This window comes from Gopherus evgoodei, chromosome 8 (genome assembly GCF_007399415.2).
Source record: "Gopherus evgoodei ecotype Sinaloan lineage chromosome 8, rGopEvg1_v1.p, whole genome shotgun sequence".
NCBI lineage: Eukaryota > Metazoa > Chordata > Testudines > Testudinidae > Gopherus > Gopherus evgoodei.
Window position 1 is genome coordinate 19349977 of NC_044329.1, and position 72089 is coordinate 19422065.

Consider the following 72089-nt stretch of genomic DNA (forward strand, 5'->3'; position numbering starts at 1 on the left):
AAAATATCCATATCAACTACATCAAATCAGAAATTGACATGGAGGGCTAGTTTTTTGTAAAGTAATATTTATTATATTGGTGTAATTCTTTTCAGAACACGAGAGAACATAGATATCCCCAGGTCCCTATCCCCTTGGAATAAAAATATACAGAGAATGACTATATCAGCAATCAATAACTCCCATACTGGCTTCCATCAACTGCCATGAAAACCTGTCAAAACACCCGAGGACAATTTCCTGCTGAAAAGCCATTATGTCTGAAACAAGTGATTAAATGAGCCAATGATGGTAATGCACTTTGAAAGTTAAGCCACCATGGGTGATTAAATATCTGTGGGTAATAAACAGAACTATAAACATACAATTGTTTGGAGATTATTGGTTGGGGCAATATAAATGTTCTTTTATGAGACTGTTATGGTGTACCCGAGAACAAAATTTGGCCCATTTATAAACAAATTTACTCCCATTTCAGGTACCCCATAATTTATGTCAGCACTGAATGTGGCTATGAAATCCTCTTGAGAGCTGAACCAGAGAACATCAGCTTGTATTTTGGCCCATTCTCTTGTATGGTATTTTGAGGAAATAAAGGGTAGCACTCAGGATTTAAACTTTGATGGTTGTTTCATCAGTAAAGTTTAAATCACCTCTTGGGGCTGGAGAACAATTGAGTGATTAAGAGCTAAATGTGTTGCAAATTTAACCTCTGTCTTTTGTTTAAATTTCAATCCCGTGCAGTACACACATCTTATTGGACAATGGATTAGTTAACTTCCAGTATAAAGGGTTAATCTGAGCTGCACAAAGAGACTGATGTGCTACAGAGGGAACGTGAGAGTCTACATTAGTGCTTTTTCATGTACAGGCAATGGTGTGAAGTCTGAAGGAAACAATCTATAGCGCTCAGTTTAGTTTGGGCAAGAGAAGGGTTCATCATCAACAGGTCCTCATTGTTGTCAGTCAGATTTACTGATTACTCCGTTTAGTGTCGCTAGATAGAGCCACTTTGAAACCCAGGGAGCTCTGCTATATATATGGATACACCCCCGGAATTGCAATTCTGACTCTTACTCTTTTTTTTTTTTCCTGTTTGGCTTCCATATTGAGCTAACTTTACCATTCTCGCTCACCAAGGGATGATAGTCACTGCTGCATTCAGCAGAACTTGAAAACCCTACTTTCAAATCGCTGGAGATTACTGCAGTTTGACAGATCCCCCTTTATTTATTCCTGCACATGCTCTCTGTTTATGAAATAAGGATTTTATTTATGTAGAATACACATAGCCTGCCTGAAAAGGCATTATCAGAATTCCAATGCAATGTCTGATGGCCAAAACGCACTTTCAAAATGTTCATCTTTCACAAATAGATAGAATTCAGAATATCACCTTTCCAATCCCCTTCATCATCTTTAGCAAAACCTTCAGGATGACTGGGAAAAAAATTTAAAAGTTGCATCCTTAATTGGGGTTTTTCTGTTTAAATGACAGCTTGCTCTTACAGGGCTTGATATAAAGCCCAATGTGATCAGTGATGGTATGTCTATACTGCACACTAAGCCTGCATCTATGGGACCAGGGCTTGTGCACTCCAAGTTTCCAAGCTGTGACTGAGCATTCACACTGCATTGTTAACCTGCATTTACAATTGCTGGACCCAGGTCCCACCGTCATGCTAACACAGCTGTCCTACAGTGTTGTAGACCTTCCTGGTTTGGGTCTGTGGCTTGAGCTGCACTCACATTGCAAAAGGACAGGGCTTGGATGTGAGTCACAGCAGGACTTGGGCTCTGACCAACCCCACCCCTCAGCAGCGTCCTAGGACCCATGTCCTGAATGCTTGCTGACCTAAGTCAGACAGATTTGTCTGAGGATAGAAGTGGGGCTTGGGATCATACCTCAGTTAGAGCCTGGGCTTAGTGTGCTTGAGTGTCTTTCCACTGGCTTTCCTGGGATTTGATTCAGGACCAAAATCCTTCAAGGACAAGTGTTTAAAGGCCTACACTTGCAACAATGGAATGAACCACACAAATCAGGGAACTGTGTGTAGAACACTAGGGATGGAGGATGAAATGGATTGCACAGTATGTAGCTTCATGAACCTTACATAGTTTTGTAAATCCCATCATATAACTAATTTAATTTCTCTAACCTTTTTACCCTTTGATTTAAACCCACACTTTTTTCAAGGTCAATTCAATTAAAATCAAAACTAGAGCTCACTGAATCGTTCACAATGAACAAATCTCCAGACAATTGTCTGCAAATAGTTTGAGGTTTTCTCAAATTTAGTCTTTGTTGCAAAGTGTTTGCCAAATAACTTTTTCACCAGTAGTTTACTCCTAGCTCTTCATGGGTACTAAATATACACAATTTAAGGTGATTTGGTTGGACACGCTGGTCACATGGTATTATTTCTGTTCTTTGATTGGATTAGTGTAACTTCTTTAGACCTAGGTTTCCAGTTCTTGCAATTACCAATATGAAATTGGTTTTCTACAAATATTCTGCAATATTGGCTTAAATGTCACACTTTCAACAGATGTTTCTGTCAGCAAACTCATTTAATAGAACTTTCACCCTGTTTCTTATTGGATCCTTTCTCCCTGCTCCTTTTCTCAGCATGTCTCTTAAACTTAGCCAAACACGATGCTGTCGTCTTACACCGAGGCCCAGATGAAAGAAGCGCAGCACACTCTGAATAAACTTGGGGAAGGGACCATCAGGCTCCAGAAGTCAAGAGGAATGCTCCCCCTTCTTTTCCAAATCATTAAACAACATTGGATCTAATATGGAACCTTAAGGAATCCCATTGTTTGTTTTGTTAGGTTACAATTGACCATGGATTCCTATTCTTGGTTTTCTGCCTCCCTTAGAGCAAGATACAGAGTTCACTGAAGTCAATGAGTCATTGCCTTGGCTACATTGAGCTTTGATTTAGGTTCTTAGCCAGTTTTGATTCACAATACATCAGTTTTCATCCTATGACTACCTTGTTTCCTTCATAGCCTCTTTGATGGACTTTGTCCAAGGCTTTTGAAAGGCCAGATAAATTGTATCAAGTAGGTTTCCTTTATTCCTTCCTTCACTATTTTGTTGATAGTCATGTAGTTCTAGTGTATTGGAGAAACAGTTTTCCTTTAAAAAGCAATATTGGTTAGTCTTTATCACATCATGATCACCTAAGAGTTTTATCATTTTATCTTTGATTGTATTTTTAACAAATTTCCTTGGAAATTAAGTATGGTGTCACTGGTTTGTAATTCTCAGGATCTCCCCAGTGCCTTTCAAACAGATAGCTTTGCCGGCCTCTGGGTCTCTGATACTGTAGTTGATTTTAATGAGAAACTGCATTTATATTTTGTTATTTGCTCATTCTTAAACTCTTTTCTAATTCTTGAGTGAACGCTGTCTGATCCTAGTGACTCATGGCTCTTTTTTAATCAATTTGTTCCACTTTTCTTTATTTTGTTAATTTATTTAGATTTATAAACAATAATGAAAAATGTTTATCCTTCATTCTAGGTGCTTTTAGCTGCATTTTCAAAATACACCAACATAAAAAATAGCAGTGGCCTCCCCAAAACAAAAAATAAGAAAATACACTACTGTAGATCGCAATTGAATCAAGCATCCTGCTGCAAATATCCTTCCAGCCACACACATACCACTAGTTTATCATATCCTTCCTCCTACAAAGCCTGGGTAAAGAGATGGAGCTAGCAACTGAAAGTCAACAGACTGTGCTAACTGCACCAACTCAGGTCAGAGAACCTTCCACACACTTGACCTGACATTCATGCTCTCCCCTGGATTTCAGATGAATTTGGAGTTCTAGTCCTTGTGTACAGTCAGCTGTAAATACCATTCCCACTCTGTGCTAATCTCTTTCTTTCCATATCTTTAGTACAGTCTGTTGACTTTCAGGGCAAACTGCAAGACCCATCTCTTTACCTATGCTTTGTGGGAGGAAGGATGGGATAAACTGCTGATATGTTTGTGTCTATGATAGTTGTAGCACATCACTGGGGAACTTTCCTTTTATATTAACATAATCTTATGCTATTCTAATCGTCAGCCTCTAGACTTTGCATATTACTCATCCTTGGTTATGGAATACCAAGAATTAGCAGACAGAATTATGGAGACCTTCATCTCCTGGGCACTAGCTCAGATCTAGCCTAAGCTTGGTAGTGACCAAATATTTGCCATCTGTTTAGTGGTATTGGTGAAGAGAGTCGCTGAATCTCAGCTGTAGTTTCTAGTGACCAGATGCTCAGGTAACAAAAATCTCCATTGCCATTGGTCCCTGTCGATAAAATCAGCACAGAGACCAAAGACTGCATGAGAGTGGAGATAAACACTATTTTACTCTTTGGAGATAATCACTGCAAAACAGAGTTGAGACACAGGAGGAAGATGATGAGGGGACACCATGGCAGAAGCTTGCACTGCTCCTGCCCTTGCTTTTCCTGTTCCTTGGATATAAATATATACATCGGTCTCTGGGGCTGTCAATCCAGCATCCTCCACCTGCACTAAATTCACTTTTAAAAAGTGAAGTGGATTGTAGAAGTAAAATGCTTTATAATTTTCATGTAAATTCCATTTTTTTTTCTCCGTTGAGCCTGGAGGTGTCCAAAATTTGAGAAATAGAAGACTTTTAAAAGAAGCATTAAACCATTTGGCAGTTTCTCTAAGAGGTATTTAAATGTTCACTGTTCTGAGTCTTTGCATGCTCTGAATTTGGTCTTACATTTTATTTTTCTTAAGGCAGATCGATGATTCATCTGCCAATAAACTGAGTTGTGTTTGTTATTTTAGCACAGTTACATTTTCTGTTCCCTCAAGTGACAGTCATCATCTCTTAAATAGACAACTACCCTTTCACCATCCAAGCCACCTGCTAAATTAATTACTGGTACATAAGAACATAAGAATGGTCATACTGACCAGACCAAAGGTCCATCTAGACCAGTATCTTGTCTTCCGACAGTGGCCAATGCCAGGTGCTTCAGAGAGAATGAACAGGACAAGTAATCATCAAGTGATCCATCTCCTGTCCCCCATTCCCAGCTTCTGGTAAAGTGGTACTGATGTTCATTATGTTTCTGCATTATTCCATCCAACGAGACTTGTGCTGAAACATTTGTTATAATCTTGATTTTAGCTGTTTATTTGAAGTGCACAAGAACTGTACAGTGCAAGATACAGATATGAAAAATTAAAGTATCCTTTTCACAAATAAATACATTGGGTCAGAGCCTCTGCCCTTTCTTAACTCTCCTTTGTGGTATTGGTCTGGCACAAAGAGGACGTAGTGTGTAAGGGAATCCTCAGCTGGTGTAGGGCTGGCTCCTTGCACGTACAGTGCCATGAGCTTTCTGGAGCAGAGTATGAGTGAGGAGGAAGTAGAGTGACTAGATGTCCCAATTTTAGGGACACTCCCAATATTCAGGGCTTTGCCTTATACAGATGCCTATTACTCCCCGGCTCCCCATTCCCATCCCAATTTTTCACACTTGCAGTCTGGTCACCATAGGATGAAGCAAGTCTGGCTGTGGAGATTTGAAGTACATTATATGAAGCCACTTGATCCTGGCCAGTGGAACAGCTTCATATATTTCCACACTGGATTAAACAATCCTGAGAATGATGATGCTGGGTGTGGAGAGATGATGTGAAAAATTATGTACATGAGTTTCCACCACTTGAGTGATCCTTTGCAGAATCCATTTTTCTGCTGTCTTTACACAGGACAGTGGTTCTCAAATGTGCTTAGTTGCAACCCCCCTTCTTTGTGTCTGTAGTTGTTTATGTTCTCCCCCTGCTGCCACACAAGTACATATACTGCCACCCAGCTCTGATGTCAGAGCGGAGAGCAGTGGATACTGGTTGGGCACCCAGCTCCGAGGGCAGCGCTGCCGCCAGCAGCAGCACAGGAGTAAGGTGGATGGCATGGTATTGCCACACCTACTTTTACACTGCTGCAAATGGTGGTGCTGCCTTCAGAGCTGGGTGCCCAACCAGCAGTCGCTGCTCTCCTAAAGCTTCTCACACACCTCAGAATACATTCTGCATGCTGCCCAGTTTGAGAACCTCTTACACAGGACATCCCTGTGATCTCTGAGCACCTTGAAGCCAAGCAAAGTCAAGGATGCACAATCCCTGCCAGGGTCACAAATCACTTTGCAGAATAAGGCCAACAACACCTGTGGGGATTACTATAGCACAAGGGCAGCAGCAATTCCTGCAGGGCACCCTCAGAGGAACTGGATGAGGCCTAATATGTGTTTGGGACCTTTTTTCACTAATTTCCAGTTTTTACCACTTGAATAATACAGCTACGAGCTTGGAGTAGAACAAAGCAATGTGGGCAGCAGTATAACGCATGGCAGCACATGAAGCAGCGATGTCTATTATGACTCACTCAAGATTCCACTTGTGAGTTATTGTTTCTTTCTTCCAGAAGGGTCTTTGGAAGATTTTCTTTTTAACTCCTCAAGGAAATACTGCTATATATACATCCACATTCTGTTTGAAATATACGATAACTTAATTTCATCTGATGTATATGGGAAATTGAGTTACAAAAATATTGCCAACCATTGTCTATTTGCTTACCAGTTCTGAGTTAAGAGAAAAGCTTAAAAGAAACATGTGGATGGAGATCCTTAGCTGGTGAAAATTAAAACAGCTCGGCTGGAATTAATGGCATTAAACCATATCTGGATCTGGCTTGTATAAAGTAGCCTCTAACTAAAGTTGAGGATACGAAACCACCTACTAATAACTGAAGGATGAGGGGGGAAAAGGAAGCAGTGGAATATTTTTAGGGCATTACAAGGGGACATATCTAGGAGCAGTGGGCTAAAATTAAGAAAAGGAAATTCAAGCCGATATCTGGAATAATTTCCTAGCATTGAGACTGTGGAAGGGTCTCTCCAGGGAAACATTGAAAATCCTTGACATGGCTGGTGGGGTGATATGTCATGATGTTCTGGGACTTCCCTTCTTGATTCCTAATCGGGAAATTTGGTGCAAACAAAGAAGAGACCAGCCCCTAGAAATCCATCCCAGGTTGTACACTGAACCCTGGTTTGGACTTTGGGAATTTAGTTAGACTGTGCCAGCTCAGGGATTGTTCATGCAGTACAGACAAAACCAGGCTGTCTAGATTGCTATGCCTTGCTCATCCTCATGGTGTTTGAATGTCTGCCTGGTTATATACCCCACTGTTACGTATCTGGGCTTTCATATTTCGTTTAAAGACTGTCTAGTAGTCTAGAGATAGATCTTGGTGAATCATTTGTAATGAATAATTTATTCAATGAGTTTAATCTCTTTTTTGCTGTTTGCAAATTGTTGGCAGGAAGATAATAATTTCAGGTTTGTTTGCTATTTGTCAGCATTGACTGAATAATTTCTGTGAATGGCTCTTGGTTTACCGCTCATTTGTGAGCATCCATTGTGACTATTTGATATACGAAAAAGGAGCTGTTTTGATAAGACACATACGTTACATTATATTTTTGTGTTCCATAAGTGAATGTGCAATGCTTAAGATTTCCAGGGGAACTACTCCTATTTAAAAATTCAACATTTACTTTTGTTGAACATTATCCACTATTTAATTAAAATTCCCTCCTCTGGTGGATATTCCAGCTGGCGAGCTTGAACACAATCGTGGCAAATTAATTAAAAAACGCAAATGAATATATGAAGAAATATATTAATTTTGCTACATTCACCTGACTCTCTGAGGGACATAGTGGGTAAAGAGAGTGAAATGGACTAGGAACGTCTTCTAATCCCCATTAAATTTATCAGTGGGAGATTTTAATAAGAGATGACTCAGGCACTCCATGACCTAATAAGATTTTGTCATTTAATTATTCAATATAATCCATGCTCATCACTTCTAATTTCTATGACATAGGGAAAGAATCCATCACATCTGGAAATCAAATCTATATTTGATTTTCATGATCTTGGTATGCTCATTATTGAGTTACTCATTAGGGCTATTCAAAAATTTCCCATCAGAATGGTTTTTTGACAGAAAATTAGGTTTTTGACTACATGAAAATGTCTGTGGAACATATTTTTTGTGTTTGTCAAAATTTTCAGTGAGGGGAAAGAAGAAACCATTTTCTGACCTACTGTATTGTTCACCCTTGTGATGGAAAACTATGCTATTTCACTAGAGAAGGTAAGGCCATTTTATCTGTGCAGAATACAAGTTAAACCCCACCCTCCCAACAATTATCATGGAGGTGTTTTTTGTATGAAGTTGTATTTGTGGCAGGAGAGCTTTGGGGATGTGCATGTTTGTGTATGGTGGTAGTTGGGACTGCTATTTTGTGCTGGTACTGTGTCAGGGAGACATTGCTTTAATGGGAAGTTTCAAACCTAGTGATGAAGCCAATGAAGGAAAATGATTTGGGTTTGTGATACAGGAAGAATATGTACATAAGACTATTTTCAGAGAACCTTAGATGATTTCACAGTGTGAAAAGTGGAGATGAGCTTTCACAGTTTCAGGGTGTTCAGATCCAGGGCATTATATTAGACTCATCTCTAATTAAATTCAGGAGTTTAGGTTATGGGAAACTCTGCAGGAAAAAGCATGATCCCAAGAGTAGTAATTTTTATGAGCCGTCTAGTACTTCCTGGTTCTGTTTAGGATGGAAATGCATCTTGGACAGCCTCATTTGTGATATTGCAGCATCTCTGCTTCTCATCATGGTTGAACAGAAGTGAAAAGACCTGCTATAATCATCTCTGTTAATTCTCTAGCAGGCAAGTAAATAAACAATTCCACTGAAATCAAGGGCTGTCTTAATTCCACTCGGATGGTAGCTTGAGACCTTTTTTCACTAATTTCCAGTTTTTAGCCACCTTGGAGCTATAATTACTTGATCCCCATGGAGTTCTTTGCTACTGATTTTCTTGTTTCAAGTAGTCCTGATTACCTTAGTAAACAGCCGCAGGAGTATTCTTTTGGAAAGGAAAATAGATGATGCTGGTATCAAAGGAGAGGGGATTAAAGAAGGCAGTGCTGCCAATACTTATCTAGTTTGCTAGTTTTCTTATAATCGTAAGGGAAGCACTTGGGGTTTCTAAACGCTTGTCCCTTTGAGATTTATTTTAGCTGATTGGCTGGGCTGGCTTTAGGTTTTGGGTACCCCCAGTGAGGCTAGTCTTGAAGGAGTTTGTGAGACCTACATATGCCATGACATTGTCAAAATGCTTTGGGGCTCTACATCATCACGGCACTGCAATGACTGAAAGAAACTGGGACAGGTAACACAGGCAACCCAACCAGACTTCTTCCTCCCATCCTGGAGGGTAGGAGACAAAGCTGAAAAGTTAACCTGGGACCGGAGGAAATTTGTACAGGACTGATGGAAGACATTGATGTTTTCTCCTGTGGCCATGTGTCTTCTACTGTGTACTAGTGTAACACACGCACCTCCTGGGTGTGGTGTTTTGTCCCCCTGAGTGGCACTATGACCACTTTGAGATTAATGAATCTGCTATAGCCTTAGCTAAGGGCTATGGGGTTTTTAGCTCCTGAAGTAGAGGCTCATCCACTGAGGTCCCAGGTTCAGTCCCACCTGCTAATGACGGGGGTCTGTCCAGGGCCGGTGCAAGGAAGTTTCACACCCTAAGCGAAACTTCCACCTTGTGCCCCCCACCCCAGCCCTGCGGCAGCTCCCTGCCCCCCATCTCTGAGGTGCCCCCCTCGTGGCAGCTCCCCCCCCGGGAGCCGTGTGGTACCTCCCCACCCCAGCTCACCTCTGCTCCGTGTCCTCCCAGAGCACACCACTCCCGCTCTAATTCTCCTCCCAGGCTTGTGTCACCAAACAGCTGATTGGTGCTGCAAGCCTGGGAGGTGGGAGAAGTGGAGCGGCGACCGTGCACTTGGGGAGGAACCACTGTAAAAAAAAATTGTGGGCACCACTTTTTGCCGCCCCCAAATCTGGGCGCCCTAGGCAACCACCTAGATTGCCTTAATGGTAGCACCAGCCCTGGGTCTGTCAGGGTTACACTAGCACCTCAAATGAAACGTGGCAGCTCTGACTGAGTTATGCATTAAGAAAGAAAAAAATTCAAAGGGTTTCAGTCTGAGCTCTCGTGATTATGGTTTACACCACTGATCTCTTGTGATGTCCCCTGTGGGGTGGTGTAAATCAGGAGTAACTCCATTGGGGGACAATTGGAGTACAATGCATTGGTGTAAAATCAGTCTGTGATTAGAATCAGAACCATAATTACTAACATATTGCTAGAAGTTAATAGATGGTGAGTGGAACAATGAAAAAAACAGGTATTTTGAACTTTCTCACTTCAGGGGGGATGTTAGCAGGCCTGTCTATACTGAGTTATTATCTGTACCAGAGCAGTGCAAAATTGACACTTTTGGGGGAATTTTCGCACATTTTTTTCATTCATTTTTATCCCTTCCTATATTTTGTCTTCTTTGCAAATGAAAAAATTGATTCTTTTCAATGCAAAAGCCATATTAGATGGAAAAATTAACCCATTTTCATTCAGAAATATATCTAGTTTGGCTTGGAAACTGGCCCTATTTCCCTGGAAAATTGTGTCAAGTTTTCTTGGGAAACTATGTATGTGCACCTCTTTGAAATTTGCTATGAAATGTGCTCATTTTCAAATTCCTGATAGAATATTAAAAAGCTTGAACTTTTAGGAAAGCTGGTTGGGAATTTTTTGAAGTCCCAGTTTCTACAGTTCTCCCCCCTTCTCCGATTTCTCATCTAAACCTAATTTGAAATATTTTATGTTATTTTACAAATGTTCCCGTCCATTTTCCTCCTATAACTTACTGTGTTGAAATTGACAGTTGAAATAACAGCAGAGGTTTCCAGAGATGATAACACTGTGCCCTTGAAATGCTTTGTGCATTTACTGTGTTATCAAGATGTGAGCATACAAACCATATTGGTAGGACACCCTCATTATAACTGAAAACACCTCAGTTACCTCCATCCCCCTTTCTTTAGAGCCATGCTGCCATTTTGTGTTCGTAGTGACATTAAGTAAATCAAAATCCACAGGTATATGGGTAACAGCTAATCTTTGTGATTGCTATGCCTCTGGTCACAAATCAAGGTTGCCACTGAGGACTAGTGCTGGACAGCAGGATATTAACTAACTCCTCGTAAATCACTCTCCTTTCTCATGCTTCTCTGTGTCAGCCAAGAGTGTGCCTCACTATAATACATCAGAGTTTTCAAACAGCTGGGCCTAAACACACACTGCTGGTGGGAGCAGAAGGGAAACAGTGTTGGTACCTTAGGGCTTGTCTACATCACAAAGTTGCAGCGCTGGTGAGAGGGTTACAGCGCTGCAGCTTAGGAGGTGTACACATCTGCAGGGCATCACCAGCGCTGCAACTCCCTGTTTGCAGCGCTGGCCGTACTCCCGTTTTGTCTCGGGTGTAGAGGATCCAGAGCTGGTGATCCAGCGCTGGTAATCAAGTGTAGACACTTACCAGTGCTTTTCTTGACCTCCATGGAATAAGCAGGTATCCCAGCATACCTGAGGAAGCCTCTGGTAATCAAGCTGGTCTCCTTCCCCGGTTTGCTCTCGCGTTCCCCGAACCCCGAGCAAGCAGGTCTCCTTCCCTGCGGTTTGCAGGGTGGTTCGGGGAACGCGAGAGCAAACTGCGGCGAAGCTGGTCTCCTTCCCCGGTTTCCTCTCGCGTTCCCCGAACCTCCGTGCAAGCAGGTCTCCTTCCCTGCGGTTTGCAGGGAGGTTCGGGGAACGCGAGAGCAAACCGCAGCAAAGCTGGTCTCCTTCCCTGGTTTGCTCTCGCGTTCCCCGAACAAGCAGGTCTCCTTCCCTGCGGTTTGCAGAGTGGTTCGGGGAACGCGAGAGCAAACCGCGGCGAAGCTGGTCTCCTTCCCCGGTTTGCTCTCGCGTTCCCCGAACCTCCGTGCAAGCAGGTCTCCTTCCCTGGTTTGCAGGGGGCTTCGGGGAACGCGAGAGCAAACCGCGGCGAAGCTGGTCTCCTTCCCCGGTTTGCTCTCGCGTTCCCCGAACCCCCCTTGAAGCCGCCCAACAGCGCTGCAGTATGGCCACATCTAACACCACTTGCAGCGCTGGTTGCTGTAAGTGTGGCCACTCTGCAGCGCTGGCCCTATACAGCTGTACTAATACAGCTGTAACAACCAGCGCTGCAAAATTTTAGATGTAGACATACCCTTAGTATCCTGATCCTGCCACTGAGCTCAGAGGTTGATCTTTGTGCTGAGCCTTGGCTGGCTCCAACATCAAAAAGGGGGTGTGAAACCACCTTTGTCCCCCCTCAGGACCTGTGCTGAGCATGGCATAGCCACATCCCATGGTTGGGCAGGCTATTTTGGGTGCTAGACTTTCCTAAAGCATTTTAGGAATAAGTCTTTGATTTTTTATGCATCTTCAATCTATGGGTTAATCAGGGCAGTGTTTCCTTATCAACAGATTAGATCCCTTTCTGAATTTCCCTGCTGGTCCTGTGAACGAAATCGTATGATACTTAATACTGTTCTTAACCTCCTTGGGTCTTTCACTTCTGAGCTGTTAACAACTATTTAACAACTGAATGGCTCTGATGCTCTGCTAATGTGCCCTCCTTAGCTACTATACAGCAGGCCTTTTCCAGTTCCCTAGACTTCTTTGCTGGCTGAGCAAGCCAGCAGTTTTACCATTTTGATGAGAAAGGAATGGTTCACTAACCTCAGCTTTAAACATAAAAATAAATTTGCCTTGTACATGTAAGTGGGCTGGAAAGAAACCCCTTAATTAGCACTCAGAGATGTTTGGGAAAACTTAATACATTCATTTAATTTCTATAGATGTGTAAATAAAGATAGATTCAATTAACTTGTGAAACCCGGGCGAGTTTAATTCATCCAGTGAGAAACTGAAACAGAGAAATGAAAACCCAAGGCATCAAGAACCCTCTGCTTAAACTATGGCAGGAGGGGAGAGAATAAAGAGAACACCATAAAATCAAACAGCTCTGGCCAGTCTGCTCTCTGTTAGAAAAATGTCCACTGGCTTTAATATCACTGGTGCAACAAAGAGCAAAATCTGGCAGGGTGTGTGTGTGTGTGTGTGTGGAATAGTAAATTGTACAAATATGTGCCTGCAGGGTAATGTTGTAAAACAATACAGGGTCTTAGTGATGAAATAAAAAATGGTGACCTTGACAACTGCCTACCAAACTCCAGAAACTGATTTCATTGGGAGTTGAGAGTGCTCAGAAACAGAGGAATTCAGTATCTTGCATGGTGGGGATGTATCCAGAATGAATTGAATGTAATCAGGTCTCAACATTCAGTTGAAAAACTCACTGCACTCTTGAAGAATTTGGGTCATTGTGTTAGGTAAATAAAGCAAGTCCTCACTCACCTCTCCAGCACCCGAGCTCGTGCGGAGTTGGTATGGGGCACACAATTCTGTCAGAGACCAGACACCAATGCGTTGATCAACGGGCTCACACTATCCTTAGCTCTAAAAGCTTTAGATTAAGTGTGGCGCCTTTATTAGGGGTGAGCATCAGTATTTATACACAGAAGTAAACAAAGTGATTAACAAAAGATAATGGTCATGCCTAATCAATTAAGATTTTACAGGAAAAGCAAGTTAACAAGTAAATGCATAGAGATAAAGGCTAATGGCTACTTGAGAAAGGGGGTGTCATGAGTAGTTTGCAGGTCAGTGTTTTGTTCAAAAGGGTTCAGGAAGGATTATGCAGAGACAGCCAGTCTGGGTGTGTTTTGGCTCCCCAAAGTTCACCAAAAGTTTAGACCCAACATTCCTCCATTTGTAGCTTTGGGATAACTATTAATCATAAAGCTACACCCTATTTCAAGATCTCAAGGGCCGCTTGGCAATTTCAGCCTGGGCCAATTCGAAGAGAGTAAGGCTTTTAGCTGAAGTGGGAAAAGAATAAACTGACTTACATGAGTTTATGAGGGAGGGGACACACTGAATACAGCAACACAGTATTATAAGGACTACTATGGCCCCAACAACACCCACCAAGAGTTTTTTAACCCACCCAAATTCGGGCAGCCAATTCCATAAGGCTCCCCACCAATCATAAGGTGGCTGGCCAGAGGAGTAGTTTTTAGCCATTTCCCTTAGGTGTTTGGTACGTTGAAAAGTGTCAGAGTAGGTGTCATTTACAAAAACACAGCATTCTTCATTTATGAGGGCGCAAGTTCCTCCCTGGGCTGCTAACATTATGTCTAAAGCCATTCTGTTTTGCAAAGCTAACTGGCGCAGCTGGGACATTTCCCAGGCCTGATTTTCAAATAGGGTTGCAGTTTCATTGGTCAAAGATTCTAATAGTCCCTGTAGACGGATGATAGCACCCTTCAAGCTAGTGTGACCAGCCCACCGCTGCCAGGACAAACCATCACGGAGATTAATATCTCTGTCAGTTTCACGGATGTTACGAACGTGGGGAAAATGAGGGGGAGTGAGGGAGATGCGAGAAGGCGGTGCTAGCCATGCCAAATAACATGACCCTGCCCAATCAGGGGAGAGAAAATAATAAGCTTTGGGCCCGCACACCCAGTATGTTCCATATAATGCGTTTTGGGTATTCCATTTCTCAAAGTAGGAGGTAACCCACCACCCGTTGTACCACTGTTCCCCTGGTAACGCAGAGGGGTCGTTGTGTGAACTGCAGAGGCACAATTTGGTAGTGTTGTTCTCAAAGGGCAGTGTAGTACTGCTTGAGCAGTTGTAGAAGGCAATTGTGTATCCTTTAACAATTAGTTGGACACCCTTGAGCTCTGAGCAGGGCTTTTTAAAAACTGACTCTGAAAACCTGCCCCTCCATGAAAAAGTTGAAAAGGTTGGATCGGGGTGAGGGATCCACATATGGGATAAGTGGGATGCGCAAGGCTTGAAGCCAAGATTTTTACTAAAGGCGGTGCCATTAAAATATATGTTGCATTTACTTGTTCCCACAAAAGTTGACCCTTTTCCTTTAACAAAACACAGTGATCCTGTTTGATTGGTTACCCTGAGATATTTGTTAATTGGCACTCCTGTTTTGTCCCATGTAAGATTGGGTTGGACTGGATCTTTTATTCTAGTCGGTGGCATCCAAGTCATATTAGCAGTGGTTAGGGGAATGGGTGTGAAGGGGAGTCCCTGTGCTGCATTTACTGGAAATTGAGTACATACCCAGCAATTACTTCTATTTCCTAAAATACGAGTTTGAACCTCGTGGGAATATCTAATAAAAGCATTATCTTCATAAGCAGAAAATAAACTAAAAAAGCATAAAAAAAAACATACAGTTGTCAGAATAAAGGGTCCTCTCATTTTTTCAACTCAATTTAAGTCTAATGTCTGAGAGAGGTAAGCTGGTCCACTGGTCGAAGGCAGTGTCCTCAGTGGTGACAAGAGCTGCTGGTCCGTCACTGTGGTCCACTACGGCTGGCTTGACGTGGGAGTGGTGGATCCAAGATTTGCATCCTTCCAGGAACACTGCAGTCTGGGTTGTCAAAAGAACCTGGTGGGGTCCAGTAAACCTTGGCTGGAGGGTGTCGTCACGAACGAACTTTTTGGCCCAGACGAAGTCCCCTGGTTGGAACGGGTGGATCTGTTCCTCCAGCGGCACGGTCTGGGAAAACTGCGAGGCTTTCCAAAGGGTACGGAGGCGAGCCTGTAGGGAGAGAAACTGACACGTGGTCATATGATCCCCTCCCAATAGTGAAACATCAGCACGTGGTAGCGCCCCGCCTTTGAAAGGGGGGTGTCCATAGAGCAGTTCAAAGGGGGATAATCCCAATGCACGGGTTGGGCGAGTACGAAGGTGAAACAGGACCAAAGGAAGTACCTGAGGCCACTTTAATCCTGTTTCCTGACAGTATTTAGCCAATGTAAACTTAAGTTCCCTATTCATACGCTCAACTTTCCCGCTAGACTGGGGGTGGTAGGGTGTATGAAAGGAGTGTGAAATGCCCAGTCCTTGTTCTAAACGGCCAAGGACATGACCAGTAAAGTGAGGTCCGCGACCTGAGTCGAGCACAAGAGGGATGCCAAAACGGGGTACAATGTCTTTAAGGAGAATCTTCGCCACTGTGGCAGCAGTACAATTAGCAGTAGGAAAAGCTTCGACCCAGGAAGTCAGAGGGCAAACCAAAACAAGGAGGTGCTTTTTCCCAAAAGCCTTTGGCATATCTGCAAAGTCAATTTGAAGATGTTGAAATGGAGCAGCAGGCGGAGGTCTTCCACCCTTAATTTTGTTAAGAGGCGGAGCAGGTCCATTACGCTGACATGTGCTGCATGCTTTCACTATTGATAGGCAATAGGGTTGAATGCCTGGAGCATACCAAAAGCGAGCGATGGTGTCCACGAGGGCGTGCGTGCCGTAGTGACCCCCTTTATCATGGTGCCAGCGAACTGCCACGGGGTATGTGGAGCGAGGGAGGCAGGCTCGGCCATCTGGCATAAGCCAGGTCCCTTTGACCAGAGTGGCCCCGAGGCTCTCCCACGATTGTAGTTCAGCAGCGGGTACTGGTACGGGGTGCGGTGGAGTAAAGGAGGAGGCTGCAATAGCCAATGTGGGCATGGCTAAAGGTAAGGTGGCAGCCTTCTTGGCGGAGGCGTCAGCCAGGGCATTCCCACGGGTAACGGGGCTACTATCTTTAGTATGGGCCCGGCAGTGAACTACAGCCAGGACTGAGGGTTTTTGGAGGGCGTCCAAAAGCTTGTGGATGATGGGGAGGTGCTGAATGGGTTTACCGGCAGCTGTCTGGAAACCTCGAAACTTCCAGAGGTGGATATGACAATGCACAACTGCAAAAGCATATTTGCTATCAGTAAAAATGGTAACGGTCTTACCAGCGGCCAACTGGCAAGCTCGGGCCAGGGCATAGAGTTCAGCGGCTTGGGCTCCCCAGTTGCCTGGCAGTGAGGCGGCCTCTTGAATGTCCCATTCAGAGGTGACAGCATAACCTGTGAAACGCTTGCCATCAACATAGAAGGAGCTTCTGTCCGAGAAGAGGATGCAATCGGGATTGTCCAGTGGCACGTCAAACAGGTTGTCTCTTATCTGTAAGATGCTGGAAACTACTTCCACACAGTCATGCTGATCCTGGAGGACTGGCAGGTCAGGAAGCAAGGTAGCTGGATTAAGGGGTCCACACCTTTCAAAAATTAGGTTAGTGTCTTCTAAGAGTTCGGCCTCTAGCTGTTGCTGACGATGGGCCAAAAAGACTTGGGTTGTGCCCCTACGCAGAAGGGCTGACAAGGCATGAGAGGTCCAAACCGTGGTAAAATGACCCAGGGTTAGGCTCTTTGCCTTTGTGATCAGCAGGGCTGCTGCTGCCAGAGTCCGGGTGCAGGATGGGGTTCCCTGAGCGACAGGGTCGATTTGCTGAGAGTAAAAAGCAAGCGGGAAATGGTGGGGCCCGCTCAGCTGGGTAAGGACACCACTAGCAATTCCGCCCCTCTCGTGGACAAAAAGGTGAAAGGGTTTGCTGTAATTGGGGGGGCGGAGAGACATGGAGGAGGCCACACTGTCCTTGAATAACTGAAAGGCTTGAATAGTGTCCGGGGACCACTGCAAAGGGTCAGGAGCAAGGTTAGCAGTGAGTCGGTGGAGCGGTTTGCTTAACTCCCCGCAGGACGGCAACCAGGGGCGACAGAAGCTAATTAATCCCATGAAACCTCAAAGTTGTTTCTTGGTGTTCGGTAGAGGGCAGTTTTGAATAGTCTTTATGCGGGCTGGGTCCATCTGTCTTCCCTCTGGGGTTAACAGGAAGCCCAGATATCGGACCTTCTGTGAGACCCACTGAATCTTTTTAGGGTCTACCTTGTGGCCTCTGGTGTGTAGGTATAATAAAAGTGCCTTACTATCGATGCGGAGGGCAGCTTCTTCGCGATTACCTAATAGGATGTCATCTACGTATAGGACCAATGTGGATCCCTGCGGACTGGTGAAACCTTCCAAGTCGCGGCGGAGGCACTGGCTGAAAATCGTGGGGCTGTCTCTGTAGCCTTGAGGAAGTCGTTGCCAGACATAACTTTGTCCCTCCCAGGTGAAACCAAAGAGATACTGAGAGTCTGGGTGCACAGGAATGCTGAAAAAAGCTGATTTTAAGTCAATAACAGTGAACCACTCAGCATCCCAGGGGATTTGGCTGATGATAGTAGCTGGGTCAGGAACTACTGCATGGAGGGGGACCACATACTGATTAACAACTCGTAGATCCTGTACAAAGCGCCAACGAACAGGGTCTCCGTCCTTTTTAGGAGGCTTTTTGACAGGCAGTATAGGGGTGTTACAGGGAGTGCGCTGAGGGCGGACTAGCTTTTGTGCAATGAATCCCTCGATAATGGGGCGGATGCCCTCCCGGGCTTCCAGCGACAGGGGGTATTGAGGGACTGACGGGGGGGTTAAGGAAGGCTTCACCTGAATCCTTACGGGCTCTGCCGAAAGGAGCAGGCCAACATCAGTGTCAGAAATTCCCCAGAGGGTTGAAGGCAAGTCAGTGAGGTCAGGGGAGAGAAAGGGGGGTGTTTCCCAATTACCCTGAGTAGGGGCCGAATCTCCTAACACTGTCATCAATAATCCTACCCCTTCAGGAGTGCAGGTTAAAGTAGCCTCAAGCTTACAGAGTAAATCCCGGCCCATCAAAGGGATTGGACAAGCTGGGGAAAAAAGAAAACGGTGAGGAAAACATTTATCAGCATAAATAACATTCAAAGGCAAAGTGAGTCCCAGAGACTGTGGGTTGCCCTCCACCCCAGTCGCAGTTTTAATCTCAGAGGATAGCCAGGGAGAGGGGGCATGATTTAAAAGAGAGAAAGTAGCCCCAGTATCAATGAGGAAAGAGACAGGCAGTCCCTGGACTGAAAGGGTTAAACGAGGCTCTTTGCTGGGAGGGGAGAAAGTGAGAAAGGAGCCGGCTAAAGACATTAAGGAAATAAGACCATCACATTGTTTGCCTTCGCCCCCGGGGTACCGTCATTGAGGAGGCTGAGTTTGCTGCGGCTGCTGCTGTTTCCTGTAGTTGATCCAGGCCTGGGGAATGGGCTGAGCTGGTGGTGCAGGGGTGTATTCCTCACTTGTGTAAGCATCTGCGGATGCAACCAGACCCTCTGGGCGTCCCCAGGGGCATTCACATTTAAAGTGACCGGGCTGTCCGCACTGAAAACAATTTCCTGATGGCTGGGGTCGCCAGGACCCTCTTCCCCGAGCACCCTGGAATCCCCTGCCACGGCCACGGCCTTTGCCTCGAACACCGCCGTGAAAAGCTAAAGCCATCAGCTTATATTCTTCCTTTTTCTCTTTCTTTTTACTACTTTCCCTTTCTTTCTCCCAGGCAAAATCAGCTACGTCCAACACTGAAGTGACTGACTCACCTCCCCAACCAGGGCGAAACTTTAAGAAGTAATCCCTTACAGGGGGCACCGACTGATTCACAAAAAACGAAATAAGAGTAGGGTGGTCTGCTTCTCTCTCAGGATCCATCTGAGTGAACATTCGGGCCCCCTCCAATAGCCTCGACCAGAACTTTCTGGGCGGCTCATCAGATTTCTGCCGAATCTGCATGAACTTAGCCTGATTAGGCGAGCGGCGAGCAATTTCCTTGAGTCTCTCTAACAATCGCTCTCGATCTGTTCGCAGCTGAGTCAGCCTTGGCTGAGTCCAGTCTAGGGGATTCCAGCCAGCGGCCAGATCCCGCCTATCCATCCAAGTAAGATTAACTGCATTGCTATCTCCCCATGTCCTTTCTGCCATCCACAATCTACTACGTTCCTCTCCGGTCAAAACTCTACTTAACAACTGATCCACATCCGTATAAGTAGGATTATAACTTAAAAACAATCTTTCTAGAAGTTCTATGATCTTTCGGGGATTTTCCCCAAAAGACCCTGACAACCGTCCCCACTCTTTCAAATCCCATTCTAGCCATCCTTTATATTCCACAATATTAGCATGTTGTAACCGTCCATCATTGCCCATATAAGGTTGATCGTGCACCTGTAAAGGCATCTCTCTAACTATACTTTTATTACTCGCAAGAGATTTGACGGGGACATCCTCTGGGCTATCCTCGGGGGGGGGGGCCATGCACCCTGCTGTATCTGCTTGGACATTAGCCTAGTAACTACTCCTCCTGAGGTTTGCCCCTCCATTTCCTCCTCATCCTTCTGCAGAAATTTCAATCTGGGATCCTGCAGATTCCCCTCTGCTACATGGAGAGAGTCCCCCTGCGGAGGAATAGGGGCAGGTGCAGAGGGGACCAGCTGACGAGTCAAAACACGCCGTGGTCTACACCCTTCATCGAAATAACCTGGAGGGGGTTCACTCTCGGGAGAGTACCTGACTGCCATAATTTTTAAAGATTTCCACAGCTCTGCTGCTGTGTCCCAACAAAACCAGTAACATAACTGTCCCGGATGGTCTTTTTCGATCTGGCTCTTTACTCCTCTTAAGGCAGCCTGTTCGAAAGAGCCATACGAAGGCCACCTCATCTCCGGGTCGGCCAATACCGCGGTATACCCAGTCCAATTCCTTACACATAGTGTGTACAACTTTTTCCTAGACATTCCTGTCTGTACTGGGAGTTTCCCTTCGTTCCATAACTTATTTACAATCCCCAACGGACTCTCAAGAGGCACGCTAGTCCCTTGACCCATGGTGTTTGACAGGAGCCCTCCAACTGGCGTTTACCCTGCTGTCCAACACATGACTCCTCAATATTGAATTGGCTGGGAGAAATCTCCTGTGGCGCCTTGCCAATTCATATATGAGTGGTCTGACCACTGGACAGAGGTACCGCACCAGAAGGAATCCCGGACGAGCCCCCAAATTGTTAGGTAAATAAAGCAAGTCCTCACTCACCTCTCCAGCACCCGAGTTCGTGCGGAGTTGGTATGGGGCACACAATTCTGTCAGAGACCAGACACCAATGCGTTGATCAACGGGCTCACACTATCCTTAGCTCTAAAAGCTTTAGATTAAGTGTGGCGCCTTTATTAGGGGTGAGCATCAGTATTTATACACAGAAGTAAACAAAGTGATTAACAAAAGATAATGGTCATGCATAATCAATTAAGATTTTACAGGAAAAGCAAGTTAACAAGTAAATGCATAGAGATAAAGGCTAATGGCTACTTGAGAAAGGGGGTGTCATGAGTAGTTTGCAGGTCAGTGTTTTGTTCAAAAGGGTTCAGGAAGGATTATGCAGAGACAGCCAGTCTGGGTGTGTTTTGGCTCCCCAAAGTTCACCAAAAGTTTAGACCCAACAATTGCAGTAATGCATGTGTGTATGGTCGATTCTACAGTAATGAATATTTTGGCTCAATGACGAAGCCTCCTCTTCTAACATCTCCCCCTACTCCCAACAAAAAAGGTTTTTCCTCCAGGATTTTGTGCAATGTGATACATTATTACAGATCTAGGGAAAACTGCATTTTGAGCCCTCCAGACTTTGATTCCTATTAGTGGAGGAAGATTGTGTCCTATGAGTTAGTCATTCAGAGTCCCCTAGTTATACTAAGCTATACTATATTATTGATTTCTTCTGGCCCTCTTTTTTTTTTTCTAATGACAGTTTTGGTTTTTTGTTTGTTTTTGTTTTTTGCCACCTTGGAGCAGATTCTTAGCTTAAATAAACAGACATAGATTTATTGATCACAGTGCTGATTTATGCCAGTTTTATGCCTCTTTTTAGTTAGGTTTCCCCAATGGCTTTCTGCTCCCACTTCTTGCCTTAATTGCATGTGCTCAAACAGGATCAATTGTCCCTTCTGCAGAGGCCATAGAAGCATCCATGCTGTTAACTAGATGGCAATTTACATGTCACCATTTCAAAGCTCTGAGCCTTTTTCCCTGGTCATGTCTTCCATGTTGTTCATACAGCGATATGCCTCTGTGTTTCATGCTACAGGCTGTGCTTTTATTCCCCTGAAATTAAAAGTACTTTGTATAAAAAAAAAATAAACAAGTAGGGCAGGGCAGCTACTTAAAAATAAGCTGGAACATCCTTCAGTGTTCTCTCATATACAGTTACATTAAATGACTGTACGACTAGCAGTGACCACTGTCACAACCATTTACCTGATAACTGCTGGAATTCCTAATATAGGAACGTCCATATCGTTAGGCACCAGAGCTGAAATTGCACAGCAAAATGCAAATCTGAATGATCCTTGCTAGAGTGCATGGTAACAAATGATCTCTCTGTTAGCATCTCCAGCTTTCAGATGCTGTTATGAAAATTTTACTACATTATTTAGAAGGAGAGGGTGAAGCAGGTTGATTTCCTGCCACCACTATTACAGATGCTCTAGAAGTTCTTGAAAAAGACAAGCTGAAGGTACTCTGTTATTAAAAGAAATGCCATGTTTTATTCATTCTGATGACAAGAATACAGGGCCTGATCCAAATTCCATTGAAATTAATGGGAGTCTTTCCATTGACTTCAATGGGGTTTTGGATCAGACCTATGATTTTCAGCATATCAAATAGCTGAAAGGAAAAGAGAGACAAAGCTCCTTTTTATTGCTTCATGAAGTGAGGCTCTGCACCTCCGCTATCACCCCTTCTATTGTAATGGACATCTTTTCTACTAGAATTTTTAAATAGCCTCCAAATGCCTTTAGAATCAACTATAGTAGCTCCAAGTCCCTCATTTTCCATATGGGGGGCTCTTGTCATCATTCTGATAATATGTTCCGTCTCCAAGAGGTCTGATATATCCTTCCAAGGCTATAATATCACAATGAATTAGCTAGTATCTATGTCTACCAATGAAACAGAACTGCTTAGCTTTGTCCTAGGCGTTTTACTGCTAATAGCCAGAGAATCTCCTTTAACTTAAGAGTCAAGGTGTTGTGCATTTGGGCTTGGTCCCAGCAAAGCACTTAGGGCCTGACCCAAAGCCAATTGAAGTGACTGAGAATCTTTCTGTTGACTTCAGTGCATTTTGGATCAGACCCTTAAGAACATGTGTTGCTAACCATGTGAGTAGTTGCATCGACTTTGTCGGGATTACTCATCTGCATGCGATTAAGTGTTTTGATGTATCAGGGTCCTGGAGCATCAGAACGAGGGTTATATTATCACTGGAGCTTGGATGTTCCAAGACATCATAGTATACAGTATGGTGAAATCCAAGCTGGTCATGAATTTGTCACAATAAGAAATAGTGACAATGTCAAATTAAAAGAAGGACCTGAAAACTGACATAAGGTGCTCCCCTAACTCAATAGAGATATACCCAGAACCGACAATATTACTGTGCTTTAGTGATCTGGTTGAGACAAGCCTCCGGCATGTCCCAGGCAGGCAAGCTATACCTACTAAAGGTAGGAAACAGTTGCACAGTGGGCTATGTGTAATGACTATCACTGACCTGTCGATGTGGACCATACCGTTAAACCCTCAGCCATATCTTACAATGCCTCTCTGTGGCTTTTGTCAAGGTGAGTTTGTAGAATGTCTCCTTGGGATGTCTCTTAGAGGTCAATATATTCTCTGTGTGTTTGTGGTCACCAATCACCAAAATTCAGACCATAATTTTAATGCAATAAATTCCTCTGGATTAAATTATTGAAAACATATCTCCTTAAGTGATGAAGGGGCAACTTGTACCTTAGTTTGCAGGAAGAATAAAGTGCGTCATCAGGTGAGATGCCGGTACCGAAAATAGCTTCAAAATAAAATGAGTGTTAAGAAATAAAGGCTGTAAATCTGTTGGAAAGGTGATGCTGGTGACATTAATCTCCAGACAGAAAATATCCAGCTCAAATGAGTCTGTGAACATTAGCAGCAGCAGCAGCAGAACTGAGGGTATGAACAGAAATGCCTCTGATTATATACTGCTATTTATAGATAAGGAACAAACTTTTAAAGAAAGAGGGGTGAGAAGTATTCATTGCTTTCAAAATATAGTCACAAATCACCACTGTGCTTGCCAGCCAAATGCTCAGATATTGTTGAGTGATACAGGCTGAAAAGAGAAAACAATAAATCCACTCCAGAAGGAGAAGTTTGGACAAGGCACTCAAGAAAAACAAAGATTTTTTTTTCCCTTTGTCAAACCCTCATGCAGTAGATATGGACAAACTAGATTATAAAAATAAATTTCACCAAAAAATGGAACAGATCCCCAAATCCTTTTACAGGTTTCCAATTGCTGTGAATTTTTTCTTTAATCCAGGTTTTTTTTTATTTTGTCCCGTTTTCATGCACCTTTGTTCTCCTGTGTTGCAGGTGGGACCAGAAATGTTGAAATAATAACACCACTTTGCATTTCCACAGCACTACTCATCCAAGGATCACAAAGTTCTTTGCAAACATTTTATAGTATTAAGACTCACAGAGCTCTATGAGATGGGTACTTGTTATTAAATCCATTTACTCATGGTGATACTGACAAAGGTGAAGAGGTTTTTGCCTGTAGTTGCAGAGAACATCCATGGAAGAGTTAGGATTGCAACCCAGATCACCTGACTCCCAGCTATATTCTACTTGGAATAACTTTACGTCAATTGAATACCGGGCTATAAACTACTACAGGGGAAAAATTGGAATGGAAGTGAGCAATCATACTGATGTTGAGACCAACTTTGTGAAGAAAAAGATTGTGTGATATATTTTACTATTTGTGATTGTGAAATTAATGATAATGGGAGAGATTATTAAAGGCACAAGCAATAGATAGGCACCTGATTCCCATTGAAAGCCAATGGGAGTTATGCACCTAACTGCCATTTGTGTCTTTGAAAAATCTCCCCCTATTGTCACGATGCAAAAATACAGTGGGGCCGAGTTACAGTTGAATAGGATACCTGAACTTTGGTATTTACTGAGCTTTGGTGGTTTAATTCTGCAACCTAAATATTCCAGTAACAGATTTTTTGGTATGGAATTATTCAACTATCAAAGAAGAAATAAACATATCAGAAAAAGGACATAAAAGTTGAAGGTTCCAATATAATTACATACAGGAACTTGAGACAGTGTGTGTGGAGGGGGGAGGGAGGAAAGGGGAGAAGGAATTATCTCCAAAATTCCATTTCAGCTACTGAGAAATTGTTAATAAAAGTTAGTTGGTGTTAATTGGCCCAAATTCTTTTAGCCATATGCAGTCTCATGCAAGGATACATGAAAGCCGATACCATCTGTGGATGGCAGTTTATAATTCTTAATGAGTCAAGGTTTATCCTTACAACCAGCATGTTTCAGCAGACACTGCCCACACATACCAACAGGAAGATTTCCTCTAGATTTGTCCCCACTTATACCAGAGGAGAGGAAGGGAACTTTCACTTAGAACCCAAAAGAGGGAGAAAGGAGACAAAAAGGAGAAAGAGGAGGAAAAAAGGAGAGAAGAGAGTTCTCCCTGGCATTAAAATATATGCCTCACTCCTATGATAAGATGACTTTGTGATCAATAGGAACATACTAATATTATGCCTTTGGTATGTTATCTTCTCTGTGACCCACTTAAAGCTGTAGCGAGCACTTGAACTTTACAAATATAATGTGCATATACATGTTAGTCCCTTTTAAAGTGCGGGACTAAGAACAATGGTTTGAACAAGCATGCACAGAGTCTTCTGTATATCCAAGGCAACAGTAGGTGATGCAGAATGACTCTGAAGCCTGGAAGGTAGAATTAATCTTTCTTGACTCCAACAACAGTCTACATTTACTTGGACTATGATCAGGATTTAGCTTTAGTAGTGTATAGCCACTTTGTAAGATTCCCTGCCATTTCCACCACAGTTCAGCCAGGGCTTGAATTTAGGTCTCTGGAAGGGGAAAAACTAGTACACTCAGCTACTGTAGTGCCACTCAGTTCCAGTTAACAGCTTTCTCTTTAATATGTTCCATCCCAGTCCAGTATGAGGGTGCTGACCAAGCTAAGCCAGTGTTTTGCTTACAGCAGCTGAGCTGAGAGAATGAGATAGCAGAGGGTTTAGCTTGGGAGGGATTCAAGGGTCTAATCCATTGGAAAGCTGAGTGACCATAGCAATGTAATGTTCCACCTCCACTATGACAAACTGACTATCTTGCCATCTCATGCTGCTGACTGATAAATGGAGCAAATGGTTTTAGGTCTGGAGCCAGATACTGTCCTATTTTTCCAGATGGAGGTTAGAGTGAAGAAGGCAGGATGCCATCTGGAAGGAGATCGGTCTTGCCTTGCAGGTGCACAGCAGGAAAACTATAGGTTTGAAATAAAAACACGTATATCCTATATATAGCATATGGGATGGTCCTCTGGAGCCCAGATTATCATGTTATTAAGAGTTCTGCCATTCCAAAGGGTGCATTCTTCACAGCAGCATGAAGCTCCATAACAAAGCCCAGAGCAAGAATCTCTCAGATATTGAACTGGTTTTGGAATAACGGTTTATTTTATAGCTCAAGGTACAGCCAGTTTTTGCTTCCATTTATCTGAATGGCTTGGATTTCCCAGAGCTATTGAAAATGATAAGCCCTTCAAAATGTGTGGGAAGTTTTAGTGAGATGCTGTGATAGCAGACCTGCCAAACAACAGAAGTTATAGACACTTGTCATAGCATTCCCTCTCAGATCTGAACCTTAGTGTTCAGAAAATGAGATACTAGCACCTGAATCTTCTAAGCTTAATTACCAGCTTAGATCTGATAGCACTGCCACCACCCAAAAATATAGTGTTTTGGGGCACTCTGACCTCCCCAACCTTCCCTGGGGACCCCAAGAACCCAGATCCCTTTTGGTTCTTAAAACAAGGAGAAATAAACCATTCCCCCCACCTTTCCCCCTCCCAGAATTTCCCTCCCTGGGCTATCCTGAGAGATACTGATCCAACCTCTTAAATCAACATACAGAGAAGCATCTCCCTTCCCTTCCACAAAGATGCAAACAGATTCAAGGAAAACAGAGAGAGATTCTATCTCTCCCCCCTCCCGTCTCCCCCACCCGTCCTGCTGAGTTATCCCAATCCCCTGGAATAAAACAAGGGAAACAAAGAAAAATAAATCAATCAGGTTCTCTAAAAAGAAATCTTTTAATAAAAGAAAGAAAAAAGTAAAGAATTATCTCTGTAACTTCAAGATGTAAATATTACAGGGTCCTATAGCTTACAGATACCAGAAAGAGACTTTCCCCCCAGTACCAATACAAATCAAAATATTCCCAGCAACTACACATATAAAAGTTGACCAGCCAGATCCACAACTGCAAATAGAGTAAAACAATCAAAAGCCTAAATCGCCTGTTTTTACTTACTATTTGAAAAGAAACTTAGAAAGCCTGTAGTAATGTCTGGTCTCTCTCAGACCCTCCGAGAGAAGAACCCACAACGGACAAAGAACACACACAAAAGCTTCCCTCCACCCAAATTTAAAAGTATCTTGTCTTCTGATTGGTTTTCTGATCAAGTGTCCCGTTCCCTGCTTGTAACCCTTTACAGGTAGAAGAGACATTAACCCTTAACAATCTGTTTATGACAACACTAGGGTGCATGCAATGCACAGGTGAGACCAGAGTACAGAATTAAATTAGGACATATTTATCAAAAAGCAATATTTGGCTTCATATTGAACATATTCTTTCATAATACATTAATGTAGAGTTGGGAATGGGTATGGAGGTGTCTGGAAGGCCTTGGGGAAACAGATTGAACTAGTTTGATGAATTCTAGGATCCTCAAAAGCAACAGAATGTCTCTTTTCCCAAAAGCCCTGAAAGACTGGCTAGATTTTAAACTACTCAAAAGCATGTGGTATGAAGTACTTGTACTGTGTGCATGTGATCAGATTGCCCTATCATGGCTGACCCACAGGTAGGATAAGATACCCATCACTCCTACCAGCTGAAGGCGATCTCCAAGTGCAGAGGGTTATGTTTTTCTGATGCTGAAAAACCAGAATTCTAATCCTGCCATTGTGGAGTGGTGGCTGTGGATGTGTGAGATTTATCTGGAAATTGCGTCTGTGATAGCATATGATTTCATTGGGATGTGAGTAGGCAGCTTTTTGAGCCAAGTCTCCTTCCCAGCCCAACGTGTAGGTCCTTGACTACTCTTGTATTCAGGGGACATCGATTCTCAGGCAACCATACACATTTTTTAAAAATATATATTTCTGCTTATTAGAATATATATGACAGAGGTCTTTTAAGAGCAGAGATAATGCTTATGTCCATTTCAGTTACTCCTAAAATACTTTAAATAACTGGCTAGTATGTATGTATGTGCATCATTATCTTCTACTCTATGAAATCAGAACTCATCATCTATGTGTATTAGGCCCTGTATGTCTAACCTCTAATGCAGTAGTTCTCAACCAGGGGTCCAGGGCCCCCTATGGGGCCTCAGTCAGGTTTCAGTGCTCAATTACTGGGACCCAGGGCAGAAGCTGAAGCCCCACCGAATGGGGTTGAAGACCAGGGCCTTGAGCCTTACCATCCAGAGCTGAAGCTGAAGCCTGAGCAATGTAGCTTAGTGGAGGCCCATGTGGGTCGGTCCCCAGGCAGTTGTCCTGCTTGCTATCCCCTAATGCCGGCCCTGGCTTTTATATGCAGAAAGCCAGTTATTGTGGCACAGGTGGGCCATGGAGTTTTTATAGCATGTTGGTGCGGGGTGGGCTCAGAAAGAAAAAGGTTGAGAACCTCTGCTCTGATGGTCATTCTTCTTAAGCAAGACATGGGGGGTGAGGTAATATCTTTTACTAGACCAAAGTCTATTAGTAGGAGAGGCAATCTTTCAAGCCACACAGAGCTCTTCTTCAGGTTCTTCAGTGCAAGAAGTGGGAGATTGCAACATTACTCCTTAAATTTGGCCTGGCTTCCCCAAATTTCAGTGAATAGCGTTGCAGTGCCACTCATATTTGGCACCTGTTTTTGTGTGTGTGCACATGCGTGTGTGTTTGTTTTATGGTACTTGAACTGATGGCATCAAAATTGCCCCGTGAAACAAACTGTGGCTGCAACTTTTAAACCAAAAAATCATAACTTTCTTATTGTCTTAGGCCTGATGTGAAGCAAATTAAACTTAATGGAAAATATCCATTGACTTCAAAGGGCTTTGTATCAGCTCCTTAGTGGAGGAATAACACCAGCCAAACTGGAAAGAGATAAGCAACTGTGCAAGCCTATTCTTTGTCTGTTGGCGGAAAGGACTAAATCAATCAGGAACATGTAGATCATTGCCATGCATTTTAGCAAACTGCACCATGCTGGCCAGATACACAAAAATGATCAAGGAATAAACAAGCATCATTATTTGGAATAGCATCTTCCTGTCACTAATACCTATAGTTGCAGAACAGAGCAAGTTCAGCCAGTCACATAAATGTGTGTAGTCCTGAATATAAATTACATACAGGGCTAAGTTCACAAGTACAGATAAAACCAGACCTGACCCTACCCTTTGTTCATAACTTCAAATTAACCTTTTTGTGGCGTTTGAAAATATTTTAACGTTTTTCATTTGTCTTTGTATCTTCTGGCTCCAGACCTGATCTGAAATACAAGGAGTGGGTGAATGACAAATCGCTTTCTTGCAATACTTTCCACACAGACAAAAACAAAGAAGACCAAATTCTGTTCTCTGTTACACTAGTATAAATCAGTGTCAATAAAGTGAGGCCGGATTTAAACCCCTGGATTTAAACCCCTGGAAAGGAGTCCAGAATTCGGCATTGGCTGCTTGACACCACGGTGGAAAATTTATTCATCCAAGATTTGAAGCTGTGCTCTGAGTATATTAGTAACCCAGTTGTTTACTGTTGAGCTATTGGAGGGGCCCAGCAATGATAGTGGGAGACAATCCTGACGGGAGACTGTACATCCCAAGCTGCTTAGGGAGACACAGGCACTGATCAAATAAAAGCCTGTCTCCCACCCAGGAAAAAAGGGAACACATTGAGTGCTCTGATTTTGATTTCCTGTCTCTCACAGAAATACCTGGATCCTGTCAGTAAATTCCAGTGACAGGGAGATCTGTGTGACACACGTTTTCATCCTATTTTTGGACTAATCATTGGCAAAGAGTTGTCAGCATCTTCTCAGCATGAACTGTTAGAGCTGAAGCAGAGACCAATGGCAAACTCCACCTACTTGTCAGTGTGGATCCCTTAGGGAAGTTTATATTTGGGATCTTGGGATTTTAGTTCTAGGGAGTTTTCATTTTCATTCACCATAATATGATCCCTATTCACCCCCTATCCCTACAATAAGGAGCATTACATTCATGTAAAATATTAAAATATATGTTTCTTTATAAAAGATGCATTAGTGTAAGTTCTAGTTCTTTGAAGGTTCTTTAGGGCTTCAGTGTTTCCATGACATTGGCTGTATAGTGGATTTAATGCCAGTATAGATTATAGGAAACTGCCCAAAGCAGAAAAACCATTAAATACCATTGAGATATGAGGTTTTCTTGCAACTTGGAAAGAGTGCACATCCAGCATTGTCTCCTTTGCTGTATTAACAACGTGCTCCATATCTGCAAGCTAAAGGTCTAACAATGAATTTACAGCATGTGGAATATTATAAATCTGAAAAATATCCTTTGAAACTCATGTTACTGTTGGCCTTTAATTTGTGCCCACAGCATCCACCCAGGGGATTTATAGCACAGCCTGCTAGTGCGCCCTGCAATTCACACCCCACCCCCAGTGCGAACTGCGGGGCCATGTAGACGAGCCCTCAGTGCCTGCAATACGTAGTAAAAGCTGTCAGTGTCAATGACTATGACAAGCTGCCAATCCTCTGGCATGTGCCTAGCACATCAGCAGAACAGGCCAAGAGTGGGCAGGAGAGCTCTTTTGCAAGTGCTTCAGATTAAAACAAGCACATGTGGCTGGAATGGGGTGGTGATCCAATGGTATTGGGATAACTCGGATTGTTAACAGAAAGCTAATATACTCAATGCAATGGCAAAACCAAAGGCCAATAGGACCAGTAAAGGTAATAATAGCCTCTGTACAACAGCAATCTATCAAGCGCCTTTTGCTGTGCTTTATGCTGTGAAGTTAATGGGTGAAATCCTGACACCACTGAAGTCAATGGGAGTTTTGTTACAGAAGGGAATAGGAGTGGGGTAGCCCCTTTAAATTTTGTGAGCTCTCTAGTGGTGCTCACCGTGTTCTGTGTTTTGGATGCCTCCGGTATTCAGTAGAATAATAGGACTTGCATTGCATGTTTGTGTAAATTGAGTAAAGATGGTTATTTGGGATTCAGCTATACCCAGTGGCTTCTTCATATTATATTTATTTGGAGCAAAAGACACAACACCCATTAACTTAAGTGGGCCAGAATGTCACTCAGTTTTGTTTAAGACAGTGGATATTTGCAGTATAAAGGGGATAACATACAAATAATGCATAACATAAAAATGTTAAATATGCCTCTGATGGCTGAAGAATGACACTAGTCACGCTTTCATATTCATGTCCCTAGACTATCCAGTACAAGTGGTTGGCAAATAATTAAAATTCGCTCCTCTGGCTCTTGGATGATTTGATCACTAACAGACTTGTATGTTTCTGTTTCAATGTCTCATCGAATCCTGGAGAATTCAAAACAGAAAGAACTCAACATATAGTTGGTAATCCTTAAAATTCTGCCAGTTTTGCCTTAGATAGCCCTATACTAATTTAGGGGATATTATTTTTTGAGGCAGGGTGACCTTTATTATGCTATTTGGGTAACGTGCCCTGCCATAGCAAAGGAACATGTATAACTTTTTTCATTTATGATCTGAAAATATACTGTTTTATTAACCACTGCTTCAAGTTATGAACCAGCACATGGTCTAATTACTGCTCTAAAGTGACTGGACTCGCATGCAGCCACCTGACGATCAGGGTGGCTTAAAACCACCTTATGTTACATTCCACTGCTAAGCTGCAGGAATTCATTCAAAATTGGTGCAGCAGTGCAGAAAATGGGTGAAAACGTCAAAGACCTCATCCAGAGAACAACTTCCACCACGCTTTTAATTGCCAATGAAGTTAGCACAAGTTGTTTATATTTTAGGCCTCCCAACCTTGCCTGAGCCTCTTAAATGAACAGATTTGATAGTAGTCAAATGGGATATTAGTGGAAGACAGTTTCCCAAAATTAAGAAAAAGATAGAGCTGCCTCTTCCTAGGCTGAAATTCTATAGTGTGTTCTGTGTAGCTGAACTCTGCGTAAATGTTTGTACAAGGTGTTGCTGAGTTTACTGGACCTCTGAGTAATGCCAGTAATAACCACAGTAAGGGGGCTGCAGTAATATCATATTTGATTACTTCCCCTTTCTTGCACTTCACCCTACTCTCCTGCTGACACACAAGCCAGAGCTCAGTCGTTCCAGGACGAAGATTTAATGTTACACTTTGGAGGGAGAGAGACATACGATTTCTTAACAAATAACATTTGATTAGTGTAAACAATCTACAAGCAATATTAGGATGAGTTGTGACTATTTCTCTCAAACCACTATTATGTGATAGCCCTTTGATGTTCCTAACCAAAATGTCCACACCTGTTGCTATTACAGAATATTGAAGAAATGTATCCCTTGTACCCACACACATACACACACTTCCCTCCAGCTTTCTCATGGAGTGAGTCCTGTGTGCAGTTCAAAACATTTGTCTCTTGAAATTCCTACAACTAGAGATGAGTGTCAGCTCCACTGTCTGCTCCCACCTCCTCTGCCTCTCTTCAGCAACAACAGTCCCAGACTCTCACAACTAGTGGTAACTTCCAGTCTCCTTTTCGCTGGCTTGTTCATTTGGTTCTCCCTTGTATTGCTTCTTTGGCGTGGAAGATACGATTAATTTGTTCATGAGACTGGCAGAATGGCTTTCCTATTTGTTGGTGTCTGTTGTTATGCATGTCCATATGGGTGTCTGGAGGCTGGTATAAATGACAGATCTGGATTACTCTACTGTGGGACATAATTAGATCTTTAAACAGTGCCTTTCATCCTGAAGGCTCTCAAAGCTTAAACTGAGATATTCAGAAAATACACAAGGATTACTTCTTCCACTGCTGCAATGCAGCTCCCTATAGATGTGTTGATTCTAGAGCACGTGGCATATCTGTAACATTTTTGCATTTCATTATGAATTCAAAATCAAGCCCATCTCACAGAAAACTTAACCAGGATGGCAAATATTTTTGAAAAAAAAATGTAAGATAAACCAAGCCAGTGATGGGGCCCAAACTGATGAAAACATTCAAATCTCAAATGTTTATAGTTTCTGGTACAAAAATAACAGATTTGTTTCTATTTATTATTATGATTATTATTAATTATTTGTATAACAATAATGCCTAGAAGGCCCAACCAAAACTGGTGACCCCATTGTGCTAGGCACTGTACAAACACAAAGTAAGATGCAGTTCAAGCCCCATGGAACTTACAATCTAAACAAACAACACAGAGAAGCAAAGTGGTTTATCCAAGGTCACACAGCAGTTGAGTTGGGATTAGAACTCAGGTCTTTTGAGTCCCAATTCAGAGCCTAGCTACTGGACTGCAAAGGGGCACATTTATTATAGAGCCACACAGAAATAGATAAAATTTTCATGCAAAAACTGGATTGTATGACGAGCCCTACGCATTTCTCAGCTCTCCCAGGTCTCTAGTCTCTCTTTCCATTGTCTCTCCTCCCCTCATGTCAGGTTTTTAATCTTCTGTCTGTTTTCATTTTGTTTGTTGTAAGGGTGGAACATGCATGTGCTTGGTGGGGGAGAAGATGGGCTATTTGAGAGCACTGGGAAAAGCAAGGCTGTGTTGGTCCTTCTGGTCACTGAAGTGGAAGAGGCTGCAAGTTGTTAGGCATTGAAGTAATGCATGCCCATGATGTCTTCTGACTCCAGGCTGGAAAGGAACCAGCTGTCTGTGATATTAAGCACTGAGCCTGTGCTGTTGGCAGTCATCTGGGCTCAAGTAAAGCTAGCTAAGCTTTGCTCTGGGGATTGTATGAAATGGGTTTTAGTACAGATCTGGAGTTGGAGGAAACAGGTACATTACACAAATTCCTGGAAAAACCTAGCCTGCTGCTGTACAGGAGCAAAGTGAGTCACTTGAGAAAGAGCAGTGGGGCATTCTATTAGGGAGAGAACAGGGTTGCTCGTGATATTTCTATTACAAGAAGGCCCTAGGGCAAGTGCTGTGCTCCAGATAATGCCAAGTGAGAAGGTACTGTGGAGAAGCCATCTGCTGGGGGAAGGGAAGAGATGCAGCTCCAAAGCACAGTGGGCAGATCAGATGCTGCCATGGGACAAAATGAGGCCAAGAAGAATTTCAAGAAATGGTCACAATAGCTACTGAAGAAACGCATGTGCTTATTAAGTTTCACAAGATGCTTCATATTTTAGTGTGTGTAACTCAACACGTTGCATAATTTAATCAAGCAAGCCACATCCTACCCTTAAATGAGATGAGAATCTAAGATATGGGGACAGAAGTGTCATCTGCATAGGGCATTAAGACTTCACATTCCCTGACAGATGATGCCTTACTCCCTAGAAGTAATATAAGCACTTCGTCTATTATTTGCATCACACAGAGGAATTTCTCTCCCTCCCCCACCCCTCATCTATCCTGGCATCTGCTGTGGCACTAATAGTTATGGGCCAGTGGTGATTTCAGTTAACTAAAGCTGGTATTAGATTAATGCTAAAATGAAAACACTGAAAATACTTTCTCTGCAAAGATGCTGCTTAATTCCTATAGAATAGAATCTGGTCCAGCGAATTGTCCAGGAGACCTTAGTGCGAAATGACTTTGCTGGTAACCTTTCAGCAGAGAGAGATAGTGTGGACAATTATGTTGACCTAGATGTAGACTTTGATATAGGTGACAGCCAGGTATATGCCATCACATAGACAAAGCAGAACATTCCGGTGACCAGTTAGCAAGAGAAAAAGTTATATGTCATGCATCAAATACATATAAAAATGCATAAAATGGACAGTGGAGGGGGAACCAGTGAAAGTCTTTAAGGCGGGGGAGGATGTGATTGTGCTTCTTTGCTTGGCATACTGCAGTCTTCTGAACAGACTGGAGTTGGGGAGTGAGGAACTCAGGAGATTCATTGAAATAGGAGGAGGAGGATTTGAGGCACAGAGTGACACACGCATGCAGGATCAGTTCAGCAGAGTAACTTTGTTTGGTGGATGTTGATGTTGTGGAGGAGGTAGCAGGTGGTCGTGCTGAATTTAGTGTAAAGAGCAAGAGAGAACTCAGGTCTGTAGATGACTTCAAACTATGTTTGCAGACCTGACAGGCAAAAGCAGATGTAAAAGAGAGACAGGATTTGGCTCCGCTGGAGAAATGACGGAGGGAATAGATCTTGCTCAAGGAAAAGCTGTCCAAAAAGGCAACATTCAAAAGAAAAAGTCAGGTGTTGATATATGTTGATAAAAGTTCACTGTGTATGTGTATGTTGGAGGTGTATTAAGGCCTTTTTAGATTCAGCTTTTACAGTCTGTTTTATTAAAGCATAAAAATAATTCATTACTGGGCTATTAGTGCAGCCTTAACACAGCAGCACCAGAGATGCCACTCCTAATTAGGGTGATACTACAGAGCTAATTATTTGTTTTGAAACAACAAAGAATTATATAATTGAGTGACTGGACTCTAACCTCTTACTCACAGAATAAATAAAAGACCTCGTGATTAGGCTCATTTGCTATGTCATTACATTTCTGCACCTGTACCGCATTCAGGGAACATCCGCCTGGCTTTAATGCAAAGCCTTAATTAGAAGGTTCATTCGCTTTCAGGGATCAGCTGAAATGTTAAAGGCTGGACAACAACACTGAGTAAATGGATGCCTTTTAGAAAATTATCTTATTAAAGGGAAAAATCAATGCTTTGCTGAATTTTTTTCTTAACCTTGCTACATGGAAGGAGATACTACGTAAGCGCTATAATTTAGGATCTAAACCAATAGAGTCTATAGGCCTCTAAAGAACCTCAATTATATGAATTTGGGCTAAAGTTTAAAGCTTGTCCTGTGGCTTTTGACACTGAAAAGAGGAGAAGCAATGGAAAAGGTACAGGGTTGGGAATTAGGAAATCCACAGTCTATTCCTTTCGCTGCCACTGATGTGCTGTTTGACCTTGGGCAAGTCTCTTCCCCACTGTTTTTCCTCCTCTGACTTGACTGGATAGTCTGTAAACTCTTTAGGATGTCTCCTACCATGTGAGTGTATGAAGCCTAGTATAGTGAAGCCCTACCATAATGGAAATAATAAAAAGTGTGAGCTATGCAAAGAGCCGTTTCTAGCTGCAACAGGCTTAACACAGCACAGATGGATGCTCACCTCATAGGATTGCTTTCTGAGGACTTTGACGATCCAGCATTCCTGGTTCCAGTCTCAAAAGCAATAACATGGAGGCTACCCATGACTGGGTGACTGCTAAATAGTGAATTTCACTCTTGTCCATGGCAGGCAAACACACCAGAAACTGCTTAAACAATAAATTCCTTTCAAAGCTCTTCCACTCATTAAAAATACCCCCACCAAATGAAATATTTCAGGCAAATAAGGATTACAGTTTCAAAGTGTGATGGAATTCAATCCAGGTATAATCACTCATGCTGTCAAGCCCGCTAGGCTCAAATCTGATCCGCCTTACAAACCCAGTGAAAAACATCTTCTGGGCTTCAAAGATCTGAATTTGAGATCAGCTTCAGACTGCAGCCCTATAGATTAAATTATAGGTGCTCTTTTGTACCTACAATTGTTTACTGTCTGCAAACCAGGGCCAAGATTTTTAAAACCAGCGGCCTAAAGTTATGGTCCTAAATTCCTATTTAGGCAATTAGATAAGTGACCTGTTTTTTAAAAGTGTTGAGCATCCAGTAGCTGTCACTGACTGTACTTTCACCAGATACCAACCAGATTACAGGTCGTAGCTTCAATGAGAGCTACTGAGTGAAATCAGACCACTGGCAATTAGATAGAAAGCTAAGTGACCTGAATTATGGGCACAATTATCTATTCCTGAAAATTGGAGACATATAAAGGGCACACAGGTTGCAATATGTGTTCCTAAATATCTTTTCTTTTATGAAATCCATCACTCTGTCACACAACAATGTATGAGAAAAAACTTCACTCCTAAAAGTCATGAACTGGGGTGGGAGGGCAGGGGAGGGGATGTTGGAGGGCAAGGAAGAAGATAAAAATATGTTGGAGGTCATCCAAAAATCAAACTCAAAATAATAATTATTTTACATTTTGGAGTCGCATCTTTCATCTGCACTTAAGGAACTCTAAACACCAATTCAGACAGGCCAATCTGCTGTACTTAATTTGTAATGAAAGAGGTGCAGGGGCTCCAGCAATTTTTTTACATTCTTAACTAATGCAGGAAGCCCAGAGGTGCCGGGGCTCTGAACTGCCAAGCCTAGAGGTGCCAGGGCTCAGCCCAGCACAAATTAAGCACTACCAATCAACTAAATGTTGAAATTATTTTGGTTAATTAATGAGCAAATGATGCAGATCCAAAGACAGAACTGCGGGTTCTACATGTCTACTACCAGGGGGAAATGTAGTGTTGAAAAGCGCTTGAAATTTCTCTCTTTTGTCATTTGGTGACCCAGTCTGGGGGAACTGAGCCATGCTTTCCTTTCTGCCTCTGGTAATAAAGGCTGGGATTATTCTCCTGGCTTCTGACTGAGACCCATTATTGCAGGGCAGCTGTCACTCTGAGACAGTTCATGTTCAATTTGATAGATTATGCAATCACTCTGGTTATGACATAATTACAGTATATTTGAGAAACTGGAAACACAAAGCTGCAGAAATATTTGATGGGGGTAAATAATTCATGAAGACAGAAAAAGAAACCTGACTTGAGCCTTCTGGAACCAGACTGCATTCACTACTTTCAGCTCTTCTTCATGAGCTTCTCTCTTTGGTATTTTTCTCAGTGTTGTGCATATGAGCAGCACTCCATTGATGAGCCTCAGAGCTGGAATCTTCCATTTAGAGACAGAACAGATTCAGCAGAAGGGAACCGTCATAGCAGAAATTAGGCAGGGTTTGCATAAGCAGCTCTGCAGCAAAGCCAACACTTCTCTGCTGTAAATGGACGCTACTGGCAAAATCTCTCTCTTTTCTGATGTGCTGTCTTCATTTAGGCCTCTAGCACGGTTAGCAGTGGAAAAATTCCTCCTAAGCTATGGCCAAGGAGGACATGGTGCAGTTGAGAAGGGGTGACCTTCGTACTCCTCAATCCTCTGGGCTTTCCCTCACTGTAATGCCGTGCAAAGTGTAGGCTGTTGTAAAGTTAGGCTGACTGCCAATGGCCCCAAGAAGCCAGTACAGCAGTGACATTAGTAGGTTGTAGGGAGATGACAGCCAGGCACCCTTAACTTGAGGACAATGGGAAGGGTGTGTAGCAGTGCTAGCCCTGAGAGATGTGGCAGGCTAAGTAGACATGGTGAATGGGCCAATACTGATAGAAAGCACATTGAGATACTTATATGGAAGGCCCCATACAAGTACTATATGTTCCTAAAAGGATACGGTAAACAGTTCTAGAAAAGGCATGAAGTAGCCAATAGCTGCATTTCCTGAGGCACAGAACACAAGGAACCAGATTTTCCATGGGCAGCTGAAAAATGGTCTGAACATTAATTCACCTGATAATCTATAAATCTTTAGGAGACATTAGTCTACCAGACTACTTCTCCAGTGTACTCTACTGTACTTAATCAGGATCATTTTAACTGGGACTGTGCACTTGAGTTCTTCAGAAACCCCCCCAAATTTCACTATTTGTATTGATGTTTTTTCTGTCTCAGAGACTAGACTAATGCAAGAGCTGGTCTCACCATTTTATTATTTTGATATTTATATCACAGGATCCCTAGAAGCCCTGACTAGAATTGGAACCCTGACTGAGCTAAGCACTGTACAAACACAGGCTTGGTCCCCGCCCCAAAGAGTTTACAATCTAAGGAGACAAATGAGTCATGAAGGGTGTGGAATATATTCAGTTTTAATATCCATTTTTTGCAAGCTTGCACATACACAAATCTGTTTCTTCTTTCTCTATTGCCACTATTGGGAACTGAAATACTATCCATATGAGCACCGTCACACCAATAATGTGTCTTATGGGAGCACAAAATACAGCTCCTGCTACAGCCAACGACAGAAATGCCTTCTAAAAGGCAAAATGGGATTGCAGTGCACAGTTCCATGTGCTGCTTCATTGCCACAATTATGAAGATCTCATTAATTACTCAGCAACTAGACATAGCAACTGTACACACTTAAGAATGAATTTGGGATCAACTGGAGAGCTAATTCTGCTGCTAACAGCTCTTTCTTGAGCAGACACAGAGCTTGTGTTGTCTTCAATTACTGCACAGAGTACTGCTAATCACAAAGACAAATTGCATGAAAATGTAGGAAAAGGGTAGGGAAATAATTCTGCTGGATCTATGGGTTTGGAGAACATGGCAATACACACTAGAATAATATGGAGAAATAAGAAGAATGAACAGGCTTATTACTCAAGTATCAGAGGGGTAGCCACGTTAGTCTGGATCTGTAAAAGCAGCAAAGAATCCTGTGGCAGCTTATAGACTAACAGACATTTTGGAGCATGAGCTTTCGTGGGTGAATACATGCATGCATGCATCTGATGAAGTGGGTATTCACCCATGAAAGCTCATGTTCCAAAACTTCTGTTAGTCTATAAGGTGCCACAGGATTCTTTGCCGCTTTTACAGGCTTATTACTATGAGGCAAAGATGAAAGAAAAGTTGTATTGTCTAGTGCAGGGATTGTCAGCCTTTGGCAAGTGGCCCATCAGGGAAATCCACTGGCGGGCCAGGCTGATTTGTTTACCTGCAGCGTCCTCAGGTTTGGACAATCGCAGCTCCCATGGGCCATGGTTTGCCATTACAGGCCAATGAGGGCTGTGGGAAGCGGTGCAGGCAGAGGGATGTGCTGGCTGCTACTTCCTGCAGCCCCCATTGGCCTGTAATGGCAAACTGCAGCCAGTGGGAGCTGTGATCAGCCGGACCTGTGGAAGCTGCAGGTAAACAAAACATCCTGGCCCTCCAGCGGATTTCTCTGACAGGCCATGTGCCAAAGGTTGCAGATCCCTGGTCTAATGGCTCAGACAAGGAACTGGGAAATTAGATTCCTGGGTTCTGTTTAGAAAGGTGCCCAAACTGGAACCTGTCATGAATCCTCTCCCATCTTCCCCGACTCTGCACTTTAGCAGGGAGTGGGTTTATTCCATCCTCTTTCTAGTTTACCAAAATATAACTGTCCCAGTTTTTTTATCTTGACTCCATCACTGACTCATTACTTGACCTCATGCAAATAGCTTACCATCATATTTTCAAAAGTTGCTACTAATGCTTAGCATAAGACAGCTTAGGTCTGGATTTTCAGAAACAGTGGAAAAATGAAAACCTCTTTTTGTGAAAAATCTCAAAAGGCCAGTGCTGTTTTTGTTCTGAAGTGTTTGAAATGGACCTATTTTGTCTATTTAAAAATTGTTTTTATGATTTGTTACCCCAGTATTGTTTTCAAGTATTTTACTGAAAACTATCACAACATCTACTGTAATTTTCCATTTGCCAAACTCGGTTTTTGGTAAATGAAAAATTACACTATTTCAATAATATTTTATACTGATTTTGACCAGGAAAAAAGCATTTTTTGTTTTTCCACACAAAAAAGTCCATTGAAAAGGAGAGGGCATTAAAAGACAAACTTTTCGTTTCAAAAATGTTGACTAACTCCAGCAAAAAGCCCCTGCAGATCTCATAGATTTCAACTGAAGTTGTAGCTGCTCACTATCAATGGAAATTAAGTATCTCAAGTTAGACATCCCAAATTAGTGGCCACTGTTAAAAATGTTGACTCTGACAGGATAAGGTCTCATCCCAGCCTCCACAGATTTGCTGACCTTCAGCTGTATATTTACACTTGCTCTTGCTATCACCTTACTACTCTATAGTCCATAGTATTTACAGTTACCATTTCCCCTTAGTTCTCTAACAAAAACAAGTTCTCTCTACCCAGCTCTTCCTTTCTGTGCCTTATGGGTTAATTAGCATTGTAGCTCTCTCCCACTCACCCCCATCTATCAATAAAGCACAACTTTGCCCCTCACATTTACCCTGGGGTAATTTATTTGGTGATCTGGTGATCAGAGTTCTGGGATAGCTGTAGTTGCCCAGCACTCTATCACATTGACCTTAATATTTCTGTACATCAGTTTCTCCATTTGTCTCAGTGCAGTGTTTACCAACTTCACATGAGGTGCTACTCACTTATGAATATATGTAATGTATGAATGGTTGGTTATACAGAAAGGATGAGTTCCTCAGATGCAATGTTATGATTGTTAAAGGTTAGTATTAAAACCGCTGCTCTGACCCAGCCCTGTCTAGGCTAAAGATTTCCAGCACGAGTTTGATCAGTTGTCCAGCACTTGAATTGAGAATCCCTAGGTCAGGTCCAAGAAGAGCTGACAAACACAACTTCAAACTGAATTATACGGGACAGAGGCTCCTATTTTGGGCCAAAGTCTTGATCTTCTCAGCTAACAGCTGGTTCTTTCAAGGTTTTTGAGGGAATCAGGGGGCAGACGGAAAAACTCATGATCTGCCTGACCTTGGTGAAACTTTCCCCTGGGTTTGCCAACAAAACTACCTCACATCTTATCCTCTTGCCTATTCAGTATGGGAACTGCTGTCAGACTTTGTTATATAAGGGATTAATTTGAACCATTGAATTGGAAGTACGAACACTACACCTCTACCCATTACAACACTACCCGATATAACATAAATTTACATATAACACGGTAAGGCAGTGCTCCGGGGGAACAGGGCTGTGAGCTCCGGTGGATCAAATCAATTTCACCTACAATGCGGTAAGATTTTTTGGCTCCCGAGGACAGCATTATATTGAGGTAGAGGTGTACATACTGTGTGATTTTGTGTATGTGTGTGAGGGGGTGAAGGGGTGAGATGAGGAAATACCAAGTAATTTACTATTCACACTCAATTTCACCCATTTATTTCATTTACCCATTACATCTGGATTCTGAAAACATGACCAGATCTTTGACTATCAGCCTTTTGTCTGATAGACAAGTGGTTTTTCCTTTTCTGAACTTAGAAGAATGCTGTGCTAAGAAACAATCATCTTAAGAGCAGTGCTAGCACAGAATAATTTGCCACCCTTTACTTCAAAAAATACTGCAGTATTCACTTCATTGTTCTAGACTAATAGTCCAGAACAATGCAGTAATGCTATCTATGTAAGCTGTACAATTTGGGATAATTACTGTAAAATAGACTTTTTTTTTCCTTTTGAATGAGCCCTCACTCCTCAACATCAGTGAGCTGGAAAGGTAAACTATGTGGAGACAGTGGAATAACTATCTGGGAGAGGAGAGGGAGAACAAAATACATGAAGATATATTTATCTTTCTTTCAGTCTTCAGACTTTAGCCTTAACTCATAAGCTTTAAGGTCAGAAGGGAACATCATGATCATCTAGTCTGACCTTTTTCACACTGCAGGCCATAGAACCTCACTTACCCACTCCTGTAATAGACCCCCAACTTCCAGCTGAGCTCATATAACATGTTCTAATTTCAAGTTGTCCTGTAGAAGGCAATTGAGTTTAATCTTTTATTTAGCTGTTAAGGGTCCATTTCAAGAGAAGTTTGTTCTTTATTTCCCATGTCTTAGTTTCATCAACCTGTTGGTTATTTTTAATATATTCAGTTTTTAGTTCAACAGCTGGTGACAGAGATTAAAGGAGCCTTTAACATGATTATTTTCACTGACTTTGTTTATTACCCCTTTGATTCCAGTTTGCTCCTTTGAAGTATGGTATCTTCAGTCTTGTGAGAGTGATTTCTCATCCCTGTGACATCCCTAATTTTCATGGTTTCGTTTTTTAGAAATGACTTATTTATCAATTGTTATTTTGTGAGATCCAATTTATAGACTCTGCAAACACCTTCTTCTTAATGCACTGGCAGAATGTTAAAACCAGTGGAATGTAATAGCCTTGGAAACCGCATGTTGTTTGGGGGATGAACTCTTATCAGTGGCATGCTTGGATGAACAAGTGAGCATTTCTCTTTTCTGGTCCAACCTACATTTGGGAGAAACACCAGCCAGACTAACATCTCATGGTAAGTCAGGAGGCAAGCTTGCTTATCCTTATTTTTAATCCTCTCACAACAAACATTTGTGTCAACAGGAGACTAAATAGAAGAAATGTTTGGTTTTTAAAATTGTGGCTTCATATGAAGGACTAATCGCAGCTGCCAAAGCCAAATGCATTTCTGTCCATGCTTTTGCCAATGCATTTCAGTCTTGAACTACAACCTCTTTTCTGTCTGCTAATTCATCTCAATCATTTTCTGTGACACGCTATAGTATCTTGTCCCACTTTGTTCTGCAAGTTAACCTTAAATCTAATTTACAACAACTTTTGTCATTAAATCCCTGGAAAAGGCTTTAAATAAATTTCAATCCTAATCCAAGTGTGCATTATAAAGCTGTAATAGTATCAAAGGATTTTAATAACATGGATGACACATGGGAGCAAAACTTGAGATGCTTATGAGGAATTTTCCAGAACCTCATGCTGAAGTAACAGCCTTTATATACACAATGGGCCACTTAACTTTTCACATGGCTGTAAATTAGAAGTAACTCTGTTGATGTCAATGGAGTAACGCTAAGGTAAAATCAGTGTTGGTGAGAGGAAAGCCAGGCCTTCCGAGTCTGTGTTCATTGTAGTCTTTGGTGAAAATTCACATAAAATGAAGAAGGTTCACTGCTTTGCACCCTCTGTTCTTTCTGCTAGAGCAATGTGGCACAACTTATAAGAGAAATGAAGACAAGATCATACTGTTGGGTAAATAATGTCCACAAGTAGCATTCTCAGTGTGCTTTAATTTCCCAGGAGATACTGAAAAGATGGAAGACTGAAAAATCTATAGTGTGGCACACGCGCGTGCACACATGACACACAAAGTATGCATTTAACCAAAGAAACTTAGGACCAGATTTTTAATGATATTTAGGGATCTAATTCCCATTGATTTCAACAGGAGTTAGGCCCCTAAATACCTGTACAAAACTGACTTTGAAAGACTAAGGTTAATTCTGATCTTACTTTCCAAGAATTTACACCAACAACCTTCATTGATGTCAACGGGCTTACTTCTCATTTATACTGGTATGAGAGGAGAATTCAGTCCTGAAGATCAGTCTTGGTCTTATGGATAAAGCACAGAACTGAAAATCATGGGAGCTTGCTTATTCTCAGGCGTGTGACAGTCTGCCTGTTAAACCCCAGGCAAGTGACTTCACCTCTCTGTGCCACAGTTTTCTCATCTCTAATGAGAAAACATTCCTGGCTCATGGGGGCATTGAGAAGCTTAATATTTGAAGTGATTTGAGCTCCTCTGCTGGAGGGCATTAGAGAAGTTATTTGTATCACCAGTGTGGTAGGAACCAGTGTCAAGATAACAAAGTGTTCGCTCTTCAAGTTAGGAAGAGTTAAAGGCAAATATTTGCAAAACTTTTGCCTCAGTACGAATAGATTTATTGCTCCTGCTTTCTACTACCAAACAGCATGGGACAATGAAATTACGCTGAACTGTTCCATGCCATTTCCAGTTTAACCAACGAAAATCAATTATTGCATTTAGCTGCACTATAGTCAGTAAACAGACATCCTGATCTGTTTTCAAGGTCACTGCACGTCAGGCTTAATTAAAACTGCTTGGTGTGTGGCCCTTTATTATTGAACATCCTAAAATATTCTACTGTGTTTAGTATGTCTTTAGTGTGCAGAGGAGCTACATAGAAAAGGAATGGTCTTTCTGCATTGACCTAACAACTCTATATTAAAGCCTAACAGGACCCGAAGACATCTTATTACTGCATTATCGGTTAGGGTTATTTTTAAGTTGTGCATTTTCATTCCACAATGGGCTATTTTTACCAGGTGAAGAAGAGATGAAATGTTATTTTAATTTCAAGTGTGTTAGTACCTAGTAAGTGTTGCTCTGTTGTAGCATCTTAGTGGTCAGCTGGATGATCCTGAGTTTAAATCTCACAGTAGGATTGTATCATGCACAGTGCTGACACTGATTAAAGGGGATGGGAGGGTGTTGCACTATAACAGGTATCGTTCTTTAGATGGATATTACACAGATGTCCCAAGGGCCAACCGAGAGCAAGTTTTAAGAAAGATCTATGAACAAGATCTGGTCTTCTCTTAGGGTAATCAGATGTCCCACATTTATAGGGACAGTCCTGATTTTGGGGTCTTTTTCTTATATAGACTCCTATTACCTCCTATTTTCACATTTTTCACATTGCTGTCTTCTATTAACATTCCCTCTATTAATAAAACAACTCTCTCTCTCACACACATATATTACAACTGAATATCGAATGTGTAATAACTGCTCTGTTTGCCTCAGAGCCATCATAATATCAAAGAGATTTGATTTTTATCTCACACCCATTTTACAACAGTGCAACCCCACTAATTTTAGTGGAGTAACTTCTGGTTTACACCAGTGGAAGTGAAAATCTTCCCTTCACTTGCTTTTCTGCTACACCCACTGAATGCCAGACAGATGCAGGTTTGCCACTTTCACCTATTTAGCCAAAACCTGAACCATTGGAGTCAACGGTAAAGCTCCCGCTGACTTTAGTGAGATCAGGATTTGACTCGTCTTCTGAGTGACTCACAGTAGTTGTGAAATGATAGCAAAATTTATATAATCATTTGGTCCGATGGAACTAACGCTGTCCTCAGATATGAACACACAACTCCCATTGACTTTGATTCTGGGGGCAGAATTTAACCTCTTGCTTTGGCTTGTACATGCACTGGTGTATCAAATAAAGAGGACAAAGTTATTCCATTTCTCAAACTAATAAGCATATGAGCTAATCTCTCACTTTGAAATATTCATTGTAATATTGCTCATGAATATTTATATATCATCAAATAAATTGTATCCCTACTGAGAGCAGAGATACTTAAACAAATGAGGACACACACATTGCTGCATTGTATTAAGATAACCATTACTATTATGACACATTCTGGAAAATATTTATTTTAAAAGTTTTCTCAAACTTAGGTCATGCCACCAGGATGCTTGCTCCAGATGTATCAGCAGCTGTTTGCAGAGTAATAACATTTAAGAACTGAACTACCTTCTGCATAAGACTCTGTACTGTGTCTGTCTCCCTAATGTATACACAGATACACTGTAGTAGATCACAAGAATCTTAGAGGCAGCTGAAATATTTGTAATAACATTCAAAGTGCTTAAATTCAGAGCATTTATGCCTCTTGTGAATTCAAAATTGGCCCCATTTTCAACAAAATCTTTGTGCTAAAACAGGACCACTTTCACTGAAAGTGTTGTTTTTTTAAATGTTACCTTAGATGAGACACTAACTGGAACTATATATATAATGTATTAGAGGATTAGATTAGCTTTCTTAGGCCCTTTATCTTCAGACAGAGCTAGCCAAGGGATAATTCTGTTTTGCAGCAGCTTTTGAGGTTTCAACATTTGGTTTTGTTGAGTGAAGACAAAACTTTTCATACATTTTTGTGCAAATGGAATTTTTCAAACTGTTCATTGGTGGATCAGAACCTCAGTTTTTGCATTTGAGAGGGTGTGTATGCATTGCCTGGTGCTTAAAGCATTGGCTTGTGCTATGGGAAACCCAGGTTCAAGCCCTTGCTCTGCCTAATGCTGAGCAGAGTGTTTCACTTCAGATCACTCTGAATCAGGTAGAGCCAGGACTTGAGTCTAGGGCCTGGTCTACACTACACTGTTAAACTGATTTTAACAGCGCTAAATTGATTTAATGCTGCACCCGTCCACACTACACTGCTCTTTATATCGATTTAAAGGGCTCTTTAAATAGATTTCTGTACTCCTACAAAACGAGAGGAGTAACGCTAAAATCGATATTACTATATCAGATTAGGGTTAGTGTGGATGCAAATCGACGTTATTGGCCTCATTATTTTACAGTAGCTACCCACAGTGCACAGCTCCAGAAATCGATGCTAGCCTCGGACCATGGACGCACATCACCGAATTAATGTGCCTAGTGTGGATGCGCACAATCGACTTTATAGTATCTGTTTTATAAAATCGGTTTAAGCTAATTAGAATGTATCCTGTAGTGTAGATGTAGCCTAGGTCTCCAATATCCCCAGCCTTGTGCCCTACCTACCCAGCCTGCTGTGTGCGACCAAAAACACCTTCCTGATGAAAACTTTGTCAAAATCAAGATGTTTCAGGGCAATGAAATTTCATCTAATCAAAAATGTACCAACCAGCTCTAGCTACAAATCAAAGCCACTTAGTTTTTGAAATTGTTATGGTAGAGGACAGAGAGTATAGTCAGGGATCCTCTAGGGTCAGAGAGGCATTAAGAATGGCAACAAAGTGCCAAATCCTGCCCTTAGTAACACCGCTGCAAATCCAGATTAATCATTTTAAAATCAACTGTTACTCTGCATTCACATGGCTGTAAATGAGCAGAAATTGCCCGCAAACTGCTATGTTAAATTTCACTGCAAATTTGTGTCTTATAACCATGTGTTTTTTCTCAGTGGGATCTAGTGGAATGTGTCCAATACAGCAATTCATAAATGACTGTAGTAAAGCAGTATTCACAGAGGAACTGTTCATTACCAGATGTTAACTTATTTGTTGATTAACCATCAGAGGTTAATAAAAACTGGTAAGTCGGATTTGAACCATGTGTCTTTTAGGAAATACTGTCTTTCTCTCTCATTCATGTTACGTGGTATATCAGAAATAAAAGAAATCGTCCATTAATACTTGCTGCTGTTGATTGAAAAAAATTATTTCTCCATCAGATTCCAGACCATATTTCAAATGGCCACAAACTGCTACGATAGGAACATGGAATACCTGATTTTAGAATGGAGAAAGGCCACCGAGCTCTCTCCTACTGTAACTGTTTTTCAGTTACATCCTCTGCAGTGACATGTCAGGTAGAATACAGGGGGCAGCAGTGAGATTTGCTCTCACACAGTTGTATTGAGTTGGGTCAAGTTCACAAGGGCAGAATATCTAGTGGTTGAAGCAGGGGAACTGGGAGTCATGACTCAGCAGTTCTTTTCCTGGTTCTGCCGCTGGTTGACTCAGTAACTTTAAGTAAGGACAATCACATTAAACCTCAATGCCCCTAAGAGGTACAGTAGATTTTATATCCATTTTATAGATAGATAAACTGAGGTTCAGTCTGGGATTTCAAAGGATCCTGAGGCAGTTAGGAACCCAAATCCCATTGAAATCCAAAGGTTGTTGAGTGTCTAAACTCCCAGAGGCTCCTTTGAAAATCCCAGCCTCTATTAATACTACCCAGATGAAAGACGCTACAGATATATAAAGTGGTTTTTTTTTGTACTCCATAGTTTATAATCTTTCCATCTCTGGAACCTTCCCTATGACTGTTTGAGCAGGAGAATCTGGCAAATTGAGGAGACAATGCAGATTAAATTTTAAAGAAAGTTAGAAAAGTAACGTTCTAATACTCGGGAATTCCAAGCTATGAACTGTTAGTCTGACTCTGGATCTTACAAGGCCACATTCACAATACTGTATGACCTTTGGCTCCTTATAAATACAATATTATCTCACTGATGGAGAAGGTACAGGAGGGACCCTAATAATAAAGAGTGGTGGGCTTTAGATAATTATCAGGCTTTCAAAACTAGTTCTGTATTCTTGGGAACTAAAGAGCTAATTCCCTGGGATATAGAGACTTGAATCCTGAAGGAAAAAGACTAGACACTCTGTGGCTATATAATGACACATCAGTTGCATGAAACAGGAAGGAGAAGAGAAACTGAAGTGATGGAAGGAACAAATTTTGACTAAGAGATTTTCAGAGACAGTGTTTCTATACAGGTTTCAGAGTAGCAGCTGTGTTAGTTTGTATTTGCTTCAGGTTGGGAGGCTGTCTATAAGTGAGGACTGGCCTGTCCTGCTGAAGTGAAAAAACAGATTAACAGAGCCAGAAGAGTACCCAGAAGCCTCCTACTACAGGACAGGCCCAACAAAGAAAATTACAGAATGCCACTAGCCATCACCTACAGCCCCCAACTAAAACCTCTCCAGCGCATCATCAAAGATCTACAACTTATCCTTAAAGATGATCCCTCACTCTCACAGATCTTGGGAGACAGGCCAGTCCTTGCTTATGACAGCCTCCCAACCTGAAGCAAATACTCACCAGCAGCCGCACACCATACAACATAAACACTAACCCAGGAACCTATCCTTGCAACAAAGCCTGATGCCAACTCTGTCCACATATCTATTCAAGTGACGCCATCATAGGACCTAATCACATCAGCCATGCCATCTGGGGCTTGTTCACCTGCACATCTACCAACGTGATATATACCATCATGTGCCAGCAATGCCCCTCTGCCATGTACATTGGCCAAACCAGAGTCTCTTCGCAAAAGAATAAATGGACACAAATCTGACATCAGGAATCATAACATTCAAAAACCAGTGGGAGAACACTTCAACCTCTCTAACCACTCAGTGACAGACTTGAAGGTGGCAATTTTGCAACAAAAAGCTGTGACAATCACCTACCTCAGCAACCTTGTCATTTCCTGCTGTGAAGCTCTGCTAGCATGGAAAGAAAATCCATCACTGAAAACTACACATGCTAGCAGGTGACTCTCTCCTGGACTAACCACACGGAAATTATTTTAAAATGAATTATTAGTGAGAGGTCCCAGATAAACATTGAAAGAACTAGAGCCAGATATGTTCTATGTTCCCAGAAAACAGTATGCCCACAAACCTATGTACCCTGCAGTTTTTTTCTCCAAGGCCACATAGTGAGCGGGATGGGGGACATCTCATGGGTCCCAGTGCCCTCTGAGGTAAGGGTCTGTTCTGTACATTTGCACAGTGCTGGGTCCAGAGGGTGCTGGATGGGAGGAGTGGCCCTGGCTAGGCCCCAGTGGTCAGTATCTACAGATTCTGCCCCCTCCCGAATAAAGGAACGGGTTGGGTTGCTATAAAGTCCACCTTAGAGAAGGTTCTTCCCCCTCAGAAACCATCTGCAGCTGTAAAGCCCAAAGGTGATGAGGCCTCCACACTATAGAATAAGGCTGGGGTTTGTGCCAAGGAGTCTCAAAGCTGACCTGAATGGATCACTCAGGTGGCCATGAGGTGAGGAGTGTTCAGTTTCCACATCATTTCAGTCCTGAGCCTCTCTGTTGGGATCTACATTACACTGTGATAAGGGCCTTTATTATGTGGACTTTTGCCCACTTGAGATTGGAAAGAGATTACAATTTTAGATTTTCTCTTCTTAGAAAGCAAACAAAAGGTGGAAACCAGTGAAACCTCATTTAAAGAGAGTTTTTGATTCATTAAACTACTTCTACCTGCCCTCTCCAGACTCAGTCAGCAACAGCTGAGGCCCAACTGCTAACAGAAATGGATCAGCTACAACGAGTACACAAAGGATTGATTGTCATCACTTCAGAGGTCACAGCAGCTTGGTGTTTATATTTCATGATTTTCATATGAGATGCAGAACCAAAGTCTGCCTGACCCACTTTGAGTTGTTACAGATCCTGTCACACTTTGCACAAAGGAAGGAGTCCTGGCCTAATTCCAATCTAATAAATGGCATCCTGCCTACCTAAAATTCCCTATTCCAGCTTTATTGGGAGTATGGAAATATTACTCTCCTTTGAATCCTCTCCTAAGCAGTTGCACAATGCTGTTATGTGATGTTTAAAAGAAGCAGTGCCTTTCACTAGCAGTCAAAGTGATCCCTGTATACTCTATATACAGGGCCCATCCTGAGGCTATTTATACAAGTAAGCAAAGCTCTAATGCAGTGGAATAACACTGCTCTGCTGCACTAGGGACAGAGTAGTGGAGAACCTGCAAAGTGGGACTGTGCAGCTGTCATGGTCATTGCAAGTATAATATTCATGATGGTTCCTCCCTGGAGAATGTGGGTGGGTTCCCCTGCATAGCTTGGACCCATGTGACCAATACCTTGTTAGGATGGGTGCATCAGGTAGTGGGCCATGTTGCAGTGCCTGTCCTTGTGAACATTGCCTCTTTTACTCAGGCTTGACTCACTTCTTCAGGACTGGGCCCAAAGGGTGTAAATTCTCTGGGTGTTGGAGGTGTTACATCAATGCAAGCCAATATTCTGATTGTGATTTCTACTTGTTTTCTGGAATGACTCCATTGGTTCTGCCAACTGAGATATTTAAATTACAGAAACTGAGGGCAGTCCAGTTTCTTCTTTGTTAAATTCTTTTATGAAGAAGTTCTTCCTTTTAGTGCCTATCCCAGGGCATTAGCCTATAATCTGTAATGCCATCTGCTTTGTTAGACCACAAGCCAGGTTACTTTATTAAAGCAGCATTGAGTACTTTACAGCATTGTTCTTGCCATGTGACTTTATTCTATTGGGAAACAGACAAGATATGTCTATGCTAGAGATGATCTTCTGCTTCCTTCTGTATATTCCCCTGGCAAAGAAAAAAAGGCATTTCCCCTCTTCCCTCTGCTGTGATTAGAGCTAGTCCTGACATTTTTCAATGGAAAATGCAGAGTAGTTGAAACAGAAACTTTGCAGAATGTATCAATTTTAACTGGAAGGTTTCTAAGGCCCATGATGGAATTTCTGGTCAAAATGAAAGAGTGAGATACTGACTATAGAATAGCCTAATGGTTAGAGCCTAGGCTGTGGAAGACCAAATCCCTGCTCTGGCTCATTCATGGACTTACTTGTGACACTTATGCTGCATTCTCCCACATCCAAGGAGCTATCCTGGGCTGGATGGGTCTCTCTCACTAATGTTTTTTACAAAATTTTCAAAAAAACTTGGTTGTATTCCAAGGCAGAACAAAAACAAATGTCAAAACCTCTACATTTTTCATGAAATGGAATTCTTGTTTTTCAGCCAGCTCTCACTGTGATTCTGGAGACAATAGAATTGACTGTGATATCAAAAGAGAGGATTGTGTCACCTTCCTCAGCAAATCAGGCATGAGCTGGTGGTTCCTGGAACGCTCAGCCTCTGTCTTCAGCATGATAGCTTAATAATCAGCAAGGCTGGGATTTAGACATGAGAGTAGCAGTGGCTCTACAAAGGGGTGGGAGCAGGAAACTGACTTTGCTCTGCCTCACGGTCCTTTCCGTGAAACTCATTGGAGGCTTTTGCTGTGGCTTTGTCTGGAATGGACAAATCTGAAGTGACTGCCGAAGAGCCAGAATTTAGATTAGGCGGAGGGATTCTCAGAGCTATCATGCTCAACTGTCTGAAAATCTGTAAGAAAATAGCTGCCTGATGTATTAGTTCCAGTCCCTCCCGTTCCCTGAGTCTATTCAGAAAATAGAAAAGAAATTGACCAAACCGTATTTTCCAGTAACAGGCACCTTTGCTATAAAAATCCAATTGAAAGAAAGAGTTTGATAATTGCTTCTGAAGTCTTGAAATGGTTCAATTAAAGTTTTCTTTCCTACACATTGGACTAAGGGCTAATTTTTCCCCTTAGCTTTTGTTTAGCTTTAATAGAAATCAACACAACATTTATTAGATCTCTGGGCATAACAGGTGTGTGTGTGTATGGAATATATTATTGCACTCTTTGATGGTGTTAGTTTTGAAAATTACTTATCAAGGCAGCACTTGTATCATTCATAATACTATTCCAAACCTTTGCTGGAGCACACCACATATTTTTTATGTAAGAGGCTTTCTGGAGATAATTTGCCAAGGATTCATTTCCTATCTGAAATTGCAGTCAATGTTAAAAGGAGCTCTAATCGATCAAGTGGCAGAAAATGCTAACAATACTTTCATACATAATGCCTGCATGCTGTCACGTGTATTGTATCAATCTCGGAATGCAGAGATTCTGGAGAAGTTGTGCTCAAAATAGTTCTGCTAAATACTATTTCCAGATTATTTTTAAATCGTAAACTCCAGATTTGACCAACCAATTTCATATATGTTTGCAAAGTCCATGTATCTGTTTCAGCAGCTCCAGTGCTCATGATCAACCCTGCAACAGCACTCACCCAGGCCAATGCTTATGAGTAGTGAACCAATAACAAATCAAGAGGGCCCCAACAGTACCTTATAACAAAACATAAGAAGCCTATAGCTACATTAACAAACTTTTTTTGTACCCATCATTTATGAACAACCCCACAACATCAGACTAGGCTATGCATGCCTGCTGGAGAAAAAACTTTATTAACAACTCCTATATTTAAATGCCAAGTTTCTATACAGTTATTATGTCTAATAATAATAGTGAGGAAGAGAAAGGATGGGGGGGAAAATCTTGACAGAGCCCTTTTAAGTTAAATATATGATTGCACCAAACACATCAGGCAATATAAGCTGTCAAGAACAGAATTAGGAAACTTATATGTAGCAATCGGTTTTGTTTCTCCATTTTTGAGAGGTTTTTTTTCTAAAAATGGAAAGTTTGAAGTTATCACTAAATAAAATTTCCAGTAACATTGTAAATGATCTGAAAGTTCTTTATTTTCCTGAATAATAAGGGGTTGGAGAAAAAGGTTGGCTGCGGTTAATTGCCTGATGTAGAAAAGCCAGGTTCTTTTGGCATAATTAGGTTATAATGATTGTAGCCTTCTTCATGAACCCTTCTGCAGCAAAGGGTTTGCTCTCAGAAGTATCTGGTAAATCTTCCTTCTCATAGAGGCTGATGGTCTTCTAAGGACATATCTTCACTGCACAGTTAATCTGGGTGACTGGTGTCCAAGTTAGCCTAACCCAGGTGCGAACATTCCCACAGCAAAGTCCTACTGTGTGTTACTGCGTCCTCACTGTTTCTGCACTCATGTGAGTGTCTGGGCATATCTCATGCTTCTTTGTGCTGAGACACACTAGTTTTCTTTCCCAGTCTATTGTGGGAGAACTTGTCTCTCTTTCAGGGAGGACATTGGAGGACTGGTAGCACTTGAGTGATTTAGCTTGTGCCCTCACTGCAAAGTGAATGGGTCCTAATCCAAGGGAAAGTGGATCTTGTGCTCTAATACGCTTCCCTTTCCAATATGAGAAAGTTAGCCTGGGCTAACAGCACCTGCAAAGCAGGCTCAGAGGTTTTTCTGTATGGATTGTAGGGGAGGGTTGGGCTAACACCCAGGTAGGACCCTGGGTTAACTCTGCAAGGAAGACATACCCTAAGGGAAAGGTCTCAGAAAAGCACTGATGGATGTTGATACCATACCAGGCCAATGACTAGGCCAAGCTGGTTTCTGTGGTGACAAGGACTGAAGTGGATGGAATGGAGTGAGGTGGAGCTAGAAATAAAGGCTTTGTTGAAGTCTCACCACCAGACAAGAAATTGATTTAAAAAACCAATGGGCAATATTTTCAACTGCAGACATTGCAGTTGCAAAGGGTCACTAAATTCAGGATTTTAGTAATTTCCTTTTTTTAAAAAAAAAAATCCTGGTCTTTTGACACTTGGGGATCTTTCTCTATCGGTGGTTGTGATGTTACAGAGATGAGCCTATTTCACGGAGAGCTTTGAGATGTCCCAAGGTTAATTCTGAGCTGCATGAGGGACTAAGAGAGATCAGGAGCTCACCAAAAACACTACAGCAACAAAAGGACTACATCAAGGAATTTCATCCTACAAAGGTAATAAATGAGTTTTCTCCCTCCCCAGAGGTAAAAAAACCACCACAAAACAAAAAAGAAACCTACAAAGACCTTGGGCCAGAACGTCCCGTGGTATAACATGATGTAGCTCTACTAAAGTCAACATCACATGGAGCTTAGATTTGCCCTTTTCATTCTGACCACTCTGTGGTTTTTGGATTCTAATTTAATTTTATTAAAACTTCTTTGGCTTGGATAGCTCATGAGATCAGGCTTGCTTTTGAAATCTCCCTTCTTTCCTGTTCTCAGCTGGGCCAGAAATACTGTGAGATGAGCACTTTCCAGCATAGTTAATTTTGAAGATTCCACTGAAGGAAAAGTACAAGAACTCTGAATCATGTCATGTGTATTTGTTAGTTAGTTAGTTAGTTAGTTAGTTAAGGGATCTTTCTATGTTTAAGATTTTGTGGACCTGAGTTGTGTCAAATTTGGAATCTTAGGAGGTCTGAAATGCTTTGAATGTTGGGCATGGAGAAGGATTTTAATTTTCAGCTCTGGACCTGCCAATATGGATTTGGTTCTGGAGTGGATGGAGTCTATCATTTCTGGTTCTGGTGTACATGCAGCTGAAATCTCATGAGAACAGCAATTCTCAATATATTTTTGCCCAGGACAGTGGAGATCTCATTAGATCAATTAACCTTGCCAAACTTCCACTGTCTTGGGTTGAAAATTCACAAAAATAGCTTGGATCCACATATCAGAACTTGATCATTGACCCTGATTCATCTTGGAATCCAAACACTAGCCTAAACCTGATCTAGATTCAACCTGGATCCAATAATAATCCAATTCTAATCTGGAACCATTTTTAAAACCAACTCCTATTCTAGTCCTGAACATTGTCTCCTCCAATCAATCCCTATTTTTGGCTGAGAAACAGAAAGTCAAATTGTCAGTCCCAGGACAGTGACACAACAGGTCCCTTTGTGTTAATTTAACCACTCTTTTGTTTTAAACTTGAAATAAATGTGAATCCTGTTCAATTTTGGTTGGGAAATGAGTTTTCAAGCTCATGCTATTGCCCTTGGAATCCAAGCAGCTATCCATTCCAAAATGGTATTAGGAGAGTCACTGGAATGGGTTGATCATCTTTAAAGGAGCCACATTGCTATGGCCTTATTTCAGCAGAGATGTGATTTCAGCTGGTATTTTATGATGCAGTCAAATGTTACAGAGCTACAGTAAAACAGATGCATACTGTAGAGATCAGAGTTCACTGTCATTCAAATAAATAATAAAGATAATATCCCTATTAAAGCCCCAAAAATGTGCATCATACATCAGCTGTTGTACAGAGAGAATGCAATGATGCAATACATCTTAAAAAAATGAAAAGTCAAAGGATGGCAAAAGTAAGTTGGATTAGTATAGATTATGACAGTCATTTGTCTGTGGCAGAGACATTTGCTGTGCTGTGGGATTCTTATTATTAAATGTGACTTTTGATTATTACCATGTCTGAGGCCTCTCTGAACTCTGAATAACCTCTCCAGCTGCCTTTCTTGGAGTTTAAGGAGCAGTTCCCAGGAATTGCTACTCCTTCTGTGAAAACCACGTCGTAACTCAAAGATTTCCTGTTTATGCATTAGCCACTGATCATAGAATCACAGGACTGGAAGGGACCTCGAGTGGTCATCTAGTCCAGTTCCCTGAACTCGTGGCAAAACTAAGTATTTTCTAAAACTATCCCTGACAGGTGTTTGTCTAACCTGATCTTAAAAATCTCCAATGATGGAGATTCCACAACCTCCCTGGGCAATTTATTCCAGTGCTTAACCACCCTGACAGTTAGAAAGCTTTTCCTGATGTCCAACCTAAACCTCCCTTGCTGCAATTTAAGTCCATTGCTTCTTGTCCTATCCTCAGAGGTTAAGAAGAACAGTTCCTCTCCCTCCTCCTTGTAACAATCATTTATGTACATGCAAGGTACTATTCCCTCCCCTGTGAAGTGCTGAGCTCCTGAATCTCATAGTTCTCAATGGAAATTGAGGATATTTAGCATCTTTCAGAATGAAGCCATTTTATTTCTAAACCATGAATTCCTCATTTTTTTCTATATTTCAGTGACCCAGAATTAAACTATTACACTGAGGTGTTCTTATCACCAAGACTTTTTGCCACTGTGAGATTATAGTGTATAGTGCACTGAATTGGAAATTGCATATTTCCAAAGGTGTCAGTGAGCTAATGAAGGTTTTGGATTGAAAGAGACAAGAGAGTAACAAAGTTTAAAATGGAAATCTTTATTGATGGCCAGAAAGACCAATTGCTTTAATTTGGTGGCATGATTATCTGGCTGAAATGAGGGACAAAATCATCTTCCTCCAAAGCGAAGCGAGGTGCAGGTTGAGACCCCGTTGGTCTGCCGCATTCAGATTCTCTAACAGTCTGAAATAACTTTAGCAGAAAAGGCAGAATTACCAAGGCACCTTCACTCAAATAGCTATAAATGGCCATACGGTCAACTCAGACTGTCTGGTACAGAATGTGTGGCTGATCCTTTTGGTTTCAATGGGAGCAGGGTGTGGGTACAAGCTGAAAGGCTGAGTGGGAAGGAAAGAGAAATAGCCGGACAGAGTTGCCATGTATCTTTCTAACATTTATTATTCTATGTCATTACAGATTCTTTTTAATCACATAGATTGCCTATTGATTCTTAGTTCCCTTTCCCCAATCAATCCCTGATATTCTGTCCGTAGATTGAGATGTCTCATAGCAGAAACTGTACCTGCCAGAATGTTTGAAAAGCACCTACCAGCATGTAGTAGAGCCTATCATAGACCAATATTTTTAATTATTAATTATTATTAATAATAATAATAATAATAATAATAATAATAATAATAATAATAATAGCAATAACAATAGTAGTAGTTCAGCAGGGTTCAAAATTCACCAGTTTCCCTTTTTTGTGTTTGAATTTTTCCTTGATGTTTTAACCAACATTTTTACTGAAGTTTTTATTCAAATTGCTTTTTAGATGTTTTACTTACTACAACCTTGAGATTTTCAATAAATGATTTTTTTCTGCATAACTTTTGGTAAATATCACAGAATTTAATGAAAAACAAAATTTCAATCCCATTGGATTTTTTTTTGAAAAAAAAAGAAGCTATTTCTGAATGAAAATTCTTTTAAAATCTAATAAAAAGTTCATTTGATTGAAATGATTCATCTAGAATTCAAAACTTGTTAAATTAGCACACAGACTTCATGAAAATGTCAGGTGTTCCCTGAGATCTTCAGTGTTTGAGCTTATATTCTTTGCGTGTGTGTGTTTATATTTTCAAATTGAATGTAATGGAGCTAAAAGGTGCTAGATTAACTGCCTTGTGGAATGATGTCCTATAGTCACACAATATGTACCCCGTGGACAAGTGCAATGATTTTTTCACAGGACTCCTAACCAATGCACATCAACTCTGACCTGAACAGACCACCCGCAGTGGTGATAGTTGATTCCCTGTGCTTCATTAAGTCCTTAGCTTCTCTGCTGGGGCATCGACAAAAGGGTCAGCTCCTATGTTGTTTCATTGTGCTGCTGCCAGGAACTGATTTGGAGGAAAGTGCTATTTATACTCTGCTTGTCAGTGTGCTTACAAAATTTGTGACACCTTCAGCTTTAATCATATGCCATAGTGAGACCCGTGTTGTCATAAACAGATAGCTAAGGGTTAATGTCTCTTTCACCTGTAAAGGGTTAACAAACAGTGACCTGCAACACCTGACCAGAGGACCAATCAGGAAACAAAATACTTTCAAATCTCGGTGGAGGGAAGCCTTTGTTTGTGTTTTTTTGGGTTTTGCTTTGTTCTCTCTGGGCTCTGAGAGTGACCACACGTACCTACAGGCTCTCTAATCTTCTATTCCAATTCTGTAAGTACAAAGGTAGAAAGGAGGTATAGTCTTTTTATTTGTTTTCCTTTATTTGCAAATGTGTATTTGGCTGGAAGTATTTTAAATTGTATTTCTATTGGAGGAGGCTGTTTCTCCAATTTCTTAAGCTGACAGAACCTGTAACTTTTTACCATCTAAATTGCAGAGATAGACCTTTTACTTTTTTCTTTCTTTTTATTAAAAGTTTTGCTTTTAAGACCTGTCTGATTTTTTCCCCCTTGTTGAGGCTCAAGGGAATTGAGTTTGTACTTAACAGAGAAGGAGAAGGGAGGGGAAGGGTGGAATCCCTTTGTTTTAGATTCACGGAGCGTGAATCTGTCTCTCTCTCCAGGAGACCTAATTTCTCTGTGTTGTGATTCAAGGGGTTTGAATCACAGTAATCTTCCAGGGTAACCCAGGGAGGGGAACGCTGACAAAGGCAATGGTGAGGAAAGGGGTTTACTTTCCTTGTGTTAAGATCTAAGGGGTCCGGGTCTTGAGGGTCCCCAGGGAAGGTTTTGTGGGGACCAGAGTGTATCAGGCACTCGAATTCCTGATTGGTGGCAGCTTATCAGATCTAAGCTGGTAATTAAGCTTAGAGGAATTCATGCTAGTACCCCAACTTCTGGACTCTAAGGTTCAGATTGGGGATAGATACTATGACACATGTCCCTCATTTATACGCAGCTAATAAAGAAACACTTGAAACAGGACAATGTGCAAATGTCTGCAGTGCAGTGTTAAGCTTCACATGGACTGAATAGGAAAAGACTTTGTAACATAGGAGAAGAAAGGGAAAAAGATGCCTTTATTATAAAACTGATGCAGCTGCGCTGCTGTAAAATCTCTAGTGTAGCCATTATAAGCTGACCGGAGAGAGTTCTCTCATTGATTTAACTAACCCACCCCCAATGAGCAATGGTAGCTATGTTGGTGGGAGAAGTTCTCCTGTTCACGTAGTGCTGTCCACACCAGTGCTTAGATTGGTGTAACTTATGTAGCTGAGGGTGGTGGATTATTCACACCCTTGAGAGACATAAATTATATCGACATAAGTGGCAGTGTAGCTATAGAAGTCTCATACTCTGCAGCCTTTTCCAGTTGTCCATAATTGAACCACTACACATTTGATATGAACAAGCCTCTTGGAAGGTGTCGTGTCTCATCCAGGCAAAGCAGCTTTAATGACACTGAAAAAGTTTTTTTTTTCTTTTCTGTTCCTGGTTCCAGCTTCCATGAATTGCTGAGTGTTTCCAGTTCTGTCAGGGGATCTGTTCTGCTAGATCTGAGGTGACTGGGGTTAAACACACCACACTGGATCACTTGGTAAAATGGGCTGATTTGGAGTAAGATGGACTCGTTTGGGCAACATGTATTTTAACACAGCCAAATGCAAAGCCATACATCTAGAAACAGAGAATGTAGGTCACACTTATAAAATTAGGAATGGTCCACTGTAGCCTGGAATGCAGTGACTCTGGATCATGACAGATAACCGAATGAACATGAGCTCCCAAAGTAATGCTGTACCTAAGAGGGCAAATATAACCCTTGCATGTATATGCAGGAGAATATCAAGTAGGAGTAGGGAGGGGATACGACCTCTGTATAAGACATTAGTGAGGCCATTTACTGGAATACTGTGTCCTGTTTTCATGTTTGCACTTCAAAAAAGAAGTTTTTTAAAAAATGGAGAGGACTTCAAAAAGATCTAGAAGAATGGGTTGAGGTCTGGAAATCATGCCTTATGGTGAAAGACTAAAGAAACGCAATCTACTTCATTCATTCAAGAGAAGTTTAAGAGATGTCTTAATCACAGAGCATTTTGACAGTCCATGGTTCTTTAATTTAGCAGAAACAAAGGCACAATGAGAAACAATAATTGGAAGCTGAACTTAAATAAAGTCAGACTACGAATGAGGCACACTTTTTAACAGGGAAAATAATTAATAATTGGAGCAAGTTACCTAAGAATATGGTAGATTCTCTGTCAATTGAAGTCTGTATATAAAGTCTTGACATTTTACTAAAAAATATGCTGTAGCTCAAGCAGAAGTTACAGGCTTATGCAGAAATTACTGGATGGGGCTGTTTGCCCATTTTACATAGGAGGTCAGACTAGATGATCATAGATGTCCCTTCTTGTCTTAAATCTATGAATCTATTTTATTTTTTTTCTTAGAAGAATGAAGAAAAAAGCCAAGAGAGCATGCCAGAGGGGACCAGGGAGTTCTTCTGACACATTCAGTTATCTAAAAAATGACTGTAGTGTCTGAAACATACAACATGACCAGCTGATGAACTTTAGGTTTGTGAAGAAAGGCACAGCCTGTTTAATTTCTTTCCAGAGCTCTGACATATCTGACTGCTATCATGGTCATTCTCTATCCTTACCTCTTTATTACTGCTACAGCACACATCTCAAAGTCAAAGCAAGTTTAAAATACCTTATGTAAGTTTACATACGGCACTCACTAGAATATGAGAACCTTGGTTTGCAAATGAAATCGCATGGTAAAATCCAGGAGCAGACTGTGTTCAAAAGTCATTCCCTATGAAACCTTGGTGTTCCAATTTCAGTCTCTGAAGCAACCAGAATGGGTCAGTTGCAGGTCAAGATTTATGCTGAACTTTGGTATAGTGTCTTTTGAGTTTTGTTTTGTCAACCCATGTATTCATATCTACTTAGGACACAGTCACATTGCTATTTGTCACATAGCTGCAGAAGTTTATTAGTAGAATTTGTTTTTATTATGGCACCCTCTAGGGGCCCCAACGAAGACCCCATATCCCATTGTACTAGGTGCTGTACATACACATAATGAAATAGTGAAGAGTTTTCAGTCTAAATACACAAGGAAGACAAAGTGTGGAAGGAAAGGTAATTTTATTATCCTCGTTCTACAGATGAGGAAATAAGGCACAGAAAGACTTGCCCAATGTCACACCGGAAGCCTATGACAAAGCCAGGAATTCAACTGAGGTTTTCTGAATCCCAGTACAATACCTTAACCACAAGACGATCCTTTCTCTCTGTTGGCTCTTGATGATACCATTGGGGTGACCCAAACTGATGTTCTTAGGTACAACTGCTTTCCTGTTGGAGCTGCATTTCAAGGAGCAGAACAGAAACATGTGACCTGTCTTTGATAGCCCCAGCATAAAGACTTCCTGCAGCTAAGATTGATATTTAGGAAGTGGGGATGGGGGAGGAGACATCCTGGTATGAACAACAAGGAAGTTAATAAATGCCCACCCATTTTGTGACATTATATTGAAGGATTTCCATGGGAAAGATGATGGAGCCTGGTACGTGTACGTTGCTTGTTCTGCCCTGCCATCTTGACAGCAGTACACCCTCCTTCATATCCTGTGCTTGAGTTTTCAAACTTTTGGAATCTGCAAAATGTCCTTTTATCACTCATGCAGAAAGGCTACAGTATACTGAGTAATCTGGAGCAGTAAACATGCCTCTTCACTCAACAATCACAGATAGAAATAGAGGGGTGGGAAGGAGACAGACGCTTGTAGCTCTTTGACAGTCAGTCCCTTGGAAGTTGCATAGTTCTATATATAGCAGCTGGATACATCTTTTCCTTTGCTCACACCTCTCCCCAGCAAGAGGAAGAAAAAAGCTTTGGATTCTGTTTAGCAGCAACTGCTCCAGAAAAAAGGGTCCTAACTCCCAAATGCTGAGCACTCTCAACTACTGTTGACTTTGTACCATTATTTTTGATACCTACATATCGCTGTGATGGGCACTTTATATACAGCCCACCAACCACAATAAGAGAGTGATAAAATAAATTCAATTACCTAGTGACAGTCTCAGTACTTCACAAGATTGTGCCTAGCATGAGCCCAGTACATCCTAATTTAATTGGCTCAAAGGAAAACAATCACTCAAAAATTTTAAATATGTCAAAGTTTCCTTGCCCTGATTAAGGGACAGATGAATCAGGCAATATATTATCTTTCCAAATCTATCATGAAAGCAAATTCAGAATTAAACCTTTTTAAACACCAGAAATGTTCAGAAAATATTCCCCTTATTTCCATTTTACTCCCTACACATCCCTGGGATATTTCTGAGGCATCCAGAAGCAGGAATACTGGAAATTTTGCACAAGATCCTGAACCCAGTCTAGTTTTGCATACTCCAAAAAATATAGACAGGGCAGAGAAGCACTTGAACATTTGGGAAATTATCCAAAATGACCTTTGTAATCTCAGAACCTTCAGAGGTTCACCCATAAATAGTCATTGTCAGCAAGTCAACTGTGCCTATTTTTGCTATTATTATACAGCTCATGCAAGCTTCAGGCAGTGGTTAAAAAAACATACACAATTACTTTTACTCCATTGCTAGCTGATACAAATCTCTGTGGAGGTGACAAGGAGGTGAACCTTGCTCTCAAACTATCTGAGCTCCCCAAAGAATAGCTTTGGCTTTGAACTTCACTGAAGACTACAGTTGGTCACAATCCTTGCAGAGAATAATTCTTCAGCAAATGTAGTCCTTTTTTTCTGTCTGCCAATTAATTCACTGTAAATAAGCTGAGATTTTCATGAATATGTTGTTTGAAATTACTCCAGCATTATGCAAACAGATTTCAGATTATGGGGCACTCGAACTGTTTATTGTTAAGAAAAATATTGTTTATTCAATATTCAAGCTGAAGGCAGATGCTTCTGCCTCCGATTGTAACTCTGATAGTTTCCTGTTTGCACAGCTATGCAGATTCATAAGCAAACAAGAGTATCCATACAAATAAGGGTATCCATCCAAACATCTGTGTGAACTTGAAACCTTCCTCATTTGAATTTTCATGAACAGAGGGTAAAGGGGGGTTGCAAATACCCTTTAATCTAATTCACCAGTTTTAATCACAGAAATCTTTGTCAATATTTGTCCAGTTCTTCCCAGATACTAACCGGCACTACAATCATTGTTGGTACCACGATAAGCAGTTGGTAATTTTCCTAGTCTGCAGTATATTAGAAATGACACACATTTCTGAGAAGGAGGGAAGCCGTTAGCCCTTGTGTAGAGGAACAAAGAAAAAAATGAAAGTGAAACACATATCCCCAAAACAACTGTAAGTATGTGTGTTACTTGAACCTGGGTCTGTGAAGCCTGACACAGCTGACACTCCCACATCCAAGGAGCACTGTGGAGATTAGGCACCACAGGAAGTATTACCCAAAGGGTCCAGTGTGACAACACCCTGAGGCCTTCTGATTGGCCCACAGCCACTATTGAACACTGCAGTGTGCAACCAGACAGACGTTTAGCCTGCTGTAACTCCAGGCCCAGCCTCGCTTTCTGATCTCTAGTCTCTGACCCAAGCCTGACTCTGACCCTGACCCCAGCCTACTAATTACCTCAGTTCTCCACCTGACTCTTGCCTATCAATCCCATCTCCAGCAATTCCTCTGATCCCTGATTGCTGACTACTGCCTTGTGATGGTCCTTGACTAGTGGACACCAACCCAGTCGAGACAGCTAGGCCAGATCGCCTACATCCCATCCCTTACAACAATAGAGCCAAACATTTACTCCTACTGCATCCCGCTCTCTTTTCCGTAGTTTGTTTGCTTGTACAGGTGAGACTACTGTTCATTTGAGTGCTTTTCACAGGTTTCACTGGAATTCCTAACTCAGCATCCTGTTGGGAACACTGACTCCAGGATGTCTGAAAGAATAGGCATCTGTGATGAACTCTTGTGTGACCTCAGCTCATTCTCCTTAGCCATATCTGGTACAAAGACACTGCATTTGTTATCTCAAAAGAATAAATCCCAACAGCCAATTCATTTTCTGAGATTGCTGGCTTGAAGCCACTGTCACTCATTGCTGAGCTCAATGGTGTCTCATCCTCCTTTTATTTTCTCTACTTGCTTCACATACACCCTTCATTCTCTTCCCACAGGTCCCGAAACAATACACTTCACAATCTATGATGTCTACTCTAGAGACAAGAGAAGCAAGAAGATGACATGGAAATTACAGGGTGTATAAAAAACCCCAATTTTAAACAAACAGTATAAAATATACAATTTTACCAGGTGAGACAGTTCATTAACTGGCATTAAAGGGGATAGAATCTATCCATTTTTACCAAAACGTTTACAAAATACAGTAGTTTTGCAAAAAACCACAAACATTAGCCTGACATTTGAGGACGTTGCACTACAAAGAACTCTCAAATCACTGAATTTCTCCTAATGTTGCTCCTTTAGAACAATGAGAAATCCTGAGAAATTTATCGATACATTGCACATGTTTATCTTGTTAGTGGCCACAAAAATGTTAAGACCTACTTCTATCTTAATGAGCCTATATGATGGATGGATTTGCTTGTCGCTGAGTTTCTGGCTATGAAAGTGCTATTACATATTTGTTGTCCATACAGAGTGAGCTTCCCAGTCAGAGATACGCCAGTGCTCTAGAAAGAGTTCTAAAAGGTACTAAAACCAGAGTGCAATAGTAGGGGTTTAGCTTGAGGATCTGCCCAGCTGAATAAGCTTTTCAGTACCCAACAAGAATTGGTCTTAGTAAAAACTGAAACAGCTGGAATGGAAGACCTTGGGATCCTTAGCAGTGGTTGATTTGAGAGAGTTATCCGATTGGAGGTTTGCCTACCAATATTGACACATTGTCTCAAATCAGGGAACTTCTTATCTGAATAACTTACAGCTTGTTTGTATGCATGTATGCAGCTTTTATCATTCCTAGGCTGTAGGGCGACCAGAGAGCAAGTGTGAAAAATCGGGATGGGGGTGAGGGGTAATAGGAGCCTATATAAGAAAAAGCCCCAAATATTGGGACTGTTCCTATAAAATCGGGACATCTGGTCACCCTACTAGGCTGTTACTTTTTTTGGTCCCTGAGGCTTTTAATTACCCCCTTCTCTTTCACATACCCTTTCCCCATGGTTGTTTAATTCCATTCTCTCTCTTGTATTAGGAAGAAGTTGAGCCTGATTAGGGACTCACCACTTCACTATTAGATCACTGAAGCTTTTATTAATAGTGGGAAAGGGAACGAAGGAGGTAAAACACTATAGATGGCATCTAAGGGGATAATTCTTTTCACCTTGCTGTGTGATAAAACTTTAATAGAAGTGGGATGATTAATCTTTTTTCTCATCAACTTCTTTCTTTTCATATTCTTCAGGGAATTAGATTTTCTTCAGCACTTCTTTATCCCCCGAGGCACAGTGTATTTTTCAGAAAGCTATTAGAAAGAATAATATAGGCAAAGGATGCCTTCAGGGGTCCATCAGTGGAAAGTGCTACAGGAATTATAAGCACCAGGTGCTGATGGACTTTGTTTCACCATTTTTCAAGACTAATTTGGCTGTTTGCACTTTTCTGATACAATTAACATTTGATGTGCTATTGATGTCAATGTCCATATTGCTTTGCTTCCACAGATATTCTTTGCTCTGGTAAAGGGAACCTGTATTACTGGAGATGTGTTTGAACCAGAACTGGGAAGTTTGGATGCAGAAGAAGAAGCCTCATGAGCCTACTTTGACCACAGAGAAGAATGGATCCTCCTCCTGCTTTAAACTTTCATTTTTAAAATCAAAACTGAGTTTCTACTTTAGTGGGGCTCCTCTTTTTAGATATATACACTAACCCCGAGTCTCTTCACATTTCCAGTGCTCTAAACACTGCAGAAGAACTTAGCCCAAATTGAAATTGAAGATTTGAAACTATGTCCCCACCGTCACCCTCACCCTCACCTGTTGGGCAAATTCAGATTTGGATCGGAACCTTGCTGTTTGGGCCCTTCCCTGGGCACAATGATTTTCCCAGTATTTTTAGTGCAGAGAGCAACATACCTGTTGATCTTCCCTGTCCCACGTGGAGGGGAGAGACCTCCAGCGTCGCAGCATCATTTTCTTTCCCGTCCTTTCCCTGTAGAGTTGGAGACCTAGCGCTGGGAAGAATGCTTCAAACAATATTTGTTACATTTTTGTCCCCGCTCTGTGCCTTGAGATGTTTTATAAGATGGGCTCAATGGGCAAATCCAAATTCAAATTCCTCCCAGCAGCCTAACACCATGGGTTCTGGTCCCAGGGCATGGGGCTTTTCTAACCTTGCGGAAATATATGATATTACCACATATGGTCACGCCACCAACCTTTCAAAACTCAATGTTGTGTTTACATCTGCTGAACCTGATCTCCCAGAAGTTTCAGGTCTGGTCTAAGATAGCAGAATGCGGTCAGCCGGGGAAAAGTGGCTTCATCATTGTATAGTTATGTAATATGAAGAACGAAGCTTCATTTAGCAAGCAATACATTATTTAAATCATGCTTTTCCCAAGGAACATTTTTAAAGAAGTCTTTGTATTGCTAAAAATCCTCCAGCACTTTAATTGCTTTCTGAAAGTCAATTTAACAAAGGGAGGCATTGTTGGAATCAAGGTCTATGTGATATGTCACTGATAGTTCATCATTAAATGAGTATAGTTATTGGGTTTGAAAGATCCAGGGGATAGTGATTAAGGAATGATGAAATTAAAAACCCAAAGTGAATATACAAAAATACATCAAAACACCCATGTTCAGCCCAGATAGCAAATAGCAGCAAACTTCCTCCAGTTAAACAGGAGGAAAGCATGTATTCAGTGACCATGCAGACAGATGTAGACAGACAAGGCTATTTTAGGATTGAGCCATAGAAGTTTGCAGTGAGCAGGTTTGCCTTTGCATGCTGTCTTCACATGTAGTGGAATGACAGCTTAACGGACACATGGGACAGCTCAAGGGAATACAACCATACAGAGGTTTATGAGACAGATTAAAGCTCTGTCTATACCAACTGTATGTTACATATGTCCACCAGGAGAACAAAAAATGTGAGTGCACTCAAGCTCAGAACTCAAACTTGTCAGCTTAAAGTGGCTCATTTCTCAATAACGGGGGTGGGAGTGGGGGATGGGAGGCATGGAGAGGTTCTAGTTTTGATTTAGATAAACAAGCCTGGTAAAATTGTACTGTGATTTATGTAGCTATTTCACTGTTTTGATTTTTATCATTATTTATGCTGCCTGTAGGTCTACTATGCTAAATGCTATATACACAGTCCATCTCCCAAAGAGCTCACAATCTATTTAGATAAGACAGACAAAAGGTGGGAGAACAATCAACATTCTTATCCCCATTTTACTGATGAAGAACTGAGGCAGAGGGAGTTTATTAAATTTCTGGTGCAAGTGTAACCCACACACCTTCTGGGAGTGGTGTTCTGTTCCATCTAATGGCACCAAGACCACTTAGAGAGAGATTAATGAGTCTGCTCTACAGCCTTAGCTAAGAGACATATGGCTTTCAGCCCAGGCAGTAGAGGCTCATGCATTTAGCTCCAAAGATCCCAGGTTTGATCCTGCCTGCCAACGGCCAGGATCTGTCAGTGTTACAAGTGGGGGCTCATTTGGGATTTCAACTGGGAAGTCTCTGAAGTTTGGGATGCACTTCCTCAGCTAGGGGAAGTATGTAACTCACACATCTCCTGGGTGTGGTGTTCTGCTCAGGGCCGCCCGGGGGGGGGGCAAGTGGGGCAATTTGCCCCAGGTCCCCACGAGAGTTTTTCAGGTCCCTGGAGTGGGGTACTTCACTAGCTCCGGGGGCTCTGGAAAACTCTCGCAGGGCTCGGGCCCCAGGGCTTCTTCCGCTCTGGGTTTTCCACGGTGGGGGGTCCTTCCACCCCAAGGCAGAAGGACCCTCCACAGCCAAATTACCGCCAAAGTGGGACCTGCCACCGAAGTGCCGGGTCTTCGGCGGTAATTTGGCGGCGGGGGCCCCCCGCTGTGGGTCTTCGGGGCACTTCGGCAGTGGGTCCTGGAGTGGAAGGACCCCCCGTGCCGCCAAATTACTGCCAAAGCAGGGCCCCCCGCTCCACTGAAGACCCCAGGCCCCCTGAATCCTCTGGGCAGCCCTGGTTCTGTTCCATCTAGTGGCACTGAAACCACTTAGACAGATTTATGAGTCTGCTCTACAGCCTTAGCTAAGAGCCACATGGTTTTTGGTTCATGCATTTAGCACCAGAGGTTCCAGCTTCGATCCTGCCTGCTGATGGCTAGGGTCTTTGGTGTTACACAAAGTCAAACAAAATCTGTCACAGGTGCAGGAATTGAACTTGCATCTCCTGAAGGTGAGGCCAGTACCTCAACCACATAATCAGCCTTTGTCCACATTCTGCACTTCTACATTTCTAGGCATGTGCTTCCCAGAGAGGCAGATGCCATTTTATTAAATTATGCTGATACAGCCTGACAGAGAGCTGACATACTGTGCTGTCTGTCGTGGAGACTATTCTTGTTTTTCTTGTGTTGGTTTCTGTTAAACTAAAATAAAAGTCAATGATAGTGGGATCATATGGTGCTTGTTTGTGTGTGGAGAAACATAACATAAGGCTTCTGGAATAAAAGCTATGGGGGGGATGTACAAGATGTCTAATTGTTGTATTTGGCCAAATCCTAAATAAGTGAAAATGGTATTTAGCTGATTCCGAATTATCACCCAATTGGTGAGTAGAGGAACAACTGATGATCACGTGTGCTGTATTTGATTAGTTATTGTTTCAGAATATTAGTAACAATATCATTACAAAGAGTCAGTTAACCTCATAACCACACAAAGCCAATTCTATGGTGTTGGGTATATTTGGGGGGATAAATTTCCCAATGACACCATTATGCTTCAAGAGAAAGTTTTCAGAGTGGTAGCCGTGTTAGTCTGTATCAGCAAAAAGAACTAGGAGTATGTGTGGCACCTGAGAATGCCAGAAGAACTCCTCTTTCTTCAAGAGAAAGTGTGTCCTTTTTTAGGTTTTCAAATTGTCCTCAAACAGATTGTAAAATTCTCAGAATTACTTACCCTTTGAAGTTATTTGCAAATTCCTGCAGTGAATTATTCAAGAGTATCAGATTATTTGAGTAGTGAATTTTACAGTCAAATATACCACTTTCAGATTGCAGTGTGCTTTAAACTACAGATGGTGAGAAGGAGAATTAGGTCAAGTAAGCATCCCACTAGCCTGCAGCCTCTTTGTTTACTCCTGTGTAATAATATGGTCTGATAGTGAGACAGGAGCAAAGGAGCAGGAGTGGGCCATTCCATTGGACTTAATGAATGCAGAACTTCCTTCCAACCTATGTTATGGCACTCCCAGAACTCCTCATGAGGGAAAGAAGAGCAAAAGACAATGAGTCAGCTGTGTTAGAGGCACCATGGGGAGGGGATGGCACCTCTTCCTAACTGTCTGGCTCCAAAGAAGAGTTTGAAAAGTATTCGGCCAAATCTGAATATAAACATTTTGGCTGGAATTTGGCTGAACTGATGAATCAAAGGCAGGAAAACCCATAACATTTGTGGACCATGGAGGCAGAGATTCAAACCTATTTCTAAATATCAACTTTGCAGCTGTCCCCTGTCTCTGGGCTTGAGCACCCCTGAACTTTTTAGGGAGTTTGAAATCTGGATCTAAATAGTGCAGTTATGACCCATCTCTAATAGAAGCAAAAATTTGCTTAAACGTCAGAACACAGTGTCCTTGGATCAACCTACCTAAGCAATTAAACAACTCCCATCACATGTGAACACCTCCCATTTATGGATTTATCCTCACAATACTCCCTGAGAGGCAGGGAAGTATGGTTATCCCCATTTATGTTTAAAAAAAATAGTTAGGGAACTGAAGCACAAAGAGACTAAGTAATTTACAAGGTCAGACACAGTGACTCAAAGAGCAGAGTTGAGAGCTGAACTTAGCTCTCCAGAGAGGCAGTCAAGTGCTTTAACCACAAGACCATTCCCTCACCCTGGATGGAAATAAAATTCTTTCCCTTATGTATATGTTTATTTAAGAATCACCCGTGTGACTCTGAAGTGTCAGTGAGGTTGCTATGGTAACTTCTCATTCTTTATTGAATATCACTGTAAAATGCTGCACATAATCACTACACAAATGAGAGGATTTTGGAAAGGTGTTAACTGCTGTGTTTTCATTTTTGCATATTTTAAGCTATGCATTGGATTCATGGCTCGAGCTGTAACATACACAATAATTACATAACTCTCACACAGCAGGGGGTAAAACCCAGAGTTTTCAGCACTAAATACACAAATAGCCACAATGTTTGAACTTGCGTACCTAAACTGGGCACTCAGTGTTATGGTCACAGAATAGAAACAGATAAGTTAGATTTAAAAACTAAACAAGCAATGCTCTTTCTGGAAGAGTATTCGGCAATGTAACAGTACTTTCTGAGTGTGGTCATGAACCTGATGGCTCCTTTTATGGATCAAGAGCTCAACCTGGCTACACATCAACTGTAGCCTAACAAGGTTCCTGATCTAGATAACATCCACAATGAGCTTGTCTCTTGCTTTGGTACAATCAGCAAAAGCTCAGCTGCTTCAGTTTTTGAATTGTTGAACCCAGGATTGCAGCATCCCAAAAGTCTGGTGCAGAGCAAGCTGTTCCCAAGCCAGGGAAAACATTGACTGACCTGACAAGCTACTGACCAATTTCCCTGCTGTGTGTTATCTACAAGACGATGGACAGAATAATCCTAATGCAGATTAAGGAGGTAGCTGATCCTCAACTACCTCGTGCTTAGAGTGGATTCAGGAAGGGATGACGCACTCAGGATCAGGTACTTTGACTCAAGACATAGAAAATGCATTTGAATCAGAAAAGAAAGATGTGACTGCAGCCTAAAACTCTGTGTGACATATTGGTTCAACTGCCAGTTAGGCTGCTGCATGTTACGCTGCTGATGCGGTTTACTCAAGAAATGATTAGCAACCAAAGCTTCATCCTGCAAATTGGGGAGAATATCAGTCACGCTAAATATCTCTGCAATGGCCTTCCATAAGGGTCAGTTTTGGCTCCCCTTTTGTTCAATATATACATATATGACCTTCCTGAAATGCAGACTGGGAATTATGTCTATGCTGATAACATCTGTGTTGCTGACATTGGAAATTACTTCCATAGGAATCGGGGGGAATTTCAACCAAGACGGACGCTTTGACCCTTACTCCCAGCAGTGGAGACTAATTCTCAATGAAACCAAGACAGTGGCAACTACTTTTCATCTAATCAATCATCTTGCCAATAGACCCATCTCAAACCATGTCCAAGGATGGCTATTGCCATTCCATCCAGTTGTCACAAGCCTGGGAATAAAACTTGAACAGAGTCTCTCATACCATCATCACCAAGAACACTTTAAAATTGATATCTCTTCTTGGATTGCCTTGAAATGAAAGTATCAGAAACCTCCTGGGGAGCAGACCCTTTGGGTCCTTTGTATATCTGTACTGGCCCTGGCATTTGCTCCAGCTGATTACTGCTCTGAGGTCTGGGGACACTTAGCTGAATTCA

General features: G+C 41.8%; 1 long non-coding RNA gene across 1 annotated transcript; it reads left to right on the forward strand.

Moving 5' to 3' along the window:
• Positions 1–24336: 24336 nt before the first annotated feature.
• LOC115656611 lies at positions 24337–41872 on the forward strand. The gene is made up of 3 exons (XR_004001704.1): positions 24337–24347; positions 30964–30968; positions 41792–41872. It is a non-coding gene; the product is annotated as an uncharacterized LOC115656611 (long non-coding RNA).
• Positions 41873–72089: the final 30217 nt, after the last annotated feature.